General features: G+C 45.5%; 1 protein-coding gene across 1 annotated transcript; it reads right to left on the reverse strand.

Moving 5' to 3' along the window:
* Positions 1-2,690: 2,690 nt before the first annotated feature.
* Positions 2,691-50,932, reverse strand: LOC137332875 (probable G-protein coupled receptor 174). Its single transcript, XM_067996855.1, has 2 exons — positions 50,666-50,932; positions 2,691-6,565 (listed from the first exon to the last, which is right to left on the reverse strand). Exon 2 carries the CDS (start codon positions 6,516-6,518, stop codon positions 5,562-5,564), a length of 957 nt encoding a protein of 318 aa, XP_067852956.1. The 5' UTR covers positions 6,519-6,565; positions 50,666-50,932; the 3' UTR covers positions 2,691-5,561.
* Between the last annotated feature and the right edge of the window lie 21,157 nt (positions 50,933-72,089).

Raw genomic sequence — 72,089 nt, forward strand, 5'->3', positions numbered from 1 at the left:
CCTGCTTCCACTCTTCCTCTGGTGTCACCTTAATGTTGTTCCCTGACCGGTTCCATAGTCGTGATCGCCTTTTAAATTCTCTTCACTCTGTTGCTCCCCCTTTTAAATTTGCGCTATTATAGTTTGTGCTCATCAAGGTGAGGGATGTTCTTGCTGGGGAATGGAGCACTTCTTCATTCCATGCCTCCAGTGTCGAGTTTGGCCATTGGTTCAGGTCTATCAAACAATTTGCCCTAACCCCTATTTCAGAAAAACAGCCCATATTAGAGCAGGATAACGAATCCCATAGGTACCTCTCCAGGCAGTAACACAGTCTTTTTAACTTCACAGCGCTGTTGCTAAACTTGGGGTGCTTCTTTGGCAGTGCTGTAAAGTACATGGGGCAAATGTGCTATTTGGGTTTTATTTAAGTGTACGTTTAATAGTAATTTAAGCATATAGTACATTTTATGATGTTTAGTTCTGCTGTACTTTATTTGGTTAGGTGACGGACATCTGATTCCTGATGAACTGTTGGGGGGTTGGGGGTGCGGTGGGGGTGGAGGGAGAGAGAAATCTCTGGCAGCTCAGTCTGAATCCATTTTCAGAAATGACAGGATGGTCAACTATTTGCTTGTCGCTGTGCTGAATGTTCAGGATGGTACAGAGGAAGGTCTACATCAAATCTCTGCTGGTGTAGAGGTTAATTTGCGTTAGCTTCCCCAGTAGCACAGTTCCAGACACACCCATGCTCTCTGGTAGTCCAGGAACAATGACACGCCAGTCATTGGAACTGAGAGTTGACTTTGTGACACATGAAAGCTAGCTATACTTGAGGTCACCTGACACTAACCCAGTGAAGCCCACTTAACTTCAAACTAGGGTTTGTGCAAACTGAGGCTCCTGTTACTCCAATCAGCCCTCTCCCATGTGGCTCTGTCCCTTGGGAATCTTCCCCATCTGACCTGATTTCTTATCAAAGCCTTCACTTTGACTTCCTCTCCCAGCTCTCCCCTCACCACCCTCTCTTATCCAGTCTTTACCCAACAAACATGTTTAGTGCATTAATTGCATTTTGTAACTAAGATTCAGATTCGCTTCAGTTGGCCTTTCTTAAAGGTCAGAGTGTGGGTGTGTGGGTTCAGCTCTGTGCAAATCTATTTTCTGACGCAACAAGCATTTTAACATCTCAAGGTGGGTGCCTGGCTACTAGGACTGAATGCTGCAAAGTAGAGCACTGACTTGTTTTTATTTTAACTGCGGTTTAGTGACTTGCGCCTATTTACATTGATGGTTTAATTTGAGAGAGGGAAATGTATGGATGCTGAATGGCTAGTATTGGTCTACCTAGGTCTGTAGGTGGGCCGTCTTGATATGCCATCAAGTTTTCAGTCTCTGGCACCAGAGTGGCACCAAACACTTTACAATTCATAGCTCAGCACCAGACCACAGTGGACTCTTCAGATCTAAATCTAATCTGCAAGTAGGAGTGTTCCCACGCACGGTCTGTACCCCAGGTGTGAAATGTAAAAGGTTTAGTCAATGGCGCTTCAGTGCAGTCACCAACTTTCCGTCTTTCTTATGAAACACCAAGATTGAGTTGTTGTTTTCATATTCATTCACATTTAACACTCACGGTGACTGTACAGGCCATGGCATTCTCTGATTCTGTTGGTGAATCTCACACAGTGTGTATTGATACATCACAGTTAAGATTATGGGAGCAGGCTATGAAGTGGTGTCATAATCCATAATTATAAATTAAATATCAAAAATCATAACACATAATTCAGTTAAGAGCAAAGAAGGTTAAGGGCAGATTTAATAAAGGCGTACAAAATGATGAGGGGTTTTGATAGAGTAAATAAGGAAAAAACTGTTTCCACTGGCAGGAGGGTTGGTAACCAGAGGACACAGGTTTAAGATATTTGGCAAAAAAGCCAGGGGGGAGACGAGGAGAATTTTTTTTACTCAGCGAGTTGTTATGATCTGGAATGCACTGCCTGAAAGGGTGGTGGAAGCAGATTCAATAGTAACTTTCAAAAAGGAAATTGGATAAATACTTAAAAAGGACACATTTGCAGGGCTATGGGGAAACAGCAGGGGAGCACGACTAATTGGAAAGCTTTTTCAGAGAGCCAGCACAGGGCATGATGGGCCGAATGGCCTCCTTCTGTGCTGTAAGATTCTCCAATTCTATGTCCACAAATGATATGCTGCATATTTCTGTACAGAGATGCACTACAGTGATGTTCCATACATAATAAAGAGCTAAATAATGCCAATCCGTTACCAAATATAATTAATACAGTGTTCATGATACAGCATTGCTGGGGAAAGGAAAAAAGAACAGAAACAATTAATTTTTGCTTATTTTCTTTGTTTTTTAACCTTTCGACTGAAGTAGAATTGTATGTTCACTATCTTTACAAAACATGACATTTTAGAATGAATGTGTAAAATGGTAAAACACAAAACCAAAACTTTTATTCTTAGTGATGTGTCATACAAATGTTAATGTGTTTGCATCAAATGCCTCTCTCTGCTATTTTAATGGAGTCATTTAAATAAACAGTCTGAGACCTCTGTTAAAATAATGTGAAGAGAATTTCATATGAATGTGTTAAGCGTTCAGATGATAACATGGCTCATATGAATTTCTTTTTTCTCCTATATTTCAGCAGCTTAACAGTGACAAATGAATGAGCATCTTTTGTGCATGTCAAATACAATCAGCGTTTATTACAGCAGACAGCTTTCATAAAGCAGTGATACAGACAGACATTCCCACTGAACAGTTACTCGTCAACTACTTTTTGTACCAATCTACAGAATTAGCATTTAAACTATTAGCTTATGTAAAATGGTCTCAGTGAACTGAGCAACCACATCTCCATGTTAGTATTTTATGAACTCTTCATAAGCCGAGTATCCACAGCAAGAAAATCATGCCGCCAAATTTTATAGTTGGTGTCAGTTGTGACTCATTTGGTAGCACTCTCGCCTCTAAGTCAGAAAGTTGTGCGTTCAAGCTCCACTCCAGAGATTTGAGCACAAAATCTAGGCTAACACTTCAGCGCAATACTGAGGGAATGCTGCACTATTAGAGATGCTGTCTTTCGGATGAGACATCAACTCGAGGCCCCGTCTGCCCTTTCAAGTGTGTGTAAAAGATCACATGGCACTATTCAAAGAAGAGCAGGGGAGTTCTCCCCAGTGTCCTGGTCAATATTTATCCCTCAACCAACATTACTAAAACAGATTAACTGGCCATTATCACATTGCTGTTTGTGGGACCTTGCTGTGTGGAAATTGGCTGCTGCATTTCCTACAACAGTGACTACACTTCAAAAATACTTCATTGGCTGTAAAGAGCTTTGGATGTCCTGAAGTTGGGAAAGGCCTATATAAATGCAAGTCTTTTTCTTTTATAGTTGTAATTATATTCAGGATTGCTGAGTTGTGGCTCAAAAATCTGGGAATCCCATATGATTGAAAACAGAATTTGAATTGTTCAGTGGCCACAAACCAATGGACCAAATTATAAAAGGATGGAATTACAGAATGTGACCCCCAAAACACAGCTAAAGTCTCAGAATCCAACGTGGAATTTGACTTGTACCATTCAATGTAAATCAGTGGCACTGGTTACACTCTGGAGGAATTGTTTCTACTGGTAGGTGGGATGGTAACCACAGAAGAGCAGAAAAACCAGGGGGGAGATGAGGAGAATTTTTTACTCTTATAATCTGGAATGCACTGCCTGAAAGGGCGGTGGAAGCAGATTCAATAATAATTTTCAAAAGGGAATTGGATAAATAATTAAAAAAGAAAAATTTGCAGGGCTATGGAGGAAGAGTAGGGATGTGGGACTAATCGGATAGCTCTTTCAAAGAGCCAGCAAAGGCACTTTGGGCTGAATGGTCTCCTTCTATGCTGCAAGATGAAAGAAAGGAAGGTAGTTACACTTTATGAAGTGTAGTCACTGTTGTAATGTATGAAACGTGGCAGCCAATTTGCGCACAGCAAGCTCCCACAAACAGCAATGTTATAATGACCAGATTACCTGTTGTAGTGATGTTGGTTGAGGAACAAATATTGGCCAGGACACTGGGGAGAACTCCCCAGCTCTTCTTCAAAATAGTGCTATATGAAGGGTACCATCAGCCCAGTTTTCTCCTGGAATGAATTATGTTCCCTTTTTTTCCCTATTCCAAATCCTGGATTTGCTGTAATGGTGTCCCCCCACTCCCCCATCCCCCCCCACACATAATTATTCATAGTGGTTGTACCTCTGCTGGGTTGTATCCAAATGCTACTGAACCATTTACAGACGTCATTCCCACTAGCAAGTTTTCACAAAGGTTTGCTTAAAAGCTGCATACTAACAACTTCTAATATTGGAATAGCAAAGTATTGATTCCCACTGTTAAAACCGAATGCTGTTGTTAAACATGAATAATGAAAAGTTTCTTATTTCCATGTAACTCCATCCACTTTTTCCACCAGCAATCCAGCCATTGCTCCTGCTGCTTTGAGAGACCAACAGGAGATGAGCCTGAAACCCAATGTCACTTTTGCGCTCCCCTTCTTCCCTGCGCAATTCCCTCACCTCTCCCCCAAGTAAAATGCTCACCTCTTGGGAAATGCTCCCTCTAGATTATGAACAGACTTAAGACTTTTTTTATGCAGCAACTTGTTATGATCTGGAATGCACTGGCTGAGAGGGCAGTGGAAGCAGATTCAATAGTAACTTTCAAAAGGAGTTGGATATACACTTAAAAAGGAAAAATTTGCAGGGCTATAGGGAAAGTGCAGGGGTGTGGGACTAATTGGATAGCTCTTTCAAAGAGCCGACACAGGCACGATAGGCCGAATGGCCTCCTTCTGTGCTGTATGATTCTATGATTCTACAAGTCATCCCAGCCGCGGTCAGAAGAACAGCAGGCAGCCCTCGGAGTGGAATCCATGACTATTGTCTGCTTGGGCTACTGCACATAGAATGGCTTACTATTGCCTGTTTGTTCTGCAAATTTTCAACCAGAATGAGTGACTCATTGCTTACCGACCTTTCTGTGGGTTGTGAGCTGTAATATATTGTTGAGAAAAGTGTAACTAATCCCATTTGGGGATGTTAATATTTGAGGACGATCATCGTCCACCAGTGTCCAAACGTTTGAATGAAAGCTAACAACGCAAAAGTTCGTCCTTATGGGTAAATGTTGTCGAGAAAGCATTCTGAGTCTTTGCTTAGTTGGGTTATAGCAGGGAGAGAATACATAAAACATACAATTTAAGAAAAGTAAGAAACCTTTCTTTAATTAACCGTTCAAGCACTACTTGCAACTTATGCTGGTTGCTGCAATCATTTTCTCTGCTGTTTCTGGTAGCTTGCAAGGAATGGACCGGATATTGCTGGCAAAATAATGACGCATTAAACATTGGTTCTGCGATATGCGCCATTTTCAGCAATTTCTGGCCCAATAATGCCTATAATGCACACTGGCGTGCTGCTGCGAGACAGAGCAGTGGAAAGCACAAACCCTGAGACGTTCCTCTGAAGCGTCTGAACCTGGTGGAGATCACCGACTTGAGGTGCTTTCCCTGCTCAATTGGCGACTCCGCACAAGGAAGCTTCCTGTCCGTGACAGCTGCTCTCTGAACTCGGAGGTGACAAAATAGTATATGATCGGATCCAAGCAGGCATTTATGCTGGCCACGCACAGTGTCACTGAGTGCAGGATCAGGATATTCTTCCGCATGGAGCAGTCCGTAATGAAGTTTAGCACTCTCAGCTGGTTCAGAAGGAAGAGTATATGATAAGGGGCGAAGCAAACCAGGAACACCGTCGCACACATCAGGAGCAGGTTTAAAGCCCTCGTTCCGCCTCTGTCGTTGCGCTTCTCCTGTAAAGATTGCACAGTTTTCCAGGTACAGGTGATGATGATGATGATGGGCCCCAAAAAGCCCAGGAGCTCTGCCGCTGTGAGCATAAATATGGAAGATCCCAGATTGACTTGCTTCATGGGGAGGTCTGCAAAACAGAGCGAGCTGTTGAACGAGCCTGTGTTCCGCATGATGGGGAATGGCAGGCACATGATGGTGACGACCACCCATCCGATAACACTCAGGGCTACGTCGTACCTGCGTCTCCAGCTCCTGTATCTGAAGGGGTAGATAAGGAACACACAGCGCTGGACGCTGATGCACACCAAAAACAAGATGCTTGCATACATGTTGACAAACTTTAGGTAGAAACAGAACAAGCACATGAATTTTCCAAACGGCCAGCTATGAGTTATGTAGTAAAAGATCCTCAGGGGCAAAGACAGCATGTGTGCCAGGTCAGCAAAGGCCAGGTTTATCATGAATATCACCGCCTTCTTCTCCCTTTTGATGTTCCCAGCTAAAACCCATAAGGCCACACTATTGCCGAAGAAGCCAGGAATGACGATTATTCCATAGACAACCGCGTACAGGAAGAGCTCGTCATCCCAGTGTTCATTTGGACACAGGTCAGATGCATTGACTGACATCATCCCCTAGCGTCACTTTGAGTGAAGTCTCTTACCAACTGCACAAGGGGCTGAAAGAAAAAAGAAAAAGTTTGGAAGGTAATTTTTTTTCTCTGGTAAACAGCAGCACAAAAATAACAGCTTACATTTATATACTAATATACTACTACTAAATTCCTGTCCTTTAGCTCAGCAGCGATGATGGGGCTGAATGAATTCACTCCACTGTTATAATTGGATAGCCATGGGGTGAAGGATAGAATACTAGGGCCTGGTCTTTAGTTGTTTCCAAGCCTTTATTCACAGAGATTCCCCTTACACACATGCACCGCACCTTAGATAAGCTCTCCTATAAAAAGGATATAAGACAGTCCCCATTGATAACCACCACCTGAATACAATTAACACTAATTGATATAAATCATACAATTAACATTTACTCTTGTCCGTTCTGAACTAGCCTGGCTGCTTCAGTCATCTGAATCCCTTTCTGTGACAAGTCAACTCTTGACATTGTCTATCCATGTTTCCTTGGTCCTCCTCGGCTTCCTGTTCCATGTACCTCTGTACGCTGGGCCATGAAAGGTATTCTAGTTGTTTCAATTCTTGAGACGTGCCCAAACCATCGCATTTATATTTATAAAAGGCCCCTGTCATGAGAGGAACAGTGAATGTCAAGCAGGAAGTAGGTGGGAAGTTTGGGCCAGGTGAAAGGTTTTTAATGGTGAGGGAGAAAGACGTAGCAAGGCAAAGAGATTTAGGAAAAGAATTCCAGAAGGCAGGATACAGAGGCTGAAGGCTGACCCAGGGTGGGGATAGCGGGGCTGGAGAGCACATAATGAATCAGTCAAAAGAAGGTGTGAGATGGGATGTGGTGTGAGAAAAGATTGCAGAGGGAGGGTGGAACCGAGCCGTGGAGAGATGTGAAGATGCAGGCAAGGATTTCAAGCTGATGTGCTGGGAGACATGGAGGCTGGTGATGGCTGTGTGGGATTTTGTGAGAATAGGATATAGGCCATAGATCTCAGGATTGGTTGGAGTTTGTGTAGAGGAGAGGTGAGGCATGCAGCAAGCAATTGAACTCTGAAGTGATGAAGAGGTGGATGAAGGTGCTTGTGGCGTAGGGGTTAAGGTAGGGGCATAGGCATGTGTCATTCTGCGAGTGGAAGTAAATGGACCAGTTGCGGGGTTTGAAACTCAACACACGGTTAAACTACAAATAGGGATGGTGCATCTGCGGATTCAGCCTGAGTGCGCAGCCAGAGACGGAGATGGAGTAGATGCCTTGGGCGTGATGTTTCTGGTGGAAGCTGAACAGGATGGCTTCAGATTTGTTGAGTAAATGTCGAGCTGGAAAATATTCTGGCTTGCCCAGCACTCGATGTTAGACAGTGTGGGGGTAGTAATGGAACGAAGGGTGAAGGTACTGAGGTACATTTTGTGTACATATGGAAGTTGACCTCCAGGCCAGCAATGCAATGGGGGCACTCCACTAATGTGTGTCCGATGCCCTCAGCCCACCAGTGTGGAGCTAGTTTTCAGAGCCTGCGCAAAATGTATACACAAGGCTCATTAAAGACTGCGCAATGAATTACGGGCCTTCCTGCCATGCAATGAGAGTATTAGAGCTGTGTTCCAGTTGCTAAGCTTCTATTTGGACTGTGACAGTTATAAATTAACGTCCACCATCCCCCTCCCCACCCATGTCTGCAGATGATATTACATTTGGAGCAGCGTAACACTTTAGCCCTAAAAAAAATCTCTAGGACCTCCCATTGACAGAGACCAAGCTTGCATTATAGTGTCATAGTCATAGCATCATAGTATGGTACAGCACAGAAGGAGGCCATTCAGCCTACCATGCCTGTGTCGGCTCTTTGAAAGAGCTATCCAATTAGTCCCACTACCCTGCTCTTTCCCCTTAACCCTGTAACTTTTTTCCCTTCAATTATTTATCCAATTCCCTTTTGAAAGTTACTATTGAATCTGTTTCCACCACCCTTTCAGGAAGTGCATTCCAGATCATTACAACTCGCTGTGTAAAAAAATGATACCTCATGTTGCCTCTCGTTCTTTTGCCAATTACCATAAATCTGCGTCCTCTGGTTTCTGACCCTTCTGCCACTGGAAACAGTTTTCCTTTATTTACTCTATCAAAACCGTTCATGATTTTGAACATCTCTATCAAATCTCTTCTTAACCTTCTCTGCTCCAAGGAGAACAACACTAGCTTCTCCAGTCTCTCCACATAACGGAAGTCCCACATCCTTGGTACCATTCCAGTAAATCTCTTCTGCACCCTCTCTAAGGCCTTGACATCCTCCCTAAAGTGTGGTGCCCAGAATTGAACACAATACTCAAGCTGAGACGTAACCAGTGTTTTATAAAGGTTTAGCACCACTTCCTTGCTTTTGTACTCTATGCCTCTATTTATAATACCAAGGATCCCACGTGCTTTATTAATGGCCTTCTCAACTTGCCCTGCCGCCTTCAAAGATTTGTGTACATACACCCCCAGGTCTCTCTGTTCCTGCACTCCCTTTAAAATTGTACCATTTAGTTTATATTGCCTCTCCTCATTCTTCCTACCAAAATGTATCACTTCACACTTCTCTGCATTAAATTTCATCTGGCATTTGTATGCCAATTTCACCAGTCTGTCTATGTCCTCCTGAAGTCTGTTACTATCCTCCATGTTGTTTTCTACATTTCCAGGTTTCGTATCATCTGCAAACGTTGAAATTATACCCTCTATACCCAAGTCCAGGTCATTAATATATATCAACAAGAGCAGTGGTCCTAATCCCGACCCCTGGGGAACACCACTGTAGACTTTCCTCCAGTCTGAAAAACAACCATTCACCACAACTCTCTGCTTTCCATCCCTTAGCCAATTTTGTATCCATGCTATCACTGTCCCTTGAATCCCATGGGCTTTAATTTTGCTAACAAGTCTATTATATGGTATTTTATCGAATTGGCATTTTATTCTTACTGTGCTCAATAAATGTCAATTTGATGTGGTTAACACAACGCATACTGTAATGAATAGTGGATGAGTTAATGAACAGGACAATTGAGTATCTTCGGAAATGTTTGGAATAGATAGGAAATTGGCTGAAAAAGAGACATCAACGGGTACTAACTAGAGGAGTGATGTTGGGCTGGGAAGATGAGCTGATTGGAGTGTCCCAAGAATGCGTGCTAGAGCCACTGATCTACGGGAATCATCTGGATTCAGAGACACAATATAAGTTGGTGACGATACTAAACTAGGGGAGCAGCAGGGTCTGATAAAGCAACCCAAGGAATTACAGAAGGACCCAGACATTATTTGCAAGTGAGCAGAACTATGGCAGAAGAAGTTCAATGAAGATAATTGCAAGGCCTCACAAATTGGAAGGAAAAAACTGGTGGTATACTTAATAAATGGTATTTAACTAGGTAGTGCAGAGGTTGAAAGAGATCTGGGAGTGATAGCAAACCATGTTGACTCATTGCGGAGCAGCAATTAGCAAAGCAAGCAGGATGCTGAGGATATTACCAAACAGTAGAGCTTAATCTGAGGACATCATGCTCTTGTCAGCCCGCATCTCGAGTACTGCGTTCAGTTTCAGCCATGAAGGCCCAAGTGAACCATCCAAGCCCTGAAGGTGGTGTAGAGAAAACTAACAAGACTGATCAGACGGCGAAGTTATGAAGAAACTGCATTCAGTTTTGGGCATCACACCTCAGGAAGGATATACTGGACTTAGAGGGGGTGCAGCGCAATTCACTAGAATGATACCAGGGATTAAATTATGAGAACAAGTTGCATAAACTTGGCTTCTGTTCTCTTGAGTTTAGAAGATTGAGAGATGATCTGATCGATGTGTTTAAAATATTGAAAGGATTTGATATGGGAGATATGGAGAAACTATTTTCCCCGGTTGCGAAAATCAAGAACAAGGGGGCATAATCTTAACAATAGAGCTAGGCCATTCAGGAGCAAAATCAGGAAGCACTTTTTCACACAAAGGGTATTAGAAATCTGGAACTCTCTCCCCCAAAAGGTTGCGGATGCTGGGAGTCAATTGGAGCTATAAAGACTAAGATAGATAGATTTTTGTTAGATAAGGGTATCAAGGGATATGGAGCAAAGACGGGTAAATGGAGTTGAGGTGCTTATCAGCCATGATCTAATTGAATGGTGGAGGAGCCTCAAGGGGCTGAATGGCCTACTCATGTTCCTGTGTTCCTAAAAAATTGCATTTTTCAGCCTTGAGAGGAAGGGAATGAGAGGGCCCTTATAGAGGTATATACAATATAAGAAAAGGTTAATCCTGAGACACTATTTCAAGCTACACCAAGATTGCAGGTAAGGGAACAAAGGCACAAGCTGGTAAATGTCAGGAAGTACGTCACACAGCGTGATTAATAGCCGGAATTGTCTCCGGGTAACAGTGGAGGCAAAAACTCGTTCGAGAGGCATTTAGGTACTGCGATGGGGGCAAGCATGAGTTTCTACAGATGAACTCGATGAACCCCTTCAACTGTACTTATCTCTGTGAAACTTTTCCATCATCTGGTTGCCATCAGTTACGGTTATGTTTTTCCAGCAATTCAGCGAAACAACTTGCAAAGTGAATGTTTGCACCCACTGATCGCTGAGAAGAGAATAGCTACAGTATTATCACCCGATAATGATACCACCCCCACTCGTCACTGGCTCAAATAACATGGAAATCCAGGAGGGCTGTGTATTAAAGCAATTTGTTTTTCCACTTTTCACATTAAGACACTTTCCACCAGTAAAAACTTATTTTTAACGAAATCCAACTGAACAACCCTCCTGTGCTGACTGGTATATTTCACCTAATTATTTCAGTCAGTAGCAGCGAGCTTGTACTTTCTGACGATAAAGCAATCTGGGGTAGAAATTGGTATGCGTTGTACCCATTTTCCGGGCATAAAACGGGCGCAAAGTATACCAGTTTAGCAGTGGGCTGACCAGCGCCAATCTGCGCAGGGGTATGTCCAACTGCTAAATTTGTGTGGACCTTTTATTAGGCCTCTCATTCCAATATTTAAGGGGATTAACGCTTGTTGAAGGACCCCTGTATAAAATGTGTTCCCGAGGAGCGAGGCAGGTGTCGGGTTTGTTCCGCTCAGGCTGCCAGCTGGAGGTGAGTTTAATTTACTTTTTTAAAATTACATTTTCTGTGGAGTGCTCCCCCCGAGTCCGCAGTACTGGTAAATCCTCCCCCCCCACTCTGATGCCCAATCCAACCCCCCCTCCTTCAGAACTTAACTTGACCCGAAATTCAGTCTCCTCGTGTGGCGAGCTGCCTGTGGATACTCAGCATGTACCAGCAGCTTACCCCAAAGGTGTAGATGAAGCCCGAGGCCCAATTTCGGGACAGTTTACAGGCCCCTCTGTTTGGGCGTGTACTGCTCGCCCAGCGCCGTCTCTGGATCTGGAAACGGGGCCCGAGCTAATTTCTGCTCCTCTGAGTACTTTCTACCAAGCAGCATATAGCTGTCTCTATAAGTGGAAATCATTTACTTTGTTTTCGCCACATGCATGATATTATAACATTGAATTTGTGGATAAATGCTCAGATTGAGAAACAAAAATAGATTGGAGTCTGCTAGTTCTCTTTTTATCGAACGAAAATCCCCTTTTTCAAGGCTTTTATATAGAAATACTGAGGCGGAGGTTGTGGTAAGAACTTTGGCCGACTAATCTGGAACAATATAAACTTTGGTTCAATTATGCATGAGGTACCAGGGAGTCTGCCTGGTTTTGGTTCCTACTTGGTTGAATTTTTATTAAGGCAGAATTTGTGCTGTTCTGGTCTGAAGCAGAATTGCAACAGAAATAAAGATGTTAAAAAGTGAAGGAGTGACCACGTGTCATAAATTTCATCACGTGGGGCCCTCAAGGGGAAAAATAGAAAGGGGATTTTTGTTTTGGTGGAAAAGCATATTACAGCACAATTATACTGTAGCACAGAACTGCATAACCCAGTCACCTGAAATTCCTCTCTTATGGTATTTTGAGGGCAGTCTCAGCACATTTAATTTCAACAGGTTGATGGCCCTGCTAAAACAGCAGAGAGAAGAATTTGAAAAGAATGTGCCTAGGCATTTCTCTGACTGTATTTTCCACGTCTGCCTCTGTGTCTATTTGTCTGTCTCTGTGTCTATCCATCTGTCTCTGTGCCTATCTGCCTGTTTCTGCGTCTGTCTGTCTATCTCGCCCGCCCTCTTTCTATTTATTCTCTGCATTTTCTTTGGCACTATTTTCTATTTCTGTATCTCTCTCTATTCCCTCTCTCTCTCTGTATTTTCTCTGCCTTTCTCTGTATTTTCTCTCTTTTTTCGGTCTTTGTTAATGTTCCTTTTCTATTTTGCTCTTTTCCTATTTCACTCCTGCAGCCAAGATTGCGGTTTGGTTATGCTTTCTGTCACTGTCCAATAAAGAAACACTATGGCTGCTTTCCCAGCAATCTCAGTGGTAGTTGAAGCTTTAAAGGGCCAGGGCTTTTCATAAAGCACTTTCACTACTGCTATGGATGCTGGGATAGCCCTGCCTCCATAATGTTAATTTAATTCAGACTTCCATCAAGAGAAAACTGAAATCATGAGATTGCAGCCCTGCTGCTGGTGGCAGGTGTGAGACTGCTGTCAAATCCAAAAGAAATGGAAGACCTGGTAATACGAAAGATCTTGTGGCTTGTCTTCAGCATACTGCAACTTCTGATCTTCCATCCTCCGCAGCAGTTTTGAGTTAGAAAACCTTTACTACAGACGTTGGAAATCTCCACGAATACTGTTATGCCTTCTCCGGCTCAGGCGCCAATACTGTCCGAATCACTTGTCTCCCATCGGCGCCAATCACTAGTGCTGGCCCACTTTATACCGGGTGGCTCAGCCCAATCAATCCCTACCTTAGCTCAGTGTTAGCACTCTCTCCTCTGAGTCAGAAGGGCCTGGGTTCATAGTCCCACTCCCGAGACTTAAGCACAAAATCCAGGCTGACACTCCAGTGCAGTGCTGAGGGAATGCTGCTCTCTCTCTCGAGAGAGAGAGGTGCCGACTTTCAGATGAGATGTTAAACTGAGGCCCCGTGCCCTCTCACATGGATGTAAAGGATCCCAAAGCAGTATTTGATTTAAGAGCAGGGGAGTTCTCCCCGGTGTCCTGGCCAATATTTATCTCTCAACCAAAATCACTAAAACAGATTTTCTGGTCATTATTTCATTGCTGTTTGTGGGACCTTGCTGTGTGCAAATTGGCCGTCGCATTTCCTACATTATAACAGTGACTACACTTCAAAAATACTTCATCGGCTGTAAAGCGGTTTGGGACGTCCTGAGGTCGTGCAAAGCTCTATATAAATGCAAGTATTTCCTTCACGAAAGAAGAGACGGGCTGGAGGGGGAAGGGATGGATGTGGGCTTCTTTAGGGAACTGGATAATGAGAATGAACGAGTTTATGGAAGACTGCGATGAAATCTTGAAGACTGCACTTGCTCAGAATTCTTTGAAATGTGAAAGTTGAAGCGTGCTCTGGATGTACCCAAGGCCAAGCAGGCTTGCTGCAGGGTTATTATAGCACATTGCACACTGATGGTCAACAGCAGATCGATCATCAGGCTCTGTGACCACCGAGTGCTGACCTTCAATGTCGGCTGACACTGGTTTAAAGAAAACCTCAAATAAGATCATCATATCGAGTTGAAAAGGCTCAGAAACTGCGACCATAGTGGTTAAAACTGAGGATGAAGCAGAACCGTCTCAGAGCCGATCACAAGCTGGAGCAGTAGCATGCGATTTATAGAAGGGAACTGGAACTCCAATGAAATGTGAACAAGCAGTCTCACGTTATAAATAGTTTGCTGCATTTCCCCCCTTCCCCTCACTTCAGCACAACTGTGAATAGAGAAAGCAGTTTGTTCTCTTCCTCCCAATCTGGCCGAACTAAAGTTAACAATTCTCACGGACATCCTGCTGGTGGGGGAGGGAGGGTGGAGACTGCTGGATATCCCTGGCATTAGGTACACAGCTCAGTGACAGTGAGGGGCGCCCACGCACGGAGGGTCAGAGAAGAGGAGAGGCCAAAAATGTGAGAAGGGGAAAATCATAAATAAAGGGAGATCATGAAAGCAACGTATATTCCCATAGAGTTAGCACAGAAGTGAAGGACAAGGAAAAGACAAGGAGCTCTGGAAATAGAGAGCAGAGAAAGGCAAGGCCTGTAGATGTACAACGGCCTCACGCTGTGCCATACAGTACAGGGGGTACGGTCTCACACTGTGCCATACAGTACAGGGGGTACGGCCTCACACTGTGCCATATAGTACAGGGGGTACGGCCTCACGCTGTGCCATACAGTACAGGGGGTACGGCCTCACACTGTGCCATATAGTACAGGGGGTACGGTCTCACACTGTGCCATACAGTACAGGGGGTACGGCCTCACACTGTGCCATATAGTACAGGGGGTACGGTCTCACGCTGTGCCATACAGTACAGGGGGTACGGCCTCACACTGTGCCATACAGTACGGGGGGGTACGGCCTCACACTGTGCCATATAGTACAGGGGGTACGGCCTCACACTGTGCCATACAGTACAGGGGGTACGGCCTCACGCTGTGCCATACAGTACGGGGGGTACAGCCCCATACTGTGCCATACAGTACGGGGGGTACGACCTCACACTGCTTCAAACAGTACAGGGGGCATGGCCTCACACTGTTTAGTAACATGAACATTTTCACTGAACTCTCCGTGATAAATACTACAGGAGAAACGATAGCTCTACATCAATCCAAGTTCATTGCAGATGGAACCAATTTTGAGGAACTTACTGGGACTGGCACAAGTTCCACTCAGGCAGATCTTAGCACAAGGTAAAAGCAGCGTAACGTACTGATCAAATCAGCTAGTTCACTTAATGACTGAATCTACTAGTTTACTTCCTTTTCTTTGTTGGACACCGTGGTGAGCGTTAACCAATCATTTTAATGGATTGCTGATGGCATTGTGATTGGCAAATCCAGGTCAGTAACTTCTCCAAGTTTGTTCTCCATTATTAGCACGAATTGTAGGAACAAAAATACTTTCTGAAAAGATTGGAGCAAACAGAGGAATCATTGACATAGCTTATGAGAGTTGTACATAAATTCTGGTAGTCTGACTGAGGGGAGAGATCTTTTTCATACCGAATGCATTTGTGGGACATTTGGACTTTCAGTTCATTTTATAGTTTAACACGGACTCATCCTTTCAGTCAGGTGTGTGTGGCCCTTTTATCTGGAACTGATTCTTTGAAGATGTGAAAGAGCAATTCTGGGGTGATTCACCTGCTTGTGTGCTTTCTTTCCTTGTACTTTGCATCGCCTCATGATGACCCAGTGGTCAGGAACTCCTCATGTGTAATGTCTCGTGTTTTAACTTTGTGCTAGATCTTACTAGCACCGCATCTTGTGCTAAGGATGCTGGGAGAGACTTGTGTTCATCGTTGCATGAGAAGATATCTACAAATCCCACAGGGATAGGGTTGCCAACTCTGGTTGGACGTATTCCAGGAGGTTTCATCACATGACCTCCCGCCTCCAACCGCCCCGCCCCCACACTCACACCATTGGTCGCTGGACACGTCCACCCTCACGGTGCACCACCTTCCTGCACCAATTGGAAAGCGAGCGCACTCTTTGTTACCCAATTCAATGATTCTTCACTGTTGGTCAACCAGCCTTTTTTCCCCATCCCTGATATTTGTACAACTAATAACCAAAAGTGTTCAAAGAAAATGAAAAAAAAAACATTTTTAATGCCCCTATGTTTTTTCTCCCGGGTTGCTTGCAGCAGTGTCCTGGAGATTAATCTTTAATTCCTGGACAATTCGGAAGGGTTGGCATCCCTACACAGAGAGGAGGGCTGTGTAAAGAGAAATACAGGCAAGAGAAAGGAAGGTGAGGAAAAAGAGGATAAGAGAGAAGAATAGAATACTGCTAGTCAGCTGTGTCCTGTGGTTCATGTAGAAAACATAGTTTATCACTTTTTTTAACCACACTTGTTTTGGTGTGAGATGATACCTCAGGTGCATGACTCATGAATGAAAGTGTCATACTCAGCCTTTGTTCAGTGTTGACAACTGTCATTGGGGCAGTGCATCGGTGCAAAAAAAAGCCATTCCACCCATTTGCAATAGAAATGTGCATTCCTTAAGAAAGTGCCCTTGTCTTCAGATATTTTTGCCCAGAATACTTTGGGTTAGAATTGCTCCTGTCACCTTCTGAAAGACGAGCACTACTTGAGGAGAATTGGCACATGGCTCGTAATCATCAAAGAGTTTGTCTGTACAGGTCTAACAACGACTGGGTGTGGGGTGATTCACTGTCAGTTGCTCAATTACTACTGCACTCAATTGCTTGCAGGCTGGTGGGGCTTTCACTGTTGCAGCCTTCTCACGACTGAGAAATATCACCTAGGTTGGGTAAACAAACAGCTCTCCTGCCATAAATCAAACAATAACAATCTTTGTTAGCACCTTGGATGTAGGCCCCGGTTTAACATTTCTGGCACTCCACAAAAAAGTGCATGAACGAGCAAATTTTGAGCTGCTTGTACATCTTTTGATGTTTAATCAGGCAATCGAGTTGCAAAGAGTGTCATTTATGCTCATGTTCACATCTGCTCTTGAGTAAGTCTGCATTCTGTGCTGTGGTTTAGTGCAACCAGCCCTCTGCGTCACCAGCCCTCGGTCAGCAGGTACCTGATACAGCAACCGCTTCGCATGCTACACATACAAGATTCTTTAGTTATAAGTGTTATAGTGCTATTGCCATATGTGTATGAACTGACTGAAAGAAGCTCAGAGTCTGTTGAAACGCTGGCAGTTTCTGCTGTCGGTGCCACCAAAACATTAGGAAAAAGATTTTAGAGGCAGGAGTGACACAGAGTACAATTTCATTTAAAGCTAAGGAGCACACGTTTTCTGAGACTCTGCTGCTACCACAGAGTCTCACTGGATGGGAGCGCGGATCCGGGAACTGGGCTCACTGAACTGTCCGCCAGATGCTCTGATCAATCCCCCCTTGGAATGGACCCTGAACCGGGAGCAGAGTCTCTGAAAATTTAACCCATGGAGCTTGCTGGCCTACATTGGCTTCCAGTCCAGCAATGCCTCAATTTTAAAATTTTCATCCTTGTATTCAAACCCCTCCATGGCCTCGCCCCTCCCTATCTCTGGGACCTCCTCTAGCCCTACAACCCTCCGAGATCTCTGCGCTCCTCCACTTCTGGCCTCTTGTGCATCCCCGATTTCCTTCACTCCACCATTGACGGCAATGCCTTCAGCTGCCTAGGCCCTAAACTCTAGAATTTTTCTCCCTCCACCTCTCTGCCTCGCCATCTCTCTCTTCTCCTTTAAGTTGCTCCTTAAAAACTTTTTTTTTTTATTCGTTCACGGGATGTGGGCGTCGCTGGCGAGGCCAGCATTTATTGCCCATCCCTAATTGCCCTCGAGAAGGTGGTGGTGAGCCGCCTTCTTGAACCGCTGCAGTCCGTGTGGTGACGGTTCTCCCACAGTGCTGTTAGGAAGGGAGTTCCAGGATTTTGACCGAGCGACAATGAAGGAACGGCGATATATTTCCAAGTCGGGATGGTGTGTGACTTGGTGGGGAACGTGCAGGTGGTGTTGTTCCCATGTGCCTGCTGCTCTTGTCCTTCTAGGTGGTAGAGGTCGCGGGTTTGGGAGATGCTGTCGAAGAAGCCTTGGCGAGTTGCTGCAGTGCATCCTGTGGATGGTGCACACTGCAGCCACTGTGCGCCGGTGGTGAAGGGAGTGAATGTTTAGGGTGATGGATGGGGTGCCAATCAAGCGGGCTGCTTTATTTTGGATGGTGTCGAGCTTCTTGAGTGTTGTTGGAGCTGCACTCATCCAGGCAAGTGGAGAGTATTCCATCACACTCCTGACTTGTGCCTTGGAGATGGTGGAAAGGCTTTGGGGAGTCAGGAGGTGAGTCACTCGCCGCAGAACACCCAGCCTCTAACCTGCTCTCGTAGCCACAGTATTTATATGGCTGGTCCAGTTCAGTTTCTGGTCAATGGTGACCCCCAGGATGTTGATGGTGGGGGATTCGGCGATGGTAATGCCGTTGAATGTCAAGGGGAGGTGGTTAGACTTTCTCTTGTTGGAGATGGTCATTGCCTGGCACTTATCTGGCGCGAATGTTACTTGCCACTTATCAGCCCAAGCCTGGATGTTGTCCAGGTCTTGCTGCAAGCGGGCTCGGACTGCTTCAGTATCTGAGGGGTTGCGAATGGAACTGAACACTGTGCAGTCATCAGCGAACATCCCCATTTCTGACCTTATGATGGAGGGAAGGTCATTGATGAAGCAGCTGAAGATGGTTGGGCCTAGGACACTGCCCTGAGGAACTCCTGCAGCAATGCCCTGCGGCTGAGATGATTGGCCTCCAACAACCACTACCATCTTCCTTTGTGCTAGGTATGACTCCAGCCACTGGAGAGTTTTCCCCCTGATTCCCATGGACTTCAATTTTACTAGGGCTCCTTGGTGCCACACTCGGTCAAATGCTGCCTTGATGTCAAGGGCAGTCACTCTCACCTCACCTCTGGAATTCAGCTCTTTTGTCCATGTTTGGACCAACGCTGTAATGAGGTCTGGAGCCGAGTGGTCCTGGCGGAACCCAAACTGAGCATCGGTGAGCAGGTTATTGGTGAGTAAGTGCCGCTTGATAGCACTGTCGACGACACCTTCCATCACTTTGCTGATGATTGAGAGTAGACTGATGGGGCAGTAAATTGGCCGGATTGGATTTGTCCTGCTTTTTGTGGACAGGACATACCTGGGCAATTTTCCACATTGTCGGGTGGATGCCAGTGTTGTAGCTGTACTGGAACAGCTTGGCTAGAGGCGCAGCTAGTTCTGGAGCACAAGTCTTCAGCACTACAGCTGGGATGTTGTCGGGGCCCATAGCCTTTGCTGTATCCAGTGCACTCAGCCGTTTCTTGATATCACGTGGAGTGAATCGAATTGGCCGAAGACTGGCTTCCGTGATGGTGGGGATATCGGGAGGAGGCTGAGATGGATCATCCACTCGGCACTTCTGGCTGAAGATGGTTGCAAACGCTTCAGCCTTGTCTTTTGCACTCACGTGCTGGACTCCGCCATCATTGAGAATGGGGATGTTTGCAGAGCCTCCTCCTCCCGTTAGTTGTTTAATTGTCCACCACCATTCACGACTGGATGTGGCAGGACTGCAGAGCTTTGATCTGATCCGTTGGTTGTGGAATCGCTTAGCTCTGTCTACAGCATGTTGCTTCCGCTGTTTAGCATGCATGTAGTCCTGAGTTGTCGCTTCACCAGGTTGGTACCTCATTTTTAGGTACACCTGGTGCTGCTCCTGGCATGCTCTTCTGTACTCCTCATTGAACCAGGGCTGATCTCCTGGCTTGTTGGTAATGGTAGAGTGAGGAATATGCCGGGCCATGAGGTTACAGATTGTGCTGGAATACAATTCTGCTGCTGCTGCTGATGGCCCACAGCGCCTCATGGATGCCCAATTTTGAGCTGCTAGATCCGTTCTGAATCTATCCCATTTAGCACGGTGGTAGTGCCACACAACACGTTGGATGGTGTCCTCTAGTGCGAAGACGGGACTTCATCTCCACGAGGACTGTGCGGTGGTCACTCCTACCAATACTGTCATGGACAGATGCATTTGCGACAGGGAGATTGGTGAGGACAAGGTCAAGTAAGTTTTTCCCTCGTGTGGGTTCGCTCACCACCTGCCACAGGCCCAGTCGAGCAGCTATGTCCTTCAGGACTCGGCCAGCTCGGTCAGTAGTGGTGCTACCGAGCCACTCTTGGTGATGGACATTGAAGTCCCCCACCCAGAGTACATTCTGTGCCCTTGCTACCCTCAGTGCTTCCTCCAAGTGGTGCTCAACATGATTCATCAGCTGAGGGAGGACGGTCGGTGGTAATCAGCAGGAGGTTTCCTTGCCCATGTTTGACCTGATGCCATGAGATTTCATGGGGTCCAGAGTCAATGTTGAGGACTCCCAGGGCCACTCCCTCCTGACTGTATATCACTGTACCGCCACCTCTGGTGGGTCTGTCCTGCCGGTGGGACAGGACATACCCAGGGAAGGTGATGGAAGAGTCTGGGACGTTGGCTGAAAGATATGATTCTGTAAGTATGGCTATGTCAGGCTGTTGCTTGACTAGTCTGTGGGACAGCTCTCCCAATTTTGGCACAAGTCCCCAGATGTTAGTAAGGAGGACCTTGCAGGGTCGACTGGGCTTGGTGTTTTGCCGTTGTCGTGTCCGGTGCCGAGTGGTCCGATGCCGGGTGGTCCGTCCGGTTTTATTCTTATTATGACTTTTCGTAGCGAGATTTTACAACTGAGTGGCTTGCTCGGCCATTTCAGAGGGCAATTAAGAATCAACCACATTGCTGTGGGTCTGGAGTCACATATAGGCCAGACTGGGTAAGAACCAGATGGGTTTTTACGACAATCCGGTAGTTTCATGGCCATCATTACTGATACTAGTATTTTAATTCCAGATTTTTATTTGATTGATTGAATTTAATTAATTAATTGAATTTAAATTCGCCAGCTGCCGTGGCGGGATTTGAACTCATGACTCTGGATTTTAGTCCTAGTAACATAACCACTATGCTACCGTACCTCTTTGACCAAGTTTTCGGTCACCTGTCCTAATATCTCTGTATGTGGCTCGGTGTCTAACTGTGTCTGATAACGCTTCTGTGAAGTACCTTGGAGCGTTTTACTACGTTAAAGGCGCTAGATAAATGCAAGTTGTTGTGTATCAAAATAGGTCTTGCTTTTAAATCAAAATGAATGACGCAGTTCTGCTGAGTGCCTTCAGCAAGCGAACGTCAATCTGTCAGTACAGTTGGAGTTTTATTGGTGTGTTATGGTGAAAATATCCTGCACTGTAAACCAGGTCATTTCAACCATTGGTGGATGAACATAGCAGCCAACAAACATGGCTGGTGCCGGCCTGACTGAGACAAGACCCCTTCCCCCCCCACCTCCCCGTACATGCAATGCAGTAGTTTTACCTGCACATCAGTCCAGAGAAAATAGTTTCTCTGTATCTGCCCTATCGAATCCTTTTAACATTTTAAGCACCTCGATCAGATCAGCCCTCAATCTTCTATACTCAAGGGAATACAAGTTTACGCAACTTATCCTCATTATTTAGCCATTCATCATTCTGGTGAATCAGTGCTGCACCTTCTCCAAGGCCAGTATATCCTTCCTGAGGTGCGGCGCCCAGAACTGAATGCAATACTCCAGCTGGGGTCTGACCAAGGCTCAGCACAATGCAGCAATAATTTCCTCCCCTTTGTATTTGCATTTGGAACAGATCTGTTTAGCTGCGTGTTTAAAAAAAATCAATGGGAATTGATTCACTGATTTCTGTAAAAGATAGATTTTCAAACTGAGATTGACAGTCCATCACGGGGATCCCAGGAGGTCTCAAGATGTTTAAATTTCTGTCTGTTTAACATCAGAGTTTTGTATTTTCCTGTTTGTTGGCGTACTAGCGCGGTATTTCTGCTGGCGTAGACGTAATAAAAAATGCTTTTTGTAAGGATAACACTGATTTCTTACATATCTTGACACTGAGGTTAGTGCAGGGGTCCCAGGGATTGTCAATATTTGCAGGGGTCCCGGGGATTGTCAATATTTGCAGGGGTCTCGGGGATTGTACCAATATTTGCACAGGTCCCAGGGAATGTGTCAATATTCGCAGGGTCTCGGGGATTGTACCAATATTTGCAGGGGTCTCAGGGAGTGTGTCAATATTCGCAGGGTCCCGGGGATTGTCAATATTTGCAGGGGTCTCGGGGATTGTACCAATATTTGCACAGGTCCCAGGGAGTGTGTCAATATTCGCAGGGTCCCGGGGATTGTCAATATTTGCAGGGGTCTCAGGGATTGTGTCAATATTTGCAGGGGTCTCAGGGATTGAGTCAATATTTGCAGGGGTCTCAGGGATTGTGTCAATATTTGCAGGGGTCTCGGGGATTGTACCAATATTTGCACGGGTCCCGGGGAGTGTGTCAATATTTGCAGGGGTCCTGAGGATTGTGTCAATATTTGCAGGGGTCTCGGGGAGTATGTCAATATTTACACAGGTCTTTGACAGTAGGTCAGTATCTGCGGAGGGTCCTCCAGTTGGCACTAATTGCAGGGGGTCTTCAAAAAAGTGTTACTATTTGCAGGGAATCCCTGTGTTTGTGCCAATATTTTCAGGGTGTCCCAGGGATTGTGCCAATATTTGCAGGGAACCACTGGGAATGTGCCATTATTTGTAGGGTATCCTGGGGAGTTTTCTAATATTTACATGGGGTCTCTAGAGTATGTCAATATTTACAGAGGGTCTCTGGAGTATGTCAATATTTACATGGGGTCTCTGGAGTATGTCAATATTTACATGGGGTCTCTGGAGTATGTCAATATTTACAGAGGGTCTCTGGAGTATGTCAATATTTACATTGGGTGTCTGGAGCATGTCATAATTTACATGGGGTCGCTGGAGTATGTCAATATTTACAGGGGGTCTCTGGAGTATGTCAATATTTCCATAGGGTCTCTGGAATATGTCAATATTTACATGGGGTCTCTGGAGTATGTCAATATTTACAGGGGGTCTCTGGAGTATGTCAGTATTTACAGGGGGTCTCTGGAGTATGTCTATATTTACAGGGGGTCTCTGGAGTATGTCAGTATTTACAGGGGGTCTCTGGAGTATGTCAGTATTTACATGGGGTCTCTGGAGTTTGTCAGTATTTACAGAGGGTCTCTGGAGTATGTCAGTATTTACATGGGGTCTCTGGAGTATGTCAGTATTTACAGGGGGTCTCTGGAGTATGTCAGTATTTACAGGGGGTCTCTGGAGTATGTCAGTATTTACAGGGGGTTTCTGGAGTATGTCTATATTTACAGGGGGTCTCTGGAGTATGTCAATATTTACGGGGGGTCTCTGGAGTATGTCAGTATTTACATGGGGTCTCTGGAGTATGTCAATATTTACATGGGATCTCTGGAGTATGTCAGTATTTACATGGGGTCTCTGGAGTATGTCAATATTTACATAGGGTCTCTGGAGTATGTCAATATTTACAGGGGGTCTCTGGTGTATGTTAATATTTACAGGGGGACTCTGAAGTTTGCAATATTTACGGGAGGTCTCTGAAATTTTCAATATTTACAGTTGTGACCATTTGCAGTGGCTGTCCAGGAACTTGCTAATATTTGCAGTGGTTTTCTGGGACTGTGCCAATTTTTGCCAGTGATCCTCCATATAGAACAATTTAAAATGAATAATTGGTGTGGAGGTTCCATAAAAGTGCAAGTGTTAAGTTGAGTTCTTTGGAAGCTAGAAAACAAATGAAACATTTCTATTTTCCCTGGCGAACGTCGAGAACTGTTCACGTGCTGTGGTGGTTAGCTGGGTGAAACTAGTCGACATTTGAGATTAACCATGAAACACTATATGTGGTATGAGATGTAAAGGACAGTGGCGAGACTGAAGTCAGTGATTTCCTCAAGGTAATACGTTTTTCACAATAACCAACCATCAAATCGTCAAAGAACTCTCCGTTAGCAAAGATTTTGAATTCATTTATATTTCTATTGTTCTCAAATTAACACAACTGTTTAAAATGCATTGCTATTGGTTCATAGAATTATAGAAAGATTACAGCACGGAAGGAGGCCATTCGGCCCATCGTGTCTGTGCTGGCTCTTTGCAAGAGCAATCTAGCCAGTCCCACTCCCCCACCCTATCTCCATAACCCTGCAATTTTTTTCCTTTCAAGTAATTATCCAGTTTCCTTATCCAGTGGTTATGTTATCCTTTCATTTTTTTTCAATTCATATCAACCGTGGCTCGGTGGTAGCACTCTCACCTCTGAATCAGAAGATCATGGGTTCATCCCCCACTTCAGAGACTTAAGCACGTAATTTAGGTTGGCATTCCAGTGCAGTACTGAGGGAGTGCTGCACTGTCGGAGGTACCTCCTTCAGAAGAGATGTTAAACCGAGGCCCCGTCAGCCCTCTCAGGTGGACGAAATAGTGCTATGGGATCTTCTACGAAGAAGTGTAGAGCAGTTCTCCTTGGTGTCATGGTTAATAGTTATCCCTCAACCAACATCACTAAAACAGATTATCTGGTCGTTACACATTGCTGTTTGTGGGACCTTGCTGTGCGCAAATTGGGCTGCCGCATTTTCTACATTACAAAAGTGATTACACTGCAAAAAGATATTTAATTGGCTGTTGTGAACTTCGGGATGTCCCGAGGTTGTGAAAGACGCTCTATAAACGCAAGTCTTTATTTTTCTTTTATTTAGCAAAGGGGATGCGAGTCCTGGGGATTGGAACACATTTCACTTCAGTCAGCCAGAGTTACTTCCAGCACAGCAAATCTCCCTCTACTCTGCCCCAGCAACGTGGCAGCGCCCTTCCATACCACCCCAGTGTGACATTTTTTACACCATACCAAAAATCCTTGGGGCCTGAGCAAGTTTGCCAATTAATAGCAAATTAGCAGCAGTTTTGTGCTGGAGGTCTATGCCCACTAGCTTCTGGATTGAGACTGCCTGACCTCAGGTCACATAGAACACTTACAGCCAGAAACTTTCATTCCATTAATGGAGGTTGGATTTGAAGTAAATGGTCAGTACCTAACCCAGTGCACCAACTCCTTCCCCTCTGTTATTTTAATAGAAGCGTTGACCCATTTATTTTAAATGGGGTAACACCGCTGTTATAAAAAGAGGACGTTTGTACAGTGGCAAAGCTGACAGTAATTTCTGCCCACTGTTTCTATAATGCGTGTTGTCTGTCAGTCCTGAATCTCATTTAATCATGGGCTACATGTTCCTCTCTTATTGGCTGTGAAGCGCTTTGGGATGTCCAGAGGTCGTGAAAGGCGCTATATAAATGCAAATCCTTCTTTCACTGATAGCTCAGACATTATCTGCCCACGATTCTTCCAATTAAAGTTGCACAGAACCACAGTAAATTTTTTTTCCTCCACAGAAAAACATCAACACAAAAGAAGTTTAGAAGTTTATCTTTCCCAGGTTGAGCGTAAAATGCAATCCATTTTTCCAGCAGCACCCAGGGCTTTGAATTTGCTTACAAATAATGGCACTAGCTGATCATAGATTCAGTACATGCTAAGGCAGCAGAGTGATGCATTACGTCAATCTTTTCTTGACTTCCACCTCCATGATAACCTAAATAAGGTGTTTTCCATTAAAATATCTAGGCAGAAAAGAAGTTTAAAATGCGAGATACCATTGGGTCAATTCACCAATGGGAGCCACATTCGAAGGAAGGGCAGATCAGCCAGAGGGCTGCAACACTGTAGCTGCAACTCTCGAATCAGTGTTCCCTTAGAGCTAGGCTCCCCATATGGAATGTGGGATCGGTGGATTTAAATATTTCCTTCAAATCTGTGGAGATTGTTTCCCCTGATGAGTCCATTGGTTAATGCGCCATGTGGTTAGTCATACAGAGCAAGAGGGTCTGGGGATCATTCCCTGATTCAGTCCATGGTCCAGGCCGAGGTAGCTCAGCTCTAGCCAGCACAGCACTAAGGGGACTATAATATGACTCAGTGTCCCTGGGCTGGGGAGGATTCCAGCTCTCGATAGTTACCAGTGAGCACAGCAGTTAAGTGTGTGGATATTGTGCAAGGATAGAATCAGGCTCAGTTATGATACGTGCTATAGTCGAATAGCTTGTTAATACTAATACAGACTCTCACATGAAGAATACCAACTTTTCAAGTTATGGAGTCTAAACACTTAGGAGGAGGCAATGTTTGGGAGAGGAGGCTCAATAAACAGTGACAGGATTTGAAATGCATTCGCAACAGTAATTACAACTCTCTGTCACTGAAATGGTTTTATTAAATTCAAAACAAGTGCATACGAGTTTGTGGGGTGATCTGTCTGTAAATCATGTGGTTGCATGCATTTAAAAAATACTCCGACGAGCTGTTCTCTGTGGGGTAACCTCAAACCTCCTTGTTTTAATGTAAATACTCTCCCAGAGTAACATCGGTTTAAACTGTGAGAGACGCACAATGGGTGTGAGTAACTCACCAGTTTAAACTGTGACAGACACACAATGGGTGTGAGTAACTCACCAGGTTAAACTGTAAGAGACACGCACAATGGGTGTCAGTAACTCACCAGGTTAAACTGTAAGAGACACACAATGGATGTGAGTAACTCACCAGTTTAAACTGTGAGACACACACACAATGGATGTGAGTAACTCACCAGTTTAAACTGTGAGAGACACACACAATGGGTGTCAGTAACTCATCAGTTTAAACTGTGAGAGACACACACAATGGGTGTCAGTAACTCACTAGTTTAAACTGTGAGAGACACACACAATGGATGTCAGTAACTCACCAGTTTAAACTGTGAGAGACACACACAATGGATGTCAGTAACACACCAGTTTAAATTGTGAGAGACACACACAGTGGATGTCAGTAACACACCAGTTTAAACTGTGAGAGACACACACAGTGGGTGTCAGTAACACACCAGTTTGAACTGTGAGAGACACACACAATGGGTGTCAGTAACTCACCGGTTTAAACTGTGAGAGACACACACAATGGGTGTCAGTAACTCACCAGGTTAAACTGTGAGAGACACACACAATGGGTGTCAGTAACTCACCAGTTTAAACTGTGAGAGACACACACAATGGGTGCCAGTAACGTTACATAAGTTTAAACTGTGACAGATCCGCACAATGGGTGTCAGTAACACACCATGGGGGCTCGATTTTAAAACGGAACTGCGGGTGCGTTGGGGGCGACGAAAATCGCGATTTTCAGGAGTAGGCAGAAATCCCGGCTCCAACACGCCTAAGAACGTGCACGACCCAGAGTCATCTGAGTGCATGCGCCATTCCCGAACCCGGAAGTCCCATCAACAATTAAAGCCGGCAGGACGATATTTAAAGCAGTAATTCAAGTACTTGAAGTACTTGAAATGTACATGAATCTAATTAAGAGCAAAGGCAAGCGATTTTAACGCTGCCTCAGCGTGTTTCCTGAGTTGTGTGAAAGACGTCATTGTGAAGGAGTCGTGTTTCAGCCGGCAGCCATTTGGACCTTTAAATCCCTGTTTGACAGATGGGGATAAAAGGTGAGTTATTGTAGCAGGGCACTCAGTTCTCTCAGACAAACTTTTGGCTGCGAGATCCTTGTGTTTAGACTGAAAATTCTTGGTTTCCGCTCAGAATAGTTCTGTTTACACATATTTACCAACTTTTCAGACCCCCACAAACTGACACCATCAGGATTGGTGGGGGGCGCAATGGCCGCAGTCACCACTGTATCTGAGGACGAGGAACATCACCAACCTCGCCAGGCACAGCGTGCACTTCCGCCACTTGCAGCTCCACAACGCATTGCTGCCCCACAGGGACCTGCACAAGAGCACGGAGGGCAACAACAGAGAGAGCCACGTCGCAGGAGGCACTACCCTCGCCAGGGGGTCTACAGACCAAGGCTCAGCTTCCTGGACCTCTCTAAGGACCAGTGCACACGGAGGCTCAGAGTCAATCGGCAGGTGATCGCAGACATCTGCAGCCTCCTTCATGCCGAGCTGCTCCCGGCTGGGCCTGGCGGCATCTCATTACCCGTCACTGTTAAAGTCACCAATGCCCTCAAATTCTTCGCCCCCGGATCATTCCAGGGTGCCACCGGTGATATCACCAGGATCTCTCAGTCGTCTGCACACAAGTGCATAAGGCAGCTCACCGATGGCTTGTTTCGCAGGGCCTCATAATACGTCAACCTCCCCATGAACGACCACAGCCAAACGGAGAGGGCAGTGGGATTGCACTCTGTGGCTGGCTTCCCACGTGTACAGGGTGCAATCGATTGCACAAATATAGCAATCCGAGCACCTCCACACGAACCAGGATTGGTCATCAGCAGAAAGGGGTATCACTCCATCAACACTCAGCTCGTTTGTGACCACCACAAAAGATTCCGTCACGTGTGCGCCAGATTCCCTGGCAGCTGCCACGATTCCTTCATTCTGAGGGAATCCAACATCCTGAGCCTCTTCCAGGCACCGAATACCCTTAAGGGCTGGCTCCTCGGGGACAAGGGATACCCCCTGAACACGTGGCTCATGACATCTCTGAGATCCCATCAGCGAGCAACAGTGTCGATACAATGGCAGCCACATCGCCACCAGATCTATAATTGAACATGCGGTAGGACTGTTGAAGATGCGATTTCGGTGCCTCGATCGTTCGGGGGGAGTGCTTCAATACACACCAGCGAATGTGGGTCGCATTATAGTAGTGTGTTGTGTCCTGCACAACATGGCGCAACACAGAGGGGTACCGGTTGAGGAAGCCCTATGCCATCATCCACCATCCACATCTGCCATCCCCATTGAGGAGCAGCAGGAGGAGGAGGAGGAGGAGGAGGAGGGGGAGGAGGACGACGAACCAATGGGCAGAGCAACGGCTCACCTGGCGGCTCATGAGGCCAGGGAGTCACTCATATACGAACGGCTCTCGTAAGATCAGAAAGTGAGAAGAGTCCAGTCCTCACACCACCTGGAAAGAGCAGCGGCCACACCAGCCCCCCCGCCACCCCCCCCCCTGCATAAAACAGTCCTGCAACTACACATACACCCATTGTAAAGTGACCCACTGGCTGGCATCAAGTGTCGCCATTCGTGGTGAAGCTCATGAAAGGGCCCTATCACAAAAGCCAGTCAAGAATGGGCAAGACGTGGCAGTAATGGTGAGAATGATAACATTTAATGTGACTTTAACAGAAACCAAATATTAGTGAAAAACTTGACATTCTGTCAGACACCCTTGTGCATTCCCTTCATGATCACAAATCCTTAACCTTTCTCTTCCTACCACTGCTACGTGGAGCATCCCCTGTGGCTGCAGCAGAGGGTAGTGGCAGGTTGCTCATGTCCATGGCCGGACTGCTTAGATGCTTTCGGCCTACGCCCTCTGGGTTTTGGAGCCTGTGAGGGCCCCGCCAAAGACTGCTCCACCTGCTCCAGTGCAGGGGCAGACTCGGCCACCTGGAGAGGAGGCAGCATTGCGGGTACTGGTTGAGAGGGGGGCAATGGGTGAGACGTCAGAGCGCTTTGAGTGGCATCCCCACTGCCATGTCCCCTTATAACATAGTTTCTCTCCTGGACCTGGCCCACATCAATCCTATCACCCTGCTGGAGAACAGTTTGGAGGACATGTGTGATGCCTTGGAAGCCCAGTTGTAAAGTTTCTGTCTGCCTGTTTAAGGCGGCAGAGTGTTGTTCACCGTGATTCCGAACGGCCGTTGTCAGGGCCTGAATGGACTCATTTGTGAGCCGTGCTTGAAGCTCAACGGAGGCTAGCCTTCTCTCCATCGCAGACATTCCTGCACTTACCTGCGACACTATCTCAGACATTTCCGTAGTTACCTGCGACACTATCTCAGACAGTTGCTCACGTCCCTGCGACACTATCTCAGACATTTCCGTGGTTACCTGCGACACTATCTCAGACAGTTGCTCACGTCCCTGTGACACTATCTCAGAGATTTCTTGCCGTACCTGTGCCACCATTCCACTAATGCAGGAGTTGGACTCCTTCATCCTCTGGGCTATATGGAGAGTGTGCATGGCACCTGTTCCAGTACCTCACAAATGTGCTGCTGTCCCTCAATCATTCTCCTTTTAAAGGATTCAGCATCTGCATCCAGCCAGCACAGAACTAAGGGGACTACAACATACCTCGGTGTCCCTGGGCTGGGGAGGATTCCAGCTCTCGATAGTTACCAGTGAGCACAGCAGTTAAGTGTGTGGATATTGTGCAAGGATAGAATCGGGCTCAGTTATGATACATGCTATAGTCGAATAGCTTGTTAATACTAATACAGACTCTCACATGAAGAATACCAACTTTTCAAGTTATGGAGTCTAAACACTTAGGAGGAGGCAATATTTGGGAGAGGAGGCTCATTAAACAGTGACTGGATTTGAAATGCATTCGCAACAATAATTACAGCTCTCTGAAACTGAAATGGTTTTATTAAATTCAAAACAAGTGCATACGAGTTTGTGGGGTGATCTGTCTGTAAATCATGTGGTTGTATGTATTTAAAAAATACTCCGACGAGCTGTTCTCTGTGGGGTAACCTCAAACCTCCTCGTTTTAAGGTAAATACTCTTCCAGAGTAACATCGGTTTAAACTGTGAGAGACGCACAATGGATGTGAGTAACTCACCAGTTTAAACTGTGAGAGACACACACAATGGGTGTCAGTAACTCACCAGTTTAAACTGTGAGAGACACACACAATAGGTGTCAGTAACTCACCAGTTTAAACTGTGAGAGACACACAATGGGTGTCTGTAACTCACCAGTTTAAACTGTGAGACACACACACAATGGGTGTCAGTAACTCACCAGTTTAAACTGTGAGAGACACACACAATGGGTGTCTGTAACTCACCAGTTTAAACTGTGAGACACACACACAATGGATGTCAGTAACTCACCAGTTTAAACTGTGAGAGACACACACAATGGGTGTCTGTAACTCACCAGTTTAAACTGTGAGAGACACACACAATGGGTGTCAGTAACTCACCAGTTTAAACTGTGAGACACACACACAATGGGTGTGAGTAACTCACCAGTTTAAACTGTGAGACACACACACAATGGGTGTGAGTAACTCACCAGTTTAAACTGTGAGACACACACACAATGGATGTCAGTAACTCACCAGTTTAAACTGTGAGACACACACAATGGGTGTCAGTAACTCACCAGTTTAAACTGTGAGACACACACACAATGGATGTCAGTAACTCACCAGTTTAAACTGTGAGAGACACACACAATGGGTGTGAGTAACTCACCAGTTTAAACTGTGAGACACACACAATGGATGTCAGTAACTCACCAGTTTAAACTGTGAGAGACACACAATGGGTGTGAGTAACTCACCAGTTTAAACTGTGAGAGACACACAATGGGTGTGAGTAACTCACCAGTTTAAACTGTGAGAGACACACAATGGGTGTGAGTAACACACTACACCAGTTTAAACTGTGAGAGACACACAAAGGGTGTGAGTAACTCACCAGTTTAAACTGTGAGAGACACACAATGGGTGTGAGTAACACACTACACCAGTTTAAACTGTGAGAGACACACAATGGGTGTGAGTAACTCACCAGTTTAAACTGTGAGAGACACACAATGGGTGTGAGTAACACACTACACCAGTTTAAACTGTGAGAGACACACAATGGGTGTGAGTAACTCACCAGTTTAAACTGTGAGAGACACACAATGGGTGTGAGTAACTCACCAGTTTAAACTGTGAGAGACACACAATGGGTGTCAGTAACGTTACATAAGTTTAAACTGTGAGAGACACACAATGGGTGTCAGTAACACACTACACCAGTTTAAACTGTGAGAGACACACACAATGGGTGTGAGTAACTCACCAGTTTAAACTGTGAGAGACACACAATGGGTGTGAGTAACACACTACACCAGTTTAAACTGTGAGAGACACACAATGGGTGTGAGTAACTCACCAGTTTAAACTGTGAGAGACACACAATGGGTGTGAGTAACTCACCAGTTTAAACTGTGAGACACACACAATGGGTGTGAGTAACTCACCAGTTTAAACTGTGAGAGACACACACAATGGGTGTGAGTAACTCACCAGTTTAAACTGTGAGAGACACACAATGGGTGTGAGTAACTCACCAGTTTAAACTGTGAGAGACACACAATGGGTGTCAGTAACTCACCAGTTTAAACTGTGAGAGACACACAATGGGTGTCTGTAACACACTACACCAGTTTAAACTGTGAGAGACACACACAATGGGTGTCAGTAACACACTACACCAGTTTAAACTGTGAGAGACACACAATGGGTGTCTGTAACACACTACACCAGTTTAAACTGTGAGAGACACACAATGGGTGTCTGTAACACACTACACCAGTTTAAACTGTGAGAGACACACAATGGGTGTCTGTAACACACTACACCAGTTTAAACTGTGAGAGACACACACAATGGGGAGGCCCCATCCCCTCATCCACCATCCACATCTGCCATCCACATTGTGGAGGAGGAGGAGGAGGAGGAGGAGGACGACAAACCCATGGGCAGAGCAGACGCTCACCTGGCTGCTCGTGAGGCCAGGGAGTCACTCATATGTGAACGGTTCTCCTAAGACCCACTGTAAAGTGACCCACTCTAAAGTGACCCACTGAGTGGTATCAAGTCTCACCATTCATGATGAAGCTCATGATAGGGCGTTACCACAAAAGCCAGTCAAGAATGGGCAAGACGTGACAGTAGTGGTGAGAATGAAAACATTTATTGTGACTTTAACACAAACCAAATGTAAATGAAAAACATGACAGTCTGTCAGACACCCCTGTGCGTACCCTTCTCAGCCTTTCTCTTCCTACCGCATCTACGTGGTGCACCTCTGTGGCTGCAGCAGAGGTAGTGGCAGGTTGCTCTTGTCCGTGGGCGGGCTTCATTGGTGCTTTCGGCCTACGCCCTCTAGGGTTTGGAGCCCATGAGGGCCCCTCCAAAGACTGCTCCACCTGCACCTGTGCAGGGGCAGATGCGGCCACCTGGAGAGGAGGCAGCACTGCGGGTACTGGTTCAGAGAGGGGCAACGGGTGAGACGTGGGAGCACTTTGAGTGGCATCCCCACTTCCATGTCCCCTTTCGCTATCATCCCTCTCCTGGACCAGGCCTACATCACTCCTACACCCTGCTGGAGAACAGTTTGGAGGACATGTGTGATGCCTTGGAAGCCCTGTTGTAAAGTTTCTGTCTGCCTATTTAAGGGGGCAGAATGTTGTTCACCGTGAGTCCGACCGGCTGTTGTCAGGGCCTGAACAGACTCATTTGTGAGACATACTTGAAGCTCAATGGAGGCTAGCCTTCTCTCCATCGCAGACATTCCCGCATTTACCTGCGACACTATCTCAGACATTTCCGCAGTTACTCACGTCCCTGTGATGCTATCTCAGAGATTCCCTCACGTCTCTGACACCATTCTACTAATGCAGGAGTTGGAGTCCTCCATCCTCTGTGTTACTGTGGAGAGTGTGCGTGGCACCTGTTCCAGTACCAACCCAACTAACTGACTACAAGGACCCACCGAGGTCTGAGTACTATGGACTGGTGGATGGCTCGCTAAGATGTGACGGTGCACACTCAGAGGCTGGCAGCTCCTCTGTGGAATCGCCCTCTGCCGTCACTGCGGTCATTGAAGGGCCTGTAAGAAAATAGAAGGCAATATTAAGTATCATCACAGATGTGCCCATGGGTTCGTCCTCCTCCTGCTCCTGCGCCTCCTCAATGTGGACGGCAGATGTGGATGGTGTATGAGGGGATGGGGCCTCCTTAACCGGTACCCCTCTCTGTTGTGCTTTGTTGTGCAGGACACAACACATCACTATAACACGACCCACTCTCGCTGGTGTGTATTGAAGCGCTCCCCCAGAACGATCGAGGCACTGAAATCGCATCTTCAGCAGTCCTATCGCATGTTCTTATTATAGGCCTAGTGGCGATGTGGCTGACGTTGTATCGACGCTTTTGCTCGCTGATGGGGTTCCTCAGATGTGTCATGAGCCTTGAGTGCAAGGGGTATCCTTTGTCCCCGAGGAGCCAGCCCCTTAAGGCTGCTTTGAAGGAATCGTAGCAGTTGCCAGGGAATCTGGCGCACACGTGAAGGAATCTTTTCCGGTGGTCACAAACGAGCTGAGTGTTGATGGAGTGATAGCCCTTTCTGTTGATTAACAGTCCTGACTCGTGTGGGAGTGCTCGGATTGCTATATGGGTGCAATCGATTGCATTCTGTACACGTGGGAAGCCAGCCACAGAGTGGAACCACACTGCCTCTCCGAATGGCTGAGGTCATCCGTGGGGAAGCTGACGTATTATGAGGCCCTGCGAAACAAGCCATCGGTGAGCTGCCTTATGCACTTGTGTGCAGATGACTGAGAGACCCCGGCGATATCACCGGTGGCACCCTGGAATGATCCAGAGGTGAAGAAGTTGAGGGCAGTGGTGACTTTAACAACGACGGGTAATGAGATGCCGCCAGTCCCAGCCAGGAGCAGCTCGGCATGAAGGAGGCTGCAGATGTCTGTGACCACCTGGCGACTCACTCTGAGCCTCCATATGCACTGCTCCTCAGAGAGGTCCAGGAAGCTGAGCCTCGGTCTGAGACCCTCTGACGGGGGTAGTGCCTCCTGCGACGTCGCTCCCTCTGTTGTTGCCCTCTGTGCTCTTGTGCAGGTGCCTGTGGCGCAGCACTGTGTTGTAGAGCTCCAAGTGGTGGAAGTGTGCACCGTGCCTGGCGAGGATGGTGATGTTCCTCGTCCTCGGATGTATTGGTGAATGCGGCCATCGCGCCCCCCATCCTGATGGTGTCAGTTTGAGGGGGTCCAAAAAGTTGGTAAAGATGTGAAAACAGAACTATTCTGAGTGGAAACCAACGCGGAAGTCGGCGGGTTGGAGCCGGGATTCGTTCCCGCTCCGGATTTCTCCGATTTTCTTGGTGCCCCCGCCCCCACCCCCGCCCCCAACGTACCCGGACTTGGCTTTCAAAATTGAGCCCAGAGTTACCTTTGGAACATAGGACAGCGTGAGGCAGCCGACAGATACAACGTGCTGAATATTGCATTACCCTAACCACATAGTGTGCTGCGGAATAGTCACATCAACTAGTTCATGGCTCTGGTAATCTCTGAAGGGGGAAATTGAAATAGCTGATCATTGTTCAGTGCCCCTCTGGAAGGTGCACAGGTGTGGATATTGGATGAGAGCAGTGAGGCTGTGACGACCTCCCTGGTCAATAAGCTGTAAATGCTGACCATCTGGTCTCACACACGGAGGCAGTGGCTGAGGCAGGGTTCTGAAAGGCTGCCAGTACTCATGAAACTAATCCAGCCTCCGGGGGGAGGGGGGTGCAAACCTTGGAGAAAACCTGTAAAGTGGAACTCCCATGTCCATGTCCATGTCCATTGAAAGCCCAAGCCCAAGCCCAAGCCAGCTGCTAGTTCCCACACTTGATCATTACTGTCAGCTTGTGGCCAACACAGCATGAATCATTTTCAGACTGACTCATTTCTTTATCATCTTCAATTTGTTGTTGATCAGTAGATACACAACGAGTTACTGTACCAGTAAGTGCCCATTCAGCATTCTCGTCAAAACTGACATTTTTAAACTCGTTAACATGCAAATCATATGCCGTTGCCAGTTTTACCACAAACATCATCTTTACATAGCAGTTAGAGACAATTTGCATACACAATGTAAGAAGAGTGTTCGCACAATCAGAGTGTGAATATACAGGGGTATATTCCCCACTGATTCTAAAATACGCTTTAAACTCCCTATTAGCCTAAACACTGCGTACATCACTTGCCTGTTTAGCCATTTTCAAAGTGATCATTCTCTTTTAACCAATTAGCATGGTGTGAGTTCTTCACACAAAAAAAAAATTCTGGGGGAGAGCAGTGCAGGCAAACCAAAGAATAATTCATGAGCCTGTAGGATGGTATGATGGGGACAACTGTAGATTTTAATTCCGGAAATTGAGCTAAGATGGCCGAATGGGGCTCCTCACATGTACTTGTCTTGTGATATTTACCATAAAAGGAATAAACCAGAACAAACAATTTCCAAATTTTGCACTTGATAAGAAGATAGCCCTTAGGGATTTATTCCTAAACTTACATTCTCAGAGTGCATTTGCATTATAATTGTAGCACCAGTGTGAACTCGTTTGGTTTTGCACAGACCCTACAGTTATAAGGAATAATTCCATGATCTCGCGCTCCGAGTGGGGAAGCCGCGCTCAATGGGAGTGCAAGTCAGAACTAGGGTTACAATACTGTAGCCCTAATTCTCCAACCCGTGCTTCCTACATGTGTCACTCCCCACTGGAGGCATGGGATCATGGAGCTACTGCTATACTATAAACCCAGAGTTAGGGCCCAACCTGATGCCAGAACAAGGCCGAGTGATACTGCTTGGAGGAGAGAGTCTTACTCCACTTCACTTCAAAGTCAGGTGGGGGGATCAACTTTGGATTTACACCGCACAGGATTAGCATTGGTGCACTACTTCACACCAATACTAAACTTTTAAACCCCAGTATTACAAGGCAGGCAAAAATGGGGTAACTTGGGGACGGAATGGGCCAGATTTCATAATAAAAGCCCCATTGTCTATTATCAATAGACTACAGTAACAGGAAAGGCTCCCCCCGAGAGTTTGGTTTGCAGTTCCATTCGCAACCCCTCAAATAATGAAGCAGTCCGAGCCCGCATGCAGCAAGACCTGGACAACATCCAGGCTTGGGCTGAAAAGTGGCAAGTAACATTTGCGCCAGACAAGTGCCAGGCAATGACCATCTCCAACAAGAGAGAGTCTAACCACCTGCCCTTGACATTTAACGGCATTACCGTCGCCGAATCCCCCACCATCAACATCCTAGGGGTCACCATTGACCAGAAACTTAACTGGACCAGCCATATAAATACTGTGGCTACAAGAGCAGGTCAGAGGCTGGGTATTCTGCGGCGAGTGACTCACCTCCTGACTCCCCAAAGCCTTTCCACCATCTACAAGGCACAAGTCAGGAGTGTGATGGAATCCTCTCCACTTGCCTCAATGAGTGCAGCTCCAACAACACTCAAGAAGCTCGACACCATCCAGGACAAAGCAGCCCGCTTGATTGGCACCCCATCCACCACCCTAAATATTCACTCCCTTCACCACCAGCGCACAGTGGCTGCAGTGTGTACCATCCACAGGATGCACTGCAGCAACTTGCCAAGGCTTCTTCGACAGCACCTCCCAAACCCGCGACCTCTATCACCTAGAAGGACAAGAGCAGCAGGCACATGGGAACAACACCACCTGCACGTTCCCTTCCAAGTCACACACCATCCCGACTTGGAAATATATCGCCGTTCCTTCATCGTCGCTGGGTCAAAATCCTGGAACTCCCTTCCTAACAGCACTGTGGGAGAACCTTCACCACACGGACTGCAGCGGTTCAAGAAGGCGGCTCACCCCCACCTTCTCAAGGGCAACTAGGGATGGGCAATAAATGCCGGCCTCGCCAGCGACGCCCACATCCCATGAATGAATAAAAAAAAAAGCACACTTGGCTGAAAAGTGCACAATCTGTCAAGGGAGCAGGTCTTAAAGGGCTGCAGCTCACCATAAAAGGAGAAAGAAAAGAAAGAACTTGTATTTATATAATGTCTTTCATGGACTCAGGATGTCCCAAAGCAATTTGCAGCCAATTAAATACTTTTGAACAGTAGTCATTGTTGTAATATAGGGAAACGCGGCAGCTAATTTGCGCACAGCAAGTTCCCTCAAACAGCAATGAGAGAATGACCAGATAACCTGTTTTTTTAAGTGATGTTGATTGAGGGCTAAATATTGACCAGGACACCGGGAGAACTCCAGGCAGACGGCTCAGTTTAACGTCTCAACAGGGGTCTCGGTTTAAGGTCTCATCCGAAAGATGGCACCTCCGACGGTGCAGCACTCCCTCAGTACTGCACTGTAGTATTAGCCTGAATTATGTGCTTAAGTCTCTGGAGTGCGACTTGAATCCCCAACCTTCTAACTCCAAGGCGAGAGTGTAACCACTGAACCAAGGCTAACACCTAAAGAAGAAGTTATGCTAATAGCAGAAAAGTGAACTATTGATCACAAGGGCACAGTGAAGGCATGTGAGCAGTACTGCTCCCATAAGAACATAAGAAATAGGAGCAGGAGTAGGACACTTGGCCCCTCGAACCTGCTCCGCCATTCAATCAGATCATGGCTGATCTTCGACCTCAACTCCACTTTCCTGCCCAATCCCCATATCCTTTGATTCCCCCAAAAGTCCAGAAATCTGTCTATCTGAGCCTTAGATATATTCAATGACTCAGATTCCAAAGATTCACAACCCTCTGAGTGAAGAAATTTCTCCTCGTTCTCAGTTTTAAATGGCCGACCCCTTATCCTGAGATTATGCCTCGAGGTTCTAAACTCTCCAGCCATGGGAAACAACCTCTCAGCATTTACCCTGTCAAGCCTCATAATCTTACATGTTTCAATTAGATCACCTCTCATTCTTCTAAACTCTAGAGAGTATAGGCCCATTCTACTCACCTCACCTCATTGGACAACCCTCTCATGCCTTTAGTACTGAGAAGCTGGAGCTCCTACACCAAGACGTACACCAAAGGAGGATGGCCCAATTTGGGGTCGAAGACTACCCTTCAGTAAAAGCATAGGTGTCTACTGCATAGGGGGAGGTTGCTGACCACATCAATGCATTCAGCCAACTCCCAGTCCTGACGAAAGGTCTTCGACCTGAAACATTAACTCTGTTTCTTTCTCCACAGATGCTGAGCTTTTCCAGCATTTTCTGTTTTTATTTCAGCCAACTCCCTTGTAGGAGAAAGAAGTGATATCAGGAGGAAGGCTAAGGTGCATGTGCTTGCACACATTTCTTGTGGGGCCCATGGACCTCCCTCTCGAGCACTGTATACAGAATGTTCTCTTACACAGACACTGTCATAGTGCCACAGCTTCCCTTGAGATGACAGTGGCAGCTGAAGAACAACTAACAGACGGTGCTCCTCTGCTGTTGCGGGGGTGGGGGGGGGGGTTCACACTGGGGTCAACAGCTATAATGCAGATAATAGCCCCATTCTTTTAAGGGCCATTTCCCAGTGTTTCTTTTCCTTCATCTAAGGCAGGCACCCTGGATGCTTCCCGGATAATAGCCATTGACATATATAATAATGTTTCTGTAGTTAGATACCACCTGAACATTAATTGAGCGCAAATCCATTCTCCTCATGAAGGTCTTGATGAGCCCCAATGCTCAGATGGGCACCAAGTGCAAGTGTTTGAACTCGAGAGAATCCAGCCAGCTGATGAAGGGTCATGTGTCCTGTCCAGTCGATGCCTCCTTTCCACAGGAAGAGCCTTGATGATGGTAGTGCCCCTTGCAAACATAGCAGTTATCATTTCCCTGATATATGTGAGCACTGCAAGCCGTCTGATATGGCAGATGTCTCCTGGAGTGTCTTGGAAGGACAAAGTAGCATGGAAACTGCATGGGAACCATTAACTCACTTTGCATACAGCGCTCCAAGGGGTCAATTTTAATGCCCGTTATACCTGTTTGCAGAATACAGCGGAGCAGAAATATGGGTGGATCTGTAAGCATCAAGTCTCCACCTCTTTTTGCATCAGACATGCATTTCTGGTGGAACTATGGGGTGGCTGCAGGAAGCTCGCACTTGAAACAGGCGGGAGATGCAGTGTGATATTCATTTGATGCATGACTGATATATTAATGCCTCCTGTGTCTTTTTGGGGCTGGTACAGCATTAGGTCATAATCACGGTAAGCCTGCCAACCCTCCAGGACCGTCCTGGAATCTCCAGGAATTAAAGGTTAATCTCCAGGACACTGCTGCGAGCAACACCCAGGAGAAAAATCATAGGGGCGTTAAAGAAAAATGTGCTTTTCTCCATTTATTAGTTGTAGAAATATTGGAGAAGGGAAAAATGGCTGTTTGATTGACAGTCAATCCAATGACTGACAGTCATCCAATTGGGTAATGAAGAGTCCGTTTGCTTTCCAATTGGTGCGGGAAGGCAGTGCACCGCAAGGACGGACATGTCCAGCAACCAATGGCGGGAGTGTGGGGGCGGGGCAGTTGGAGGTGGGAGGTCATGTGATGAAACTTCCAGGAATATGTCCAACCAGAGTTGGCAGCCCTAAATAATGGGAACCCAGGGTCGCGAGGGGGTCAGCTGCAGGTGAAAGTTCATTTAAAGGGCAAAGTAAGAAGATAAAACAAATTGTTTTGCGGCTATTTCTACAAGGTTTCCTTTTTCTTTCTGCTGCTGGTTAGATTTTCAGGAGCGTTGCTGTAATTGCTCTGTAGCCTCTTTTTCGCTACAGTGGCCCTTCTGCCACCAGTATGTGAGCTTTTTTTGCAGGAGGGAAAGTACAATCAGTAGAGGGATGCCAAGCTGCACCAGTGGTTTCTGTGCCCACCCTCAGGTGCACTCACATCCTCATCTGCAAACAGAGGTGTAAATACCTCACTTGGACAGAGGATTAGTGCATACAGAGGCTCCGACTCCCAACGGAAGCTGGGACAGCAAACTCAATGGCACAAGTAAGGTAAGTGACGGCCTGACTAAAGATAACTCAGACGCTTTCAGTGGTAACCCCTTGAAAGAAGACATGGAAGAGTGATCAACAGTCAGCACAGCCCACTGGCTGCACCTGCCAAGATGCCACTAACCTAATCTCTAGGCATTGGCACACTTACCTGGTAACAACTGTGGGGAATTGTCTTCACAGGAACCAGATCAGCAAGGTGGGCACATGTAAAGCTGTGCCCACTTAGGCAAGGGCACGCCAACTATCATGCAGCACAGAACTGGCACATCGAGTGACTGCAATGGTCAGTTTAGGCTTCCAGCCCCGTTCCATCTCCTTCCAGACATGGTACAATGCTGACCTATGAAATAGTGCCATGGAGTGATAAATAGGGCTGCCCTCCTTCCAACCACCTCATGCGGCACCTTGTCATCCCCACGCATTAGTTTTCCTTGCCCTTCACTTTTGTCTGTTACCTCTCAGTCCCCTTGCCCTTCAGCCTTGGCAAAGGCCGCCAATGTGTTGAGATGCCTTCTGAACCTCTCGAAAGTTTGTAAGATTTCCCCCCCCCCCCCCGTATTCTGCAACTTCCCTTTAATTGTCATGAACCCTTTAAATTTCATCGAATCACAAGATTATACTCCCACCACTGTTGTGCTCACTGCACCCAAATATTTCTGCACATAAAACTATGAGTAATTATGCAAATGGTCTGTAAATTGAGAGCTATTAGCGCATTGCCATTCTGGTGAGATTTTAGCCAGTTCGGAACCTTTTAGAACTGACTTTACAACAGCATATGAATTTCGGTCCCAGTATTATTTTTCCTTGCTTCTGAGAATAGTATTATTTTGAGGGACAGCTGTATTTCAGATTAATGAAGAACTAATTGTAAGTGTGAGATCAGCTCTCTTGTCATGACTGGATGCAGCCCACAGCCAGATGCATTGCTGGCAGCGTTGTGATCAGCTGGCTATTTATGTTGCTATTTTAGAATCAGATAGAAACAGGAGCCAATATTTTTCTTTTAAATTCAGAACACCTGTTAATGTGAGATTGATAATATAACTCTGTCAGCTCCTACCATTGCCGCAACGCCATCCCCCTCCCCAGCAGAGGCACAAGCAGATGTTGCACAACCTCAGTGTCTTGGTGGACCCTGAGCTGAGTTTCAAACCTCATCTTTCCTATCCATCACCAGGACTGGTGGTTTCCAACTCTGCATGCCTCACCCCATTATTGCGAAAACCTTTACCTCCGGACTCAACTTCTCCAATGCCCTTGCTGACCTCCTGAACGCCAGACCCTCGAGCCCCACCCTACACGAACTTCAACTTACCTGCCGCCCGTACCATGTCCTACACTAGATCCTGCTTGCTGAACATCCGTCCTCGCTGACTTCCATTTGGCTCCCTGTTTCCCAGTACAACAAATTGAGAATCCTCAATTACCACAGCCTCTGTCCACATACCCCATCCTCCACCACAACCCCCTCTACATCACAGCTGGTGCCCTTTGGTCCTCCAACTCTGGCCTCATGTGCATCCCTCTTCCTACAGCTCAACCACCAGTAGCAAAGCCTTTAGCTGGCTTGGCTCTGCTTTCTGGAACTCCCACTCTAAATCCCTCCATCTTGCTCTCTCTCTCCCCATCATTAAAAGCCTCCTCAAAACTTCTTGTTTAATGCATCTTTTTTTCAATTATCTGCGCTACCTCCCACTATTGCTCATTGTTTGTTTCTTTTCTGCGAACGTTTTTGATGTTAAAGGCAAACAACAGCCTTTTATTTGTGGTTAGTTTTCTATTAAAATGCACAATGATTTATAAGCAGAAAGATGATTTGAGTTTCATCAAAAAAACAGCTTGAGATCTGTTTCCCGTGTAATAATCTCTCCGCTTGTCAGCCGTGGCTTAGTGGTAGCATTCTTGACTCTGAATCAGAAGGTTGTAGGTTCAAGTCCTACTCTAAAGACTTGAGCACAAAAACCAGGCTGACACTTCAGTGCATTTCTGTGGGAGTGCTGCACTGTCAGAGGTGCTGCCTTTTGGATGAGATGTTAAACAGTCTGCCCTCTGAGGTGGATGTAAAAGTTCCCATGGCACTTTTCGAAGAAGAGCAGGGGAGTTCTCCCCGGTGTCCTGGCTAACATTCATCCCTCAACCAACGTGACAAAAAACCCCCATATTATCTGGTCATTATCACATTTCCGTTTGTGGGAACTTGCTGTGCGCAAATTGGCTGCTGTGTTTGCTACATAACAACAGTAATTACACTTCAAAAGTTCTTCATTGGTTGTAAAGTGCTTTGGGACTTCTTGAGGTCAAGGAAGGGGCTATATAAATGCAAGTCTCTCTTTTCTTATTTAGCCTGCTTACAGCTGATTATCTCTCAATGGATGAACATACTGCAGAAATAGTGACAAATTTATTTTTTTCCCTGTGGCCTCTGACATCATGGTGCAGCCCAGTGCAACACATTGAGTTGGTCAAATGGATATAATGGCAGTTGTACTAACATTTGCATTTACACAGCACCTTATCACATTTCAAAGTGCTTCAGGGACGAATTGCTTTCTGAGATGCAGAGGCTGTTATTTTAGTGCTCACGAGGGGAAGTGCCAATGAAAATAATCAGGTTTCCACAGCTGTAAGATCACTATGACAAACAATGATTCTATGATTCTAAGCCTTGGGTCATGGCCAGTCTTGGGACATCAACTGTACCTCAAAGTTAGACAGTGGTCAGTCGGCCTTATGAGTTATGGTGGGCAATTGAGGTCAGAGTGGCTTCATTGAACAGCCTGGAAAGAACTGAAAAAATGTAAATAGCTTCCACCAGCAATATGGTTCCAAATAAGTCTTGCAATTGTCCAAAAAAGAGGACCTTAAGGGTTTGCACTATGGCCAAACATATTAATGAGATATTCCATTATCACTGTCCATCTATCTGCTGAGCAAAGAAAATTCACTGGTTTCACCTGCAGACCAGAGTTTAGTGTTTGCATGCATTTTCGTCAATATGTCGATTGATTATAGTGCTCCAGCTTGCTAAAACAGCCCAAGCACCTAAATCCCTAGGTCCCATGTACCCCGTATTCCAGTATATTCAATTGATGTTTGGTAGATCACGAGGTGACTTTCATGATCTACAGAGGTCTTCCTTGCAAGTGAAATGAACTGGGGTTTCCCACATTCTCCACTGTTTGTACAACATGTAAAGAAGATCTTGAAACTGTGTGGGTTTTATTTTTTTATCTTGGGTACTTTACTGCACAGAAGGTGTAACCATGTTAGGTTGGGGTAGCTCTGGGAGGCAGAATCTACAGAAGGTCCTGAAACACAAGGGGCCCCAAAAACACAAAAAAAGTAAACTGTAGCATAACTGTGAAGTTGACCATCAATTGCAAGCCACAATATCTTCTGAACAATAAGCAATACTATTAGGAAATAGCCCACATTAGCTTCATTGCAGAGTTTTGGGGAATTAACCTCAGTTTACATTGAAAGAATTTCTGTTTTATGGACCGATGACTTAAAGGGGGTAATTGGTCTCCACCAGTAGCGGGAAACGGGCTCATAGCGAATCGGCAGCCTGTTTTACATTGCGCCTGAATTTCTTTTCCAATGTAAAAGGTTATGGGGAAAGAGCTAGAGAATTGGGACTAAATGGAGAGCCAGCACATGTGGTATGTGTCAAATGGCCTCTTTATGTGTTGTAAAAGTTTATGAGTCTATGTGTGTTTGATCTGTCTCATTTCTGTGCTGGTTACTGATGATCCCATGTGACTTGTCTGATTCATTGCTGGTATAAGCCGTTCATTTCTCTGGGTCTTTGTAGATTTGTGATTTGGGCTTAATTTTGGGATTGGGGTTAATCTAATGCTTGAAACAATCCAAAACCGGTCCTGATCGGAATGGCAAGTTGTGGATGAACCAGCAACGTGCATCCTACCTACAAGCATGCTTCGGTACCCACTGCTCAGTGTAGCATTGACTGATCACAGGGAAACCTGCACCTTGGTTCTGGTTGAAGGAAAGTATTTAGTAGAAGGGATGTGTGTGGTGGGGGATCACACACTCCTGAAAGACCAAACAATGCCTATGAATAAAGAAAAAAAAAGGTTACATAACCTACTGACTACTATCATATTCTGGTTTCTATCACACAAATGTGGAGGGCCTATGTAATTCGCAAAGGGTGAGTTTCCCTTTTTTGAGGAAGTTGTCAAAGCCTTGTACACGTGCAATACAATCGGTGTATCGACTTCCATCCAGCTAACATAAGAACATTGATTCTTGTTTAACTTTTTCCCCTACTCCATAGCTGACTGATGCCAGTGAATGGTTCTAAAGACACTGGCAGCTGTCCAATATCTCTGGTCAAACATCACCTGACAGTCTGGGCAGTGAGTGCCAGCTTGCCACTATATAGCAGGAGTAATTAAATAGCAGTCAGGAGCTGGAACTCAGGAGCTCAGGAGTACAATTAGTAGCTCAGAGAGGTATAAAACACCATCGTAGCAGCGTGGTATAAAACACCATCGTAGCTCAGTATGATATAAAACACCATCGTAGCTCAACATGGTATAAGACACCATACCATAACTCAGCATAGTTTGGAACACACCAATACAAATCGCAAAGTAGCTGTCAAACAAAAAAAAAATTCTAAATGGTTTTCAGAACTAACTAAAGAATGTGTGGAGATCAGCGCGTATCTGACAAAAAAACACATGGCATCAGTTCTACTTAGCAAGGTACTTGTGTTGTACATGAAGAAGACCAAGCTCTTGGATTATCTGTTGACAGTCACCTAGAGGAGGTTGGTGAGGAAGAAACCTGAACTTTCAGGATGTATAAGGTTTATTGATTTTAGAATAAAATTATATTTTAAAATATAAAATATTTTGAAGCATATCGACTTCAAAATCTTCATTCTCGCCTGCAATATAAGATGGATGCTAATAAATCCAATAAAAATTTCAGGAGAAGCTTCTTTACCCAGAGAGTGGTGAGAATGTGGAACTCGCTACTACATGGAGTGGTTGAGGCGACTAGCAAAGATGCATTTAAGGGGAAGCTAGATAAATACACGAGGGAGAAAGGAATAGAAGGTTATGCAGATAGGTTGAGATGAAGTAGGGTGGGAGGAGGCTCGAGTGGAGCATAAACACCAGCATAAACCTGTTGGGCCGAACGGCCTTTCTCGGTGCTGTAAATACTATGTAATTCTATGTAATTGTAGCACCCCAACTACATTTAGCTAATTCAGCAAGGATCAAACGTGGGATCTTTGATTGGTCAATACAAACCCATGTGATGCATTTGCCTGTTAATCCACCAGGGAGATAACTTTGGCTTAATTGCGACTGTTAAAACCAGAGGGGCAATCCCACCACAAGATACTGATTAGCTGGATGTTCAATTCATGGCCATCTGTGGGACGTTGCTGATGCAGAATGGCTCCTGCATTCGCCTACATAACGGTCACTGCACTCAGAAAAGTAGCTCATTATGACAGCGTTGATGTGGTACGGCACTATATAAGTATTACTGTACATGTCAGCTTGGTTGAGTGGCTTGTCTCTGAGTCAGAAGGTTGTGGGTTCAAATCCCGCTCCAGGACTTGAGCACATAATCTAGGCTGACACTTCAGTGCAGCACTGAGGGGGTTGTCGCATTGTTGGAGGTGCCGTCTTTCAGCTGAGATGTTAAACTAAGATGTGAATGTAAAAGACCCCGTGGGACCCTTCAAAATAGAGCAGGTCAGTTCGCCCAATGTTCTGGCCAACATTTATCTCTCAAGCACCACCGCAAATAGATTATCTGATCTCATTCGCTGTTTGTGGACCTTTGCTGTGCGAAAAATGGCTGCTGCATTTGGCTACAGACAAATGGTAATAAGGTAGGAAAAACTGACCATGAAAATTTAAGAATTAAACAAATCTAAAGCTTTCATTCTGGTATAATTCTGCTGGCTGACAGAAAGTGATCACTTCATTAAACTTGGAACTTGATTATCTTTCAATGTAATCATCAAACATCCGAAAATGACAGGCAAGAAAAGAATAGCTGGTCCATCAAGCCTGCCCTATGTTCATGATGGCTGGAGCATCACGACTAGATACTTCCCATCCTCCCCCCACTACCACCCTCCCCCTCCGAAGCCATGTAATCTCCTGAGGCAAAAAAGCAGAGGAAAACCCAGGGCCAAAAAGGAAAAAAAACCTCTGGAAAATTCCTCTCCGGCCCCTGCTCAAACAATCGGAACCAGTCCAGGAGATCACATGGACTATGCGTTCAGTATCTGTTAATGCACTTACCTTTTATATGATGCGATCTCTGTTCCAATCAAGAACTGTGTGTTAACTATGTTAATTTCACCATGGAAGGCCACGCATGAGTATAAATCGTGTTTGTCTAAAATTCCTCCTTTTGCTATTTTAGTGGAGACACCAACTTGTTTATTTTAAATAGGTTAGTGCCTCTGCTAAAATAGCGGGGTGATGTATTTCAGATAAACATAAACCACAGTGAAATTACAAGGCCGTGGGTTGTTCTAACTCCTGATGACAGCTGCTGTCAGCCGCACTTAAGCAACAAAACAGGTGCTCCCGTCAATCCCACGCAGCAAATAGGCAAAAGTGATTTCCATACTGTAATTAAGTACTGGAGTTCAGATGACTCTGAGAGTAAAGGTCAGACAGTTTATGATGGTTATCTGGGCACAGCGATGAGAATGCTATGTATAATGCTACAACACAGGGCTATATCCACACTAAACAGCGGAAGCACCATGCTAGAGACAGAGCTAAGCTATTCCACAACCAACGGATCACATCAAAGCTCTGCAGTCCTGCTACATCCAGTCGTGAATGGTAGTGGACAATTAAACAACTAATGGGAGGAGGAGGCTTTGTAAACATCCCCATCCTCAATGATGGCAGAGTCCAGCACGTGAGTGCAAAAGACAAGCCTGAAGCGTTTGCAACCATCTTCAGCCAGAAGTGCCAAGTGGATGATCCATCTCGGCCTCCTCCCGATATCCCCAACTTCACAAAAGCCAGTCTTCAGCCAATTCGATTCACTCCACGTGATATCAAGAAACGGTTGAGTGCACTGAATACAACAAAAGCTATGGGCCCTGACAACATCCCGGCTGTCGTGCTGAAGACTTGAGCTCCAGAACTAGCCGTGCCTCCAGCCAAACTGTTCCAGTACAGCTACAACACTGGCATCTACCCGACAATGTGGAAAATTGCCCAGGTATGTCCTGTCCACAAAAAGCAGGACAAATCCAATCCGGCCAATTACCACCCATCAGTCTACTCTCAATCATCAGCAAAGTGATGGAAGGTGTCGTCGACAGTGCTATCAAGCGGCACTTACTCACCAATAACCTGCTCACCGATGCTCAGTTTGGGTTCAGCCAGGACCACTCGGCTCCCGACCTCATTACAGCCTTGGTCCAAACATGGACAAAAGAGCTGAATTCCAGAGGTGAGGTGAGAGTGACTGCCCTTGACATCAAGGCAGCATTTGACCGAGTGTGGCACCAAGGAGCCCTAGTAAAATTGAAGTCAATGGGGATCAGGGGGCAAACTCTCCAGTGGCCGGAGTCATACCCAGCACAAAGGAAGATGGTAGTGGTTGTTGGAGGCCAATCATGTCAGCCCCAGGACATTGCTGCAGGAGTTCCTCAGGGCTGTGTCCTAGGCCCAACCATCTTCAGCTGCTTCATCAATGACTTTCCCTCCATCATAAGCTCAGAAATGGGGATGTTCGCTGATGATTGCACAGTGTTCAATTCATGGAGCTGTCCGTGCCCACATGCAGCAAGACCTGGACAACATCCAGGCTTGGGCTCATAAGTGGCAAGTAACATTTGCGTCAAACAAGTGCCAGGTAATGACCATCTCCAACAAGAGAGAGTCTAACCACCTTCCCTTGACATTCAACGGCATTACCATCGCCGAATCCCCCACCATCAATAACCTGGGGGTCACCATTGACCAGAAACTTAACTGGACCAGCCACATAAATACTGTGGCTACAAGAGCAGGTCAGAGGCTGAGTATTCTGCAGCGAATGACTCACCTCCTGACTCCCCAAAGCCTTTCCACCATCTAAAAAGCATAAGTCAGGAGTGTGATGGAATACTCTCCACTTGCCTCAATGAGTGCAGCTCCAACAACACTCAAGAAGCTCGACACCATCCAGGACAAAGCAGCCCGCTTGATTGGCATCCCAACCACCACCCTAAACATTCACTCCCTTCACCACCGGTGCACAGTGGCTGCAGTGTGTGCCATTCACAGGATGCACTGCAGCAACTCGCAAGGCTTCTTCGACAGCACCTCCCAAACCTGCGACCTCTACCACCTAGAAGGACAAGGGCAGCAGGCACATGGGAACAACACCACCTGCACGTTCCCCTCCAAGTCACACACCATCCCGACTTGGAAATATATCGCCGTTCCTTCATCGTCGCTGGGTCAAAATCCTGGAACTCCTTACCTAACAGCACTGTGGGAGAACCTTCACCACACGGACTGCAGCGGTTCAAGAAGGCTGCTCACCACCACCTTCTCAAGGACAATTAGGGATGGGCAACAAATGCTGGCCTTGCCAGCGACGCCCACATCCCATGAACGAATTTTAAAAAAGTTGGTGAAAATATAACAGTCGGTGAAAGCTAATAACATGCTCATATCTGGCTCTGTAAATCGCACTGTTTCCTCTCTGTATGAGAAATGCAATAAACTAGGTCAGTTATATAGAAAAGGAGCAATAACAAATGCTGAAGATCTGAATTAAGTACAGAAAATGCCATAAATACACAGATCAGTCAGCATCTGTAAAGACCTGGGGTGGGACCCTTGTTCAAACTCCTCAGTTCTGATGAAGAGTCCCACCCAAAGCATTACAATTTTTTTTCAGACACAGACTGACCCATGGTGAATTTCCAGCATTTTCTGTTTCAGCATGAAGCGGCGATCTGAGACCACAAAAGATTGCTGGCGATAGAGGGGTCTTAATTTTTTTTTTATGTGTGCGCCTTTTGGGCGGCTAAAATGACACCTCAAATGACATGTCTTTTCTGCAAGGATCACACTGCTCGTGTGCTTGGGTGCGAGAAAATTCATACTAAAGCTGAAGAATGAATGTAACCACACACAGACTGGAAGCAGCATACAATTTTATCGGTCGCTGGTACCTGTTTTCTATTACATTAGCTCCTAAAGGACATACTGCAGATAATTCAGTCCCTGCTTTTTCCCGTCAAATGCACTCAAGGAGTTTCTAACCACTTTCACCAGGAAGAATGATGCACCCAAGTAATCCCACGTTAGAAGATATTCATTTTGGGAAATATTCTTTCAATATCGGGCTGTGCCAGACATCCTTATTATAAACATAACTACTTATACAGCTGCAAAAGAGCACATAATTTCCCTGTAATATTATTTTTATCCCCTCCCATGTTTTTTCTGCTCTCCTCAATGTACAAACAACCCAGCTTGGAATTAAATTAACATGTAAACTTTAGCAAACTGACGTTTTAAAATATCTAGTCCACTTTTAAAACTATACCCGTTCCACTTTTAAACAGATTCTTTTCACAGTTTTGGCTGAATTACCTTCATTATTTTTGCACACACATAAACACACACACAGTGCAAGCTCACGAATAGAAAGTTTTGCAATGCAAAATTGCAACGTTGTTTGCACTCCTCTCCACCCACCCCTGCCGATGCAGATAGGTGCATCAAATTAGTAACTGATATAAATGTGTATAAAAAGTTATACAATGGTGCACTCCTACCTTCGAAACGCTCGTTGTCTGGATCCAGCAGTGAACACAGCTAATTATCAGTTCCACACTCGGCGATCACGTTAGCTATTCAAGGGGGAAGTTGCCTGATCTAAGCTAAACCACCAATCTGTCAGCCCATGACGTCAGTGGATACCCAGCATCTTATTTCTCACTTGGATACCCTGTGCGGTTCAACTGCAACTCGCCAGTGTCCCAGAGAAGTACTTACATGCGTCAAATATCTAAAAAAAAAACAAGACCTGTATGCCCTAGAATCGGATGGGGACTTGCGTTTCTTTTTAATCAAGAGGTGCACATGCTGCAAATGTTCGTTCAGCGAAAGACAGGCTTCTGGTCAAAAATCAGGAAGTTTCAGGCAAGGCAGAAAGGGATTGCGAGAAACCGAGAGATACTTAGTTCCTTCCGTCTACTATGTGTGTTTAATATAAGCTGTTCTATTTAGTGAAAACGACTGGAAAAAGACTCTATTTTGGAATTTTAAAAGATTATACCAAAGTATCTTTAAACAAAAAAAAAATCTGCTCCTACACTGGCCACTTCAAAGACCTTAGGGTAAGGAATGGAAGGAGGAATTATGTAAAGAAAGACAGACTTGCATTCATATAACGCCTTCCACCACTTTACAATGTCCCAAACCGCTTTACAGTCAAATAAGTACTTTTTGAAGTGTAGTCACACTGTTGTAATGTAGGAACTGCGGCAGCCGATTTGCACACTGTTCCAAAAACAGCAATGTGATAATCTATTTTAGTGATAAATGTTGGCAGGATATTGAGGAGAACTCCCCTGCTCTTCTTTGAAATAATGGGATCTTTTAAATCTACCTGAGAGCAGACATGGCCTTGATTTAATGTCTCATCTGAAAGACAGTACCTCCAACAGTGCAGCACTGCCTCAGTACCACACTGGAGTGTCAGCCTAGATTATGTGCTCAAGTCTCTGGAGTGGAACTTGAACCCATAACCTTCTGACTCAGAGGCAAGAACGATACCACTGAGACCTGTGAGAAAATCAATTAATATAATTGATCCTGATATACCAGCCCACATTTTCTACTTTACATAGTAACTACACTTCAAAAAAAAGTACTTTGGGACTGTAAAGCAATTTGGGACATCCTGAGGTTGTGAAAGGTGCTAAAATATTGCCAAGTCTTTCTTCTTTCTATTCACGTGGAACCAATAGTTACATACAAAAATGGATATAACACAGAAACTTTCTGTTTGGAGCAGGGCATAAGCTCTGCTGCTGTCATAGATTTCAGGGCCCAAGTCTTTATTGTTCTATTAGTTTCCTCTTTCGTTGCTTTATAGTTCATTCAAAAGCAATGTTGCATCCCCTGAATTACGCTATTGTGTAAGTAGATACAGTCCTCACCACTTACACTGTCCACGCTTATCGGGCAGCCGTCTATATCGGTTAAATGGCGTTGAACATTTGCCATTTCCAATTAAAAAGGCGCCGCTTATAACACAATAAGTGCGCTGGCTATTTTGGACAGCGGCGGATCAAACTTGTCATATTACATAGTACACCAAATAATATATCTGGACCAGGAGTCTCCCTGCTTCCCAATATATACATTGCGGTCAACACCTCCCTCCAGCTACCAGAGTGTTGCCGTTGTAATAACCAGATGAAGTTTTACCGTCCACATCTTATAGTGGGCAAATCGTGTTAACACCAACACACCTACTATAAGCAGTGGGGGATTGAATTATGTAGTGTGAGTCAACTCCTGCACATAAGTGCCAGGGAATCCACTTGCGGCAACAACTGATGCCACCGAACCCAAGAAAGTATCAGCAGCAAGACCCAAATTTTTAACAGTGACTGCCATCAAATGGAAGTTGTAACTCCTCAGTTTTCTTGGGATTTATTCAATTTAAACCTTGTTTTCCTGTTTACACCACAGTCTGAGCTGAGTAATTTAAATCTGTATTCTCAGAATTTGAAAATCCTGGATGATGTCCCAACTCAATCTTTTTCAGTGAAATCAAATTTAGTTCCTTGAATCACTCTTCCGAATTCAAAGGCCCAAATGCCAGAATCGTTCTTGTTTCTCTTCCTTCCAATGCATTGATATCTTTTTTGGATATAGGGTGCCCAAACTGCATATAGTGTTCCAAATATGACCTGGCCAATGATTTATGTGAGGTTAGAATCATTTGTTTTTCATGTATAGTTAATTACCCTCAAGACAGATCCTAAAATCTGACTAGCTTTGTTTATAACAGTTTCACATTGACTGGATGCTTTCAACGAATGGCCAGCAATCACACCCAACTCTGTTTCATAGAATCATAGAATCATAGAAAATTTACAACACGGAAAGAGGCCTTTCAGCCCATCGTGTCCGCGCCGGCTGAGAAACGAGCCACCCAGCCTAATCCCTCTTTCCCGCACTTGGTCCGTAGTCCTGCAGGTCACGGCTCTTCAGGTGCACATCCAGGTATTTTTTAAATGAGTTGAGGTTTTCTGCCTCTACCGCCCTCTCAGGTAGTGAGTTCCAGACCCCCACCAACCTCTGGGTGAAATTTTTTTTCCTAATTTCCGCTCTAATCCTTCTACTAATCACTTTAAATCTATGCCCCCTGGTCTTGACCCCTTTGCTAAGCAAAATAGGTCCTTCCTATCCACTCTATCTAGGCCCCTCATAATTTTGTACACCTCAATCAAATCACCCCTCAATCTCCTCTGTTCCAAGGAAAACAACCCCAGCCTATCCAGTCTGTCATCATAGCTAAAATTCTCCAGTCCTGGTAACATCCTTGTAAATCTCCTTTGCACCCTCTCTATTGCAATTACATCCTTCCTGTAATGTGACCAGAACTGTGCGTAGTACTCAAGCTGTGGCCTAACTAGTGTTTTATACAGTTCCAGCATAACATCCCTGCTTTTATATTCTATGCCTCGGCTAATAAAGGAAAGCATTCCATATGCCTTCTTAACCACCTTATCCACCTGTCCTGCTACCTTCAGGGATCTGTGGACATGCACTCCAAGGTCCCTCACTTCCTCTACACCTCTCAGTATCCTCCCATTTGTTGTGTATTCCCTTGCCTTGTTTGCTCTCCCTAAATGCATTACCTCACACTTCTCCGGATTGAACTCCATTTGCCATCTGACCAGTCCATTGATATCTTCCTGCAGTCTACAGCTTTCCTTCTCACTCAACCACATGGCCTATCTTTGTGTCATCTGCAAATTTCTTAATCATGCCCCCTACGTTGAAGTCCAAATCGTTAATGTAGACCACAAAAAGCAAAGGACCTAGTACCGAGCCCTGCGGCACCCCACTGGAAACAGCCTTCCAGTCGCAAAAACACCCGGCGACCATTACCCTTTGCTTCCTGAGCCAATTTTGGATCCAATTTGCCACATTGCCTTGGATCCCATGGGCCTTTACTTTTTTGACCAATCTGCCATGTGGGACCTTGTCAAAAGCCTTGCTAAAATCCTCCTACCCTCATCGATCCTCCTTGTCACCCCCTCAAAAAATTCAATCAAGTTAGTCAGACATGACGTATCCTTAACAAATCCATGCTGACTGTCCTTGATTAGTCCGTGCCTTTCTAAGTGACAGTTTATTCTCTCCCTAAGGATTGATTCCAATAATTTGCTCACCACCAAGGTTAGGCTGACAGGCCTGTAATTACTCAGTCTATCCTTTGCTCCCTTTTTAAACAACAGTACAATGTTAGCAGTCCTCCAATCCTCCTGCACTATGCCTGTATCCAGTGAAGTTTGGAAAATGATTGTTAAAGCCTCCGCTATTTCCTCCCTGGCTTCTTTTAATAGCCTGGTATGCATTTCATCCAGCCCTGGTGATTTATCCACTTTCAAAGATGCTAATCCCCTTAATACTTCCTCTCTCACAATGTTTATCCCATCCAATATTTCACACTCCTCCTTCTTAACTTCAATCCCTGCATCAGCCTTCTCCTTTGTGAAGACAGATGCAAAGTATTCATTAAGAACTATACCCACACCTTCCGCCCTCACACATAGGTTACCTTTTTGGTCTCTAATAGGCACTACTCTTTCCTTAGTTATCCTCTTGCTCTTAATGTATTTATAAAACATCTATGGGTTTTCTTTGATTTTAGCTGCTAATATTTTTTCATGCCCTCTCTTTGCTTTCCTAATTTCCTTTTTAACTTCACCCCTGCACTTTCTATACTCCTTTAAGCTTTCTGTAGTATTGAGTTCCCGGTGTCTATCATAGACTTTCTTTTTCTGCCTTATCTTACCCTGAATGCTTCTTGACATCCAGGGGGCTCTAGATTTGGCAGCCCCTCCCTTTTTCTTTGTGGGAACATGTTTACCCTGAACCCCTTGAATCACCCCTTTGAATGTCTCCCACTGCTCTGACACTGATTTACCTTCAAGTAGCTGTTTCCTGTTTACTTTTGCTAAATCTCTTAGTTTATTAAAAGTGGCCTTTCCCCAATTTTTCTGTTTTCTATTCCATTATGCACAACCTTGCATTTATATCGACATTAAAATCCATTGCATTTATATCAACATTAAAGTTCGTCGCATTTATATTGACATTAAATTCCTCAGCTCAGCCTCTTAATTTATTCAGATCTTCTAAATCTCCTAGTATAATAACAGATTTTAAAAAATGCTATGGGCCCAGAGTTTTCACCAGATTGCGCTGGCTTTTTCAGCGCAATCCGGCCGTATCAGTGCAAAGATTCGTGGAATTTCGATATGCACTGGCCGTAATTTACACCCAGCCTAATTCGAGCTTTCACAATCTTTTGCACTGGCTCAAAAATAATTTCGCAGAAGCCTGCCCCGCCTACAAAATTGGCCACGCCCCCTCCCGATCGAAATAATGAGGAGTGTGAGTTTCCGCCGATTGCGCCCGCCTGCTGTCATTGAAGGAGGGTCTTAAAATTGCACTCTCTTTCTTAGGCACAAAGGCACCAGTAGGCACGTTTTAAACATTTTTAAATATTAAAAAATATTTAATTTACTAAGAAACTAACTAGTGTACACCATTGAAAATAGTAAATGATTTGGTGTATTTTTTTGAGTCATTTTCAGTGATTTAAAATCAGGTTAGTCAGAGGTGGAGGATTGGACACTTCTTAAAAATCCTTATATTTTGTGATAAACCCATTTTCAGCATATTAATAAAACTGCACCAGGTTACCACTCTTAAATACATCAATCAATATTTTTTTATTGCAAAAAAAAAACTATTACACCCTGTTAAGCTGCCGAATTGCGATGATTCATGTCAGATTTAACATTTGTGATTATGTTAATACATTTTAGCGGAAACTTAACATGAAAATCCACCACGCAGGGTGCGCCCAAATGCCGATTGCGCCCAAAGCAGAAACTCCAGGCCCATGTCTGCACATGTGAAAACAGAGAAGAACCAGTTTCACCATTTCTGTACCGTGTTTTCTTGGTACGTTTACACGTCAGGGTACAGAAAAATCTGTTAGAAAATGCACTGGAAAAATCACTAGAAAATAGAGAAGGAAATGTGATTCACGGGAAAAGGCCCATAAGATAGGGGAGCACACTGAGTTAAAGGTGTAGGTGATGGGTTATTTTAGAACTGAGGGGGTGAATTTCCAATGTTTATGCATTTTCCGGGATTTCCAAAGCCCTCCACCAAAATTACAACAGGCAAGTAAGAGAGATTTACTCCTTTAGTTCTTGATCCACTGTGGAGTTATAGATCTGTAAAAATGATCTGACAAAACTAGTGGTTGACCTGAAATTGTGTCCCTGCCCCTGATTTGACGACTGCATCTCTTCGATATCTGATGAGATTGCCTGTTAGAGTTTTCTCCTCCAAATTCTGTAATATGTTATCCATTCTCCTAGAAGATTAAGCTATGGTTCTCCTACTTCTTAACTTGTGCTTCTGTGTTCTATCAAGCTTTAGAAAACTTCCTGTCTAGTAGTACCCTGTAGAGGCAGTCGCATTTAAGGATGAGCTGTAGGCCTTGAGCATTCCTCTGAGTATCAATAGCCCTGCTTAGTTACCGTTAAGCCTAACAAACCAGATATAAGACCCTGAATTGGGATAGAATTTTCCTTAAAGCATAGCCTGTGCTGTTTTTCAGCTGATCACCATTGGTAACTGGCCATGTGTTTTTTCCCAGGAGTTCTTCATACTTCCTCAAAGCTCCAAATTTCACAGAATATTATCTTCAACTGTAAAATGTCATTTTTTTTTGGAGCAAGGTAGGAGATAATACCTTGTTATGGCTGCCAGAAAAAGTTCACTGGGCTAGGAGGTTAACTGAAAATTGGAAACAACATTGTTTTCTGACAAAAACTCCTCCATACTTGCAACAAAGTAGATGCAGCAACCACATATTCCAGGAAGGTGTGTGCTCAGTTAGCTGGGATGGCAGTAAGGCATTATAATGGTCTTAGCATCTCTCGGTCTGGACAAGGAAATCAGCAGGGCTCTTACTCTTAATTGCTATCCGGTGACCCTATTGGAAATGTGCATGTTGGGTGAGGGTAGAATTGGTCTCAACTGTGATGACCCCATGGTGAAACACCTCTTTTACACTGTTGGTGTGATATAAATCGAACTTTGGTTTAATATGTTTTCAAATAGCTCTGGCAAATCTATATTAAAAGTGGCATCAGACAACTGTGTCTTTAGAATGCTTCTGTTAAATGTTGTTCTGTAGCAAAGTTAGTCCATGAATGGCCAATCCTTATGGCTGGCTGCAACGAGAATAGAACTCATCAACTTATTCACGCTGGACGTCTGATCTAAGTGTAGATTCGTTGTTTTGTATCAGTGTCTAGGGTGTCCAAAACACAGCCAATTGTTCGTTTCAGTGACATTCTACGCTGGGCTATTTTATGTGAATTAATGTTGGTGACAGCGATCAGTAAGTTCCAACTGCAGGCCGATTCTGTTTATTTTTAAATTTGTTCTCAGGATGTGGGCAACACTGAAAAAGCTTCATTTATTGCTAGTCCCTAGTTGCCCTGAGAAGGTACTGGTGGTGAGCTTTCTCCTTGAACTGCTGCAGTCCTTGTAATCATGGTACTCCCGCAGTGGTGTTAGGGAGGGAATTCTGACAGTGTTGTCCTTCTGCTGCAGGTTGGCTGCTGTTCAAACAACTGCCTCCGTGCCAACCTGGATCCCGCAGAGGCAGTTGCCCTCACTCATTGCTAGGTAGCAGTTCAGCACTGATGCCAGCTGATCTCCCTGACATGCCACCTTTCATTTTGCATCACATAAAAGCATGAAAAACTGCGACTGCTTTAAAAGCAAACCCCACATTCATTTTAAACTGTCCGGCCAACTGGCGTAGGACTTGATAGCTTGAAATTAGAGAGTAAATTTTATGAATGCATGATCTCAGCTTGGAGCCTCACCAATCGTTAAAATTAATGAAGCATTTGTCGTGGGGGTGGGGTCATGCAAGCATGCCAAGGGCCATCAACATCTTTTCATGTGTATTTTTATATTTAAATTAAGCTCTTCCACATTTTGTTCAAGGCCATATTCGACTGGCTTAACTGGACAGCCAAAGACTTGAGTACTGCACTAAGCGAAGAGTGATCCAACAACAACAACAACAACTTGCATTTATATCGTAAAACGTCCCAAGGCACTTCACAGGAACATTATCAAACAAAATTTGACACCGAGCCACATAAGGAAATGTTAGGACAGGTGACCAAAAGCTTGGTCAAAAAGGTAGGTTTTAAGGAGAGCCTTAAAGGGGGAGAGAGGGGTAGAGAAGCGGAGAGGTTTAGGTACGGAATTCCAGAGCTTAGGGCCTAGGCAGCTGAAGGCCTGGCCGCCAATGGTGGAGCGATTAAAATCGGGGATGCGCAAGAAACCAGAATTGGAGGAGTGCAGAAATCTTGGAGGGTTGTAGGGCTGGAGGAGGTTACAGAGATAGGGAGGGGTGAGGCCATGGAGGGATTTGAAAACAAAGATGAGAATTTTAAAATCGAGGCATTCCCAGACCGGGAGCCAGTGTCGGTCAGTGAGCACAGGGATGATGGGTGAACGGGACTTGGTGCGAGTTAGGATACGGACAGCAGAGTTTTGGGTCAGCTCAAGTTTATGAGGGTGGAAAATGGGAAGCCATCCAGGAGAACATTGGAACAGTCAAGTCTAGAGGTAACAAAGGCATGGATGGGGGTATCAGCAGCAGATGAGGCAGGGGCAGAGACGCGCGATGTTATAAAGGTGGAAGTAGGTGGTCTTGGTGATGGAGCGGGTATGTGGTCAGAAGTTTACCTCAGGGTCAAATAGAACGCCAAGATTGTGAACGGTCTGGTTCAGCCTCAGACAGTGGCCAAGGAGAGGGATGGAGTCGGTGGCTAGGGAACAGAGTTTGTGGCGGGAAGCGAAGACAATGGCTTCGGTCTTCCCAATATTTAGTAGGTGGAAATTTCTGCTCATCCAGCACTGGATGTCAGACAAGCAGCATAACAAATCAGAGACAGTCGAGGAGTCAAGAGAGGAAGTGATGAGGTAAAGCTGGGTGTCCACAGCGTACATATGAAACCTGACGTTGTGTTTTCGAATGATGTCGCCGGGGGGCAGCATGTAGGTGAGAAATAGGAGAGGGCCAAGGATAGATCCTTGGGGGACTCCAGAGGTAATGGTACGGGAGCAGGAAGAGAAGCCATTGCAGGTGATTCTCTGGCTACGACTGGATAGATAAGAATGGAACCAGACAAGCGCAGTTCTACCCAGCCATGCAGCACAAATGATCTCCTCCTGATTTTGTGGCCCTTGCATACACATTGCTTGGCTGGTGGAATCGGTCCCGTTGGCATTGGTAAAGCTAGCAGTGTGGCAATAAAAAGCACTGACAGTGCTTTGATATAGCGTAGTCTTTTTAACATAAGTCAGCATAGATAACACAAAACGGAAGAATCTCATGGAGATAATGAAGTGGACTCCTCGAGCCCATGCCCGCTGTCAGCGTTTATCCCATTAACTGCATACGGTGACTTTCTATCCAACGCACCCACCATTTCCCAATGGCAACAGGTTAATAAAACAGGGTTAATTTACATCAGCAACTTTAATCTTGCTGAAAACTGTCATCGTTCTGAAAATCGGCTCAACATCTTTGTGAGACACTGCCAAGCAAACAATCTGAAAAAACGTTGGACCACAAACTGATAAGGCTGACATGTGAAACAGTTAGAAATTTAGCATTAATTTATCTTGTCAGGCGTCGGAGGAAGAAGGGTGATTTTCACAGAATTGGTAGCAGGTGCAGATGCAATTTGTGCCAGTTGACTGTTAGACTCTTTCCTATTTTATTTAACCCTTCTGGATCCTGAATTGCCTCTGATGCTTTCAAAGGAAGGATATAATATCATACTTCTATGGTGTTATTACATTATACCATTGGCCACCGTGCCTTCAGCTGCCTAGGCCCTACGCTTTGGAATTCCCTCTCTAAACCTCTATGCATTTCTACCTCTCTCTCCTCCTTTAAGAGGCTCCTTAAAACCTACCTCTTTGAACTAGCTTTTGGTCACCTGCCCTAATATCTCCTTATGTGACTCGGTGTCAAATTGTGTCTGATCATGCTCCTGTGTGGAGTCTTGGGATGTTTTACTACTTTAAAGACGCTACATAAATGCAAATTGTTGTTGTTGGTCGGCGTCTCACCAGATAGGGCAGCATTTCATACTTTTATTTTACCATATTTCCTCTGAGCCCCTATTAGGACTAATTACAAATTAAATCTTTCGGAGATGTCAAATTTCTTCAAGACTGAGCATAGAGTAAGACAAAGAATTATTACAAAGTTAAACACAAACTATGGCAAATGACTTGGTACGTAGTGTACTGTCCAAGTTCCTGTTAGCACATATTTTTGTATTGAAAACAGTTCCCCTAACCCTTATCAATTGATCAGCATCCCCCAAAGATTGATTGACACCAATCAGAATTGTCCCACTTCACTTCACATCAATTGAATCAAAACAGCCAAGTATGCAGCAGCCATGATTCTCTGGGAGGAATGAATAAAATAACAATGGGAGACAGAAGTCGAAGCAGAGAAATGAAAATTTCCATCCAAAAAGATAGGAATGTTTACAAAGCAGCCTGATCTTGAGTCCCAGTAGAAAAGGGGTCAAGTAACAGCCAACCAACAGAACTGGACACCCCACAGAACTGGACACCCCATAGAACTGGGCACACCACAGAACTGGACACCCCATAGAACTGGACACCCCACAGAACTGGACACCCCATAGAACTGGACACCCCACAGAACTGGACACCCCATAGAACTGGACACACCACAGAACTGGACACCCCACAGAACTGGACACCCCACAGAACTGGACACCCCACAGAACTGGGCACACCACAGAACTGAGCACCCCACAGAACTGGGCACCCCACAGAACTGGACACCCCACAGAACTGGGCACACCACAGAACTGGACACCCCACAGAACTGGGCACCCCACAGAACTGGACACCCCACAGAACTGGGCACCCCACAGAACTGGACACCCCACAGAACTGGGCACACCACAGAACTGGGCACACCACAGAACTGGGCACCCCACAGGCCTGTTTGCTTCACCACAGGCTCTCCTCAGCTCCAGCCAAGACAACAAAACAGCTATCTGGAGTATTTTCAAATTAATTTAACTTTGAAACTTTCCTCCTTTGGGAAAACTATTTTAATATTCTTTACTGAGGTATATTCAGAAATTAATATCCTTATTTTTTATTATTCATTCTCAAGATCTGGGTGTCACTGGCAAGGCTGGCATTTATTGCCCATCCTTAGTTGCACTAATTTGATGCAACTGAGTGGCTTGTTGGGCAGTTAAGTGTCAACTATGTTGCTGTGGGACTGGAGTCACAAATATACCAGACCATGTAAGGATGGCAGGTTTCCTTCCCCCAAAGGACATTAGTTGGGTTTTCACAACAATCCAACAGCTTCACAGTCACTTTTACTGATACCAGCTTTTTATTACCAGCTTTTTTAAAACTGAATTCAAATTCTCAAACTGAATTCTGTATTATTCGCCCAGGTTCCTGGATTGCTAGTCCAGTAACATAACCACTACACTACTGTATCCTAGGATAACAAATCCAACCACAAATAGATGGGGGAGGACAAAATATGGTGGGGGGTGGAATTTTTGACTTCCGCCCAAAACGGCACAAAGTGACGGGAGCGGTATCGCTGCTCGCCTGAAGCCTGTGTCAGAAGGCCCAAAGCATTTTTGGGTTTGGCTCGTCTTTGATTGTAACCAGCGAGGTGCGGCCACCGAATGAGCCTCCACTGCAGCTTGGGAGGGTGAAAAACCATCCGGCTCCTTATACAGATTGGTCCTGGGAGGTGGGAAAGTCAATCTCGGACTAGGCGCAAAGATGGGCTGGCAGCGGTGAGCAGCAATGTTTTTATTGTAGAGCCAGGATGAACACTCCTGCCCCATAAAAATGCCCCATAACAGCCCCTCCCAAAAGATTTCTGTGCCTCTTGTGCAGCGGCAAACCTACTCTCCTGATAAGGACCGTTTGGGTAGGTCGCTCGCAGCCTGATACAAATGGGTGAAGTGTGCGCGGTGCATGCTCTGCCCATTTGTACCTGAAAATTGCAAACGGGGTACTACAACTAATGTAGGACTCTAAACTGCACATATAAACAGCCTCCCGCCTGAAACAGGCGGGCTTGTTGCTTGCCCATTACAAGCCCATCTCACCCATTGAGCGTCCATGAAGCAGCCGTGTTGGCCCCCCAATTCTCAACTGCTGGCCAGCCTCCGATTTTTCAGACAAGAAACGAGCGACCGCCAGTTGAAAATCCTCCGCATGGTTGCTCAAGCTAACCCATCATGTTGCATTCCAACCTAATGGGCTTCAGCCTGCACCAATGGTACAGGAGCTTGATTGCAAACTTGATATCTACAAGAACATCAGCATGGGTGTGCCTCCATAATGGTTAGGGCACAAATCCCTTCAAACAGCAAACTTTTGTTTGTTCCATGCTCCAGTGCAGTACTGAGGGAGTGCTGCACTGTCAGAGGTGCCGTCTTTCGGCTGAGACATTAAACCGAGGCCCCGATTGCCCTCTCAGGTGGACGTAAAAGATCCCATGGCACCATTCAAAGAAGAGCAAGGGAGTTCTCCCCGGTGTCCTGGCCAATACTTATCTCTCAACCAACATCACTAAAACAGATTATCTGGTCATGATCTCACTGCTGTTATTGGGAGTTTGCTTTTACTTATGAATCTTGCAGCTATCAGAGAGAAAATACTTTGAATCTGTCTGTGGCTGAAACCAAACCTATCTTCTAGAGCTGAAAGGACAGTTTCTAAATTATTGCATCACACTTGTTTTAATCAATTGCTTTTCTACACTGTTAAGATCCACCTCCCTGAAATGTGTTGTTTCAGGTAGACAGGAAATCTAATGTTAAGTTGCAGAAACAAATGTATTTTAGACAATATACTTCAGCCTCTGAATGAAATGTTAGTTTGTTCATATCCTGTGTTAACATACGTGTGGTTAAGAATGCTTAATTTTTCTGGTCATTTATTTCAGCTACAGTATGAAGCATATTGCATCACTTCCACAAATTAGTATTAGGGTTGGACATAGGGTTGTGCATACATGAAGAATGCAGAATCCGCTGACTACTTTATGGAAAACTCAAACTCAATCTGGGACAAGCAGCTCCAGTTGGAGAGGGGAATGGGGGAACTATAGCACCAGTGCAGTGCTGTAAAAGTTGCCTCTCCTGTCAGCTGGTTTATAGAGAAATATCAGTCATGACTGGGGGTGCAAAGAATGCTTAAGTGTCGGTTGGGTTCAGTGGCAACACTTACACCTCTGAATCAGAAGGTTGTGGGTTTGAAAAGTTGCAGTTTCAAGTCCTAGGTATTAAACTCAGAATCTGGGTAAGACTTAAGTGAAGAACTGTTGCATCGTCAGAGGTGCTGTCTTTCAGATTAGGCTTTGTCTGCCTGTTGAGGTGGATGTAAAAGATCCCATGACACTATTTGAAATAGAGCAAGGAGTTCCTTCAACCAGACCACCAAAAACAGACTATCTGGTCATTTATGTGTGTGGGACCTCGCTGTGTGCAAATTGGCTGCTATGTTCCCTACATTATAACCAACAGCTCCAAAACAGATAAACTAGTGCTTCATCTCATTTGGGACCTTGCTGTGTCCAAATTGGCTGCCATGTTTACCAACAAAAGTGACTGCACTTCAAAAGTAATTAATTGGCTGTATTGTGCTTCAGACATGCTGAGGATGTGAAAGATGCTACATAAATGCAAGTTCTTTCTTTACTGTGAGCACAGCATGGTATTCCTCCATCTTTTGAATGTAAGAAGAGCTAATTACAATTAAAAAGCGCTCCCCACTAGCAGAATACCTTTGGAAAAGAGAGCACAGAATTGTTTCTACGTGGCAGGTTTCCAAAGAGTTCCAAACATTATAGATGGCACCTATGTGGCCAGTCCACATTCCTCCTTGTTCAAGGGCAAGCAGCGCAGCAATGTTCCTGGTGAACACTTTGAACACCATGGCCCATGAATTCAGAAGCCCACATGATGGGGGGTGGGGGGCATGGGGGGGCGGGGGGCGCAAGGTATACACCAAGCTCCAGAATGGTGAGTTCCTTGGCTCCCCAGATGTTGGGCCTCGAACCTCATTTAAGTGGAGTTGGCGCAATGCAACAGCCCGCTGGCAAAGACTGGAGATAAAAACAGGCTGCTGCTAGGGGGATGGGGGAGAAAGGCAACGCAGGGTTGGGGGTCCGTGGATCGGGGGGGGTGGAGGGCGAGGCAACGTGGGGGTCAGGGTTCGGGGCCTGGGTCAGGGTCTGGGGCCTGGGTCGGTTTTTGAAGAGTTTGAAGTGTGACAAATTCCTTGTGACCATTGTGTCCATCAAGTAGTAAAAGAAAGGACTTACATTGATATAGTGCCTTATGACGTTCTTCATTCATCCCAACAGTCTTGACAGCCAATAAATTACTTTTGAATTGCAACCACTGTTGTTGTACAGGTAATCCATGAACAAAGGAACCTTTAACATTGATCATTTTGTATGATTTAGAATTAAATGGTGGTGATAGTCTGTCTGCTTGTTATTGAGGAAACAACACCAGACAATCTTTGTCAATTTTGATTGGCATGGCTTGGGAACATTGATTAGTATATGTTTTCATTGCCATTGTTTGACAAAGATTAAAGTCAGGGATGCGTATTGGGAAAATTGATGGATTGATTCAGACTTTGCTACTGCAAGTGATTTACCTGTGGTTTGATGGTGTCTTGTTCCGTAGTTGTGTGGGAACTTCTGGGATGCCTGGCATCATAACTTTCCTTTGATAGACACAGCAGAAATGGTTTTCCATTATCTTTTCATGAAGCATTCATCCTCTGAATGGGATGTGGACCAATAAGGAGTGACCTTCCCATTTCAGATCCGACGATGGTGTGTAAACTTATTAAAGCCATTACCATTGAAGTGGGAGGGAGCATTATTAACTTTAACCACTCCAGCTATTGCAAAACAGGAAATATTTTGTCTAACAATGTTTGCTGTGGATTTCACAATGTCTACTATCGGGTACCTCGAGTATTCATCAGTAAAACAGGGAGATGATCTCCAGATGGGAAAGGGCACACAACTCAAAGCCCACTGTTATCAAGGTTCATCAGGTCTTTTAAAGTCTATAAAAGCTGGGTTTTGTTGTCCAGTGGTGCGGCTTGGGCTGGAACACCAATGGTGATTGGATCTCTCACACATTCATCTTTACCTGGAAACTATACTGTTTCACAGAGTAACTTTTTAATGACACATTGATGTCCCCTGTGGGCTAAAATAGGGCATGATTCTGCAGTGAAGAGGGAATTAGGAGGCCTGAACCTTGCGGAATTATCTCATTGTTCAATATAACCACAGATGTCATACTTTGTACAATGTAACTTCATGGTCATTCTCATGTTATTAATTTCATTTGGTTTATTTATCGGAATATCTGAGTCCTCTCTTTGTTTTTGGTCAAGTCTTGCTTCGATCCTTACAACCGACTGTGCATTGTCACATTTCAGGATTTCTATCTACATTGCCAGAGCAGAACCTTGGTATAATTTACATTAATATGTTACCATAAGGTAGAATTTAGCCTACAATTGGTTAAATTCACAGAACATGCAATGGTGGGGGTATGTGTATTAAAGCTAGATGAGCCAGTTTGTGTACTGGTGATTCTTGCATACCACTTCAGCTTGACACAATGAGACCTCAATGAAGTCATTGAGACCTTCCTGTGGACAATCCTCACATATTGGCCCTGATATTGGAATGGAGGCTAGATGGCAGAGGAGGGGGGGGGGTGATTGGGTGCGTGGGCAACCCGCACAACAAAAAATGTCCGTTTCGCACACGATCGCGATTCAATTGGTGCCACTTACCATGGCTTCCAGCTTTGCCGTCCGAAAGCTGTGCAGTGGGCGGACTGCGCACCTGCATCACAGGCTGTCAGCTGGAGGAGCTCTATTTAAAGGGCCATTGCTTCAATGGCTTTTGCTGGAGCAAAGACCCACACACCACAATGGAGCAGCACAGGGGCAAGGCTGCCCCAAGGTTTAATGGTGCCTCACTCCAGGTGCTACTGGATGGAGTGAGGAGGAGGAGGGATGTGTTTTACCTGGAGGACAGGAGGAAGTGGCCTACCTCTGCCACCAAGAAGGCCTGGCTCGAGGTGGCAGAGGATGTCATCAGCAGCAGCAACATATCCTGCACCTGGATCCAGTGCAGGAAGTGCTTCAATGACCTAACTTGGTCTGCAAAAGTGAGTACACTTACTGATTCTCCTACATTCTGTCTTCCACATCACCACCCCCACCCCCCAACTCATTCTGCACTGCCATCACTACTCTATCACATCATTCCTCACACCCACTTAAGGCTCATCCTCAACTTACCTGCACTTCCTCACCACTTCCTCACCTCCCCATTAGTCACCACACCACTACCACTCAACCCAATCCTCATACAATTTCATGGCTCTGTCTCATACTCACCCTCTGATGCATCTCTTTAACGGTCAGCCTCACCCAAACCAATACATTCATCGGTTGGCCATTTCACCATTACTCACTCACACGTCTGTTCTTTCTCCCCTTCTAGGAGAAGAGAGCGCAAAATGCACGGGAGGGGGCGAGGACTGGAAGGGGGACGCAACAAATAGTGGTCCTCACACACGCGGAGCAGGAGGCACTGGAGCTCAGCCGAACCCTCGAGTACCTGTCCGTCGGGGACGCCGAGACTGGCACCCCACAAACGTCTGATGACACAACTTTAACGTTCATCACACACAATATGAATTGATGTTAACATGCCTTGCTATCTTCAGCACCTCAGAATGCTCATCGCAACATGACACATGTGATGATGCTTAATATTGCCTTCTGTTCTATTACAGGGCCTTCAGCAACCACAGTGACGGCAGAGGGTGATTCCTTAGAGGATCTGCCGGCTTCTGAGGGTGCACCGTCACATCTTAGCGAGCCATCCACCAGTGCAGATACTCACACCTTGGTGGGTCCTAGTCCTCAGTTAATTGGGTTGGCACCTGGTGAGTCACCACACACAACTGAGCACGAGCAGACACTGGTGGCAGGGGCAGCTGCGGAGAGTTCGCGTGGGTGGGCGCACTCCTCTCCAGGCTCTGCTCAGCTGGATGCAGATGCTAAACCCCGGGGGCCATCCTTTAAAAGGAGAATGATCGAGGGATGGCAGCACATTTGCGAGGTACTGGAACAGGTGCCACGCGCCCTCTCCACAATGGCGCAAAGGATGGAGGAGTCCAACTCCTGCATGGAATGGTGGCACAGGTGCGGGAAGGAATCTCTGAGATACTGTCACAGGGACAAGAGCAACTCTTTGAGATAGTGTCACAGGTAAGTGCAGGAATGTCTGCGATGGAGAGAAGGCTAGCCTCCGTTGAGCTTCAAGCACGGCTCACAAATGAGTCTGTTCATGCCCTGACAACAGCCGTTCGGACTCACAGTGAACAACATTCTGCCACCTTAAACAGGCAGACAGAAACTTTATAACTGGGCTTCCAAGGCATCACACATGTCCTCCAAACTGTTCTCTAGCAGGGTGGTAGGAGTGATGTGGGCCAGGTCCAGGAGAGGGATAATGGCAAAAGGGGACATGGAAGTGGGGACGCCACTCAAAGTGCTCCCACGTCTCACCCATTGCCCCCCTCTCAACCAGCACCCGCAATGCTGCCTCTTCTCCAGGTGGCCGAGTCTGCCCCTGCATAGGTGCAGGTGGAGCAGTCTTTGGAAGGGCCCTCACGGGCTCCAAAACCCAGAGGGTGTAGGCCCAAAGCATCTAATCGGTCAGGGCATGAACAAGAGCAACCTGCCACTACCTCTGCTGCAGCCACAGGGGATGCACCACGTAGAAGTAGTCGGAAGAGAAAGGCGAAGGTTTTTTGAGCACGAAGGGAATGCACAAGGGTGTCCGACAGACTGACATGTTTTTCATTTATATTTAGTTTTTGTTAAAGTGACATTAAATTTTATGATTGTCACCATTACTGCCACATCTTGGCCATTCTTGACTGGCTTTTGTGATAGGGCCCTTTCATGAGCTTCACCATGAACGGTGACACTTGATGCTACCCAGTGGGTCACTTTACAGTGGGTGTATGTGTAGTTGCAGGACTGTTTTGTGCAGGGTGGGGTGGGTGGCCTGGTGTGGACGCTACTCTTTCCAGGTGGTGTGACGACTGGACTCTTCACACTTTCTGATGTTAGGAGAACCGTTCACATATCAGTGACTCCCTGGCCACACGAGCAGCCAGGTGAGCCGCTGCTCTGCCCATGGATTCCCCCTCCTCCTCCTCCTCCTCCTCAGTGTGGATGGCACATGTGGATGGGGCCTCCTCAAGCGGCACCTCTCTCTGTTGTGCATTGTTTTGCAGGGCACAACACACGACTATAAAGCGTTCCCCCAGAATGATGAAGGCACCCAAATCGCATCTTGAGCAACCCTATAGCATGCTCAATTGTAGATCTGGTGGCGATGTGGCTGTTGTTATATCGACGCTGTTGCTCGGTGATGGGGTTCCTTATATGTGTCATGAGCCACGTGTGCAGGGAATATCCCTTGCCCCCGAGGAGCCAGCCCTTGCGGGTGTTCAGTGCATGGAAGAGGAGCGGGATGTTGGACTCCCGGAGGATGAAGGAATCGTGGCAGCTGCCAAGGAATCTGGCGCACACGTGAAGGAATCTCTTGCAGTGGTCAAAAACGAGCTGAGTGTTGATGGAGTGATACCCCTTTCTGTTGATGAACAGTCCTGGCTCGTGTGGAGGTGCTCGGATTGCTATATTCGTGCAATCGATTACACCCTGCACCCATGGGAAGCCAGCCACAGCGTGGAATCCCACTGCCCTCTCCGTCTGGCTGAGGTCATCCATGGGGAAGCTGACGTACTGCGAGGCCCTGCGAAACAAGCCGTCGGTGACCTGCCTTATGCACTTGTGTGCAGACGACTGAAAGACCCCGGCGATGTCCCTGGTGGCAACCTGGAATGAGCCGGAGGCGAAGAAGTTGAGGGCAGTGGTGACTTTGACAGCGATAGGTAAGAAGATGCTGTTCGGCCCAGCCGGGAGCAGCTCGGCATGAAGGAGGCTGCAGATGACTGCGATTACCTGGCGACTGACTCAGAGCCTCCATATGCACTGCTCCTCAGAGAGGTCCAGGAAGCTGAGCCTTGGTCTGTAGACCCTGTGAAGAGGGTAGTGCCTCCTGTGACGTTGCTCTGTCTGTTGTTGCCTTCTGTGCTCTTGTGCAGGTGTCCGTAGCGCAGCACTGTGTTGTGGTGCTGCAAGTGGCGGAAGTGCACGCCGTGCCTGGCCAGGCTGGTGATGTTGCTCGTCCTCGGATGTAGTGATGAATGCAGCCATGGCGCCCCCCCATCCTGATAGTGTGAGCTTGAGGGGTCCGAGAAGTTGGTAAATCTGTTTGAACAGAAGAATTGTGAGTGGAAACTGAGAATTTTCAGTGAAAACACAAAGATCTTGCAGCCAAAAGTTTGTGTGAAAGTACTGAGTGCCCTGCAGCAAGAACTCACCTTTCTTCCCCATCTGTCAAACAAGCATTTGAATGTCCCGCTGACTGCTGGCTGAAACACATCTGGCAGAACATGGAGTGTTTCCCACAGCACGGGAAACATGCTGGGAATGTTTCAAAATTGGATCCCTGCCTTAATGTAGACAAAATGAAATACTTTAAGTACTTTAAGTATCTAAATAAGTGTCTTAACTATCATCCCACCGGCTTTAATTGCCAGTGGGACTTCCGCATTCTGCAGCCACACGCACACCCAGATGCGTCAATGGGGAACCCAGAAGTCTGTGGGTTGGAGCCTGATTCCGAACGCGCTCGGGATTTCCGAGATTTTCGGAGCCCCCCCTGCCCCCAACACACCCGCAATTTAATTTTAAAATTGACCCCGTTACGTCAGGATGGTCCTGTTCATGTCAGAATAGCAAGAGACCACCATCCAGGGACATGGTTACTGGTTTAATTGGCAGCCACACTGGCCAGCCTCCGGACAATGTGTAAACAAGAGGGTCAGAGGTTAAGCTGCTGGCTTCCTCTCCAGTTGATGAACAAAATGACAGGGGAACATATGGTCTAATTCTGTTGTGTAAGATCTAGTAAGGGAGATATATTATGTGAACAGACCCTTCTTTTAAGATGGAGCCAACTACAGTCAGAAGAAAACTGGTCTGAAAAATTATATTTTACACATTAGCAGGAACAGTATGGCATGTTTTGTTTTCTGTATTGCAAGGAGGTTTACTGAATCAAGCTGCAGTAAGGTGAGATTTAATATAAATATAGCTCGATAAATTCCCTTACCAGTTGTAAACTAAACCAACTTGTTGATTTACATTTGGCCACATCACATAAAAGTGCTAATCAATCCACTTTTTGGAAGATTGGAGAAGTGCAGCACTTGGAGCACGTGTAAAATGACAAAATTCGATTCATTGCTATGACCCTGAGTCATGCTATAGGATGTTGGGCAATAAAGGTATACTCCTGATTGTAAGGGACATAAGGTCCACTTGGGGAGAAACTAGTGACACTGAATCCGAGAGACTATCTGGTGTAACCTCAAAACTTGTAACTAATACCTAACAAGGAAGATTAATTGGAATGAGAAACAAGAAACAATTTGAGCATGAAATGAAATTTTATGTATTAATAAAGGCAGCTTATTAATATTTCTGACTTACTCTCTTTGCCATTCCTTTCTATTTACTCTAAGTTGTTTATCACTTTTTTTCATGAAGATTTTTCATCCTAATATATTTGGCCAAATGTTGCTGGATGGGGCATCTCGCTGCGTGTGCCGTTAAATAGACTTTTTTCTGAACCCTTTAGATTGAAATTTTTTTGCACCATAACTTGCTGTAAGTGCGAGCTGATAACGGCGAGGTCAGGGCAATGGGACATCTGGGACCTTAGTGAATGGCAGGACCAACAGTCTATCTCCTTAATCAAAGAGATTTAAGGATTGAGAAAGAAACAGGTGAATGATGGAGAAGGAGGGTGAATTAGAGTATGTGAATTAGAGATATGTCAGGTACAAAAAGAGAAATAGAGAGAAAAATAGGTTGGATTAAGAGAGAGAGAAAAAAGAACTAAAAAGGAAAAGTAAGAAAAAAATTTAAATGTTTAAAATTGAAATTTTAAAAAACTTTAAGAACAATTTACTACCTTCAGGAATGACACGCAACGGTTTAAATTGTTCCCTTTCTGGGCTGGAGAGATTGATTGGCATTGCACTAGCAATTATAACATTGTTAAAAGGTACTTTCACTGTTAATTATGAGCCCTAACTTTCTGTGGTGAGTTTAATTGGCAACTAATGTGCAAATCCAGCAAGTTCTTAAAAATAATGGGGAGGCGAAGAGCGAGATGCTGTTTGTGCGAAGCAAATGGCAGAACGGCGTAAATCGACCAGCAAGTTCTGGAGGTTCGCAACTTGTGGCATGTCTCTTCATCCCCTGAACTTGCTGGGCGATTTGCACATTAAGACGCTGTTATTTTTCCAGCCAATCCTTAAATCTCATTGGCTAAGGATATACACTGTTGGTCCCGTCGTTCACTAAGGTCCCAGATGTCCCATTAGCATCTCGCACTTCCAGCAAGTTACGGCGCAAAATATTTTTGAACTGAAGGGTGCAAGAAAAAGTCTAACTGTTGGCCCATTTTGTTTATATTGGGGGTAATTGTTACCTTCACTGTCTGGGCAGTAACCTGGCAAATTAATGGGACTGAAAGCCGATTATTCCCCCGGGCCTGATAATCTGCATTCCAGAGACTAAAAGAGGTAGCCATAG

Source organism: Heptranchias perlo, chromosome 15 (genome assembly GCF_035084215.1).
Source record: "Heptranchias perlo isolate sHepPer1 chromosome 15, sHepPer1.hap1, whole genome shotgun sequence".
Lineage (NCBI taxonomy): Eukaryota > Metazoa > Chordata > Chondrichthyes > Hexanchiformes > Hexanchidae > Heptranchias > Heptranchias perlo.

Coding starts and splice junctions, on each gene's coding strand:
- LOC137332875 (XM_067996855.1), bottom strand. CDS start 6,518: ATGATGTCAGTCAATGCATCTGACCTGTGTCCAAATGAACACTGGGAT.